At 34.6% G+C, this 72,089-nt stretch overlaps 2 protein-coding genes across 2 annotated transcripts; one reads left to right on the top strand and one right to left on the bottom strand.

The window, feature by feature from the left end:
- The first annotated feature begins 34,017 nt into the window (after window positions 1–34,017).
- Window positions 34,018–46,888, top strand: LOC110682719 (putative 12-oxophytodienoate reductase 11). The gene is made up of 5 exons (XM_021859045.1): window positions 34,018–34,204; window positions 37,196–37,335; window positions 37,421–37,552; window positions 38,509–38,667; window positions 46,296–46,888. The coding sequence occupies exons 1-5, from the start codon at window positions 34,134–34,136 to the stop codon at window positions 46,886–46,888; spliced, it is 1,095 nt and encodes a 364-aa protein (XP_021714737.1). The 5' UTR covers window positions 34,018–34,133.
- An 18,274-nt stretch (window positions 46,889–65,162) lies between these two features.
- On the bottom strand, window positions 65,163–68,350 carry LOC110682718 (GDSL esterase/lipase At1g33811-like). Its single transcript, XM_021859044.1, has 5 exons — window positions 68,025–68,350; window positions 67,668–67,792; window positions 66,649–66,897; window positions 66,251–66,512; window positions 65,163–66,001 (listed from the first exon to the last, which is right to left on the bottom strand). The coding sequence occupies exons 1-5, from the start codon at window positions 68,305–68,307 to the stop codon at window positions 65,778–65,780; spliced, it is 1,143 nt and encodes a 380-aa protein (XP_021714736.1). The 5' UTR covers window positions 68,308–68,350; the 3' UTR covers window positions 65,163–65,777.
- Window positions 68,351–72,089: the final 3,739 nt, after the last annotated feature.

Here is a 72,089-nt window from a genome sequence, read left to right as displayed (position 1 = left end):
TCCCTATAAATACTCCCCTCCTTTCTGAAGTTCGGGGCATCAAATCCTTCTCTCTTTCTCTCTTTTACACCAAAAAATCATTATATTCTCTCTCTTCCATATTCTAAGCTTTAAACCTATATTCCTAATCACACCATTCTTCCCTTAAGCACTCTGAGGAGTCCATACCTAACCTGAGGTTTCGTCCTTAAACCAAGGCGTGAAAGGTACACATAACTGAGGGTTTGGACCAAACAACTCTACTTTTTATTTTATTTAATTTAATTTTCATTTGATTTATATTTTTTATTGAAGGTACTAACAATTTATTTATGATGTAGCAATTTAAAGGAACGCGCGGAATGTGAGTAAATTAATTAATTTAATTACTCTTAATTATTTTATTTTCTTATTGCTAGTATCATGATTAGGTTATTTTATATTTGATTTGACTAACGCTATTATTGTTAAATTGATTCCAATATTGATGTTTATTTTGTTATATTTGTGATCACCATATTGCATGTTTAAAGGGAATATGTAATTGAAAATCACGCCTAATAAGATAATTTGGACAACCGGTTTAGGTTCTTTTTTAATCTTGTTGTTTAATCAAGTGATCACAAATTTTAAAGAATTATATGTTGCATTAATATTAAACCAATTTAGCTTAATAATAGTTTGGAGCGAATTGAATCTTTGTTTGTATGCCTTTGAGATCGCAAGAATCACTTTTCACTATAAGAATCGAGTAGAGGCCAATACGGGCAAATGTGACTCCATGACTCACTTCGTACCATCATCCCCGATCCTCCTTTCGTGGTTCCGAACCATATGGAGTTAGTAATCTCATGGATTATGAATGGGGTATCACTTTCACGGGTCAATCATTGTTGCCTATCGTTGTCCCTTATCGTGGTTGCCTTTTTATGATCCGTGAACGGTTTACAAGTTCCTTAAAAACTTGTTGGCGGCTCCCTACTTTCCTTGTCCCTAATCGTATTATGTCAATTCCCACTTCCTATGAGTGTCAAGCATATTCACAACATGCTTTAACGTAGGCGCATTTCGAACGACGCCCACACACGTTGCATATATTGTTTTTTAATGAAATTGTGAAAAAGGAAGAGCTAGTAGAGGCCGTACTAGGGCTAGAATAGAGATTCCTCCCTAAAAGGAACGTTATTTTAGTACCCTCGCTCCCGAACTCATTTCTGGTTTATGTAGACCAATTTGGGCATGGGTAAACTTATGATTCGTGCTAATTATTCCATGAACTCCACATGGAAGAAAGGCATGAACGAGCTTTATGATTTTTCCTAAAACTCATTGGCGACTCCTACTTGTTTCTTACAAAAAAGCATGATGAGAGTATCATTTCTAATTTAAGGTCTCCCAAACTGTCAGGAATTCAAATCCTAATACATCCTAACAAGTGTAAATTCCTAGGCTTTTAAATGGCCATGGGAATTTAAGAAAGGACCGCCTACGATGGGATCACCCTCCTTACACTGACCAAATGACCACCAACCCTTTTACGTTCAACATAAGCATTGGCGGTGGCCAAAGCAGTGCAGATTTTGACATTAATCATTCATCAACTAAATAGAAACGGAGGAAGTATATACTTCCTCTTTTCTTCTTAGTGTAGGGAATATTTCAAGCATTATCTCAAACTTGAATCCCACTGTGTTCATACACTAAAGTACGGTGGCGTCCAAAGGGAAAGAAGATAGAGCAAAAGAGTCGCCAACAAGCTTTTCAGGAACTTGTAAACCGTTCACGAGGTGAAGGTTACACCCCTTAACGATCCAAGAGATTGTCAACTCCATAAGGTCTTGAACCAAATAGGGTTCGGGGATGAAGGTACAAATCCAACCTAAAAGAGATTAAACCTGCCCTAATAATAGGCCTCTACTTTATTCTGATCGTATTCATGTGCGCTTTCTGACTAACATGAAATCAATAGGATTAACCTAAACCCGTTTAATCTATGTTGGTTGAATATTAATGCACAAATAAATTATTATTGGCAATCACTTGAATTATAATCAAATTAACCCTAAAAAAGATTATTAATTATCTTATTAAGCGTGATTACAAGTACCAATTCCCTTTAAACATGCATAAAAAGGTGTGATCAAGCAATAACAATAAAATATCATCAAGCAACATAATAATCATCATCATCATAATAATAATTAAAATAATAAAATTAATCATAATTAACATAATCATGTTAAAGCAAAATAATAGCAAGATCCTAGACGTGATACTAACAAGATTAATAACAAACCCTAGCATGTCATTAAAAAATAAAAATCAAAGCTTTAACCCTAACATGATACTAACAATCATAAATATTAGGAAGAACATAGGAAGCATCATACTTTTAATCATACTTGATATTAAAATTACCCTAGACATGATACTAGGAATTTATTGTTGTCACCCTAAACATCAAATTAAGGAAAACATCCTAACATGATACTAGGAATCATAATAACAACCTAAGCATGATTTCTATATAATAACATCAATAAAAACCATTAAAATACTTACTTGGATGCCTCGTACCTCTTTCTAATAACAAAATACACACTTTAGTAACTTCAAGGAAAATAATAAATCAAAACAATTAAATTAAATAATTGAAAGAGAGATTTGGGACCAAACCCTCAGAAATTAAAACCTTTCACGTCTAGGGCAAAGGCAACTTCGAATATGGCTAGGTGTGTCTAAGTCTTGCGAATGCGGAATTTTGTATTTTGAGAAAAGCTAGTTTAGAAAAGAGAGAGAGAGAGAGTAATCAAGAAAATCTTGATGAGAGTTGGTAAGTGAAAGAATTGGTAAGAATTTGATGAGAATTGATGATTGAAAACGGAGTTTTTAACACGTTATTTATAGAGAAAATCAGCCAAAAATAAAAATCGATTAGCGCCAACGCCGGCCATTGGCGCCAGACGCCAACATTAGCGCCAGGTGCTAACGCTAGCACCTGGCGCTAGCGCCAGGCGCCAGGATTAGCGCCAGGCGCTAGCTAATGTCTGGTGTTAGGTGCTAATCCCTTTTTTGACGCGTTTTCTAAAATCAGATAGAAATTGCCGTATAGGAGGATAAAATCGTATTTTCCTCAAAAATGTTCTTTGATTCTAATTAAAACTCTAAAAAGTCAACAAAAGTCAATTTATCATTGCTAATTGAATTAGGAATGAAAAGAACCTTCTAGAAGAATCTAGAAAACTAAAACCATTCCTAATTGCATTAGGAATGATAAATCTATATTAGGCCCTCCTCTAGATCATTGGGCCGCATATAAGGCTCAAACCGAGCCCAGTTCAGTAATTTGGCCATAACTTCCTCAATATTCATCGGAATTGGGCTTATAATATATCGTTGGAAAGGTCTTTTCAAACCCTATCCATCTACAATACTATTGGACCCATATCGTGGACCAACCAAACTGGATTGACTGTTTTCTTAAAATAGGTTTTAAAAAACAGAGAGAAGAAAAAAGAAATTAAAACTTTCCGCAACACTAAACTTTCCACACTTTCACTTCATTCGATTATGATTCGACGTGAAAGGTACTCATCACTGGGTTTGGTTTTGGGGAGACAACAATGGGTGTCTACACTTAGTTAAAGCGTATTAAATTTAACACTAAATTAGAAAAAACTTAATATTCATTAATCCACTACTAGAAAACAGGCCTTTTACGACGGAAAAAATCCGTCGAAAACACCTTGAAATCCGTCGAAAATTACATTTCCGTAGGAAATGGTTGTCGGAAACGTGTTGGTAGGAAAAACGACATTTTCCGACGGAAATTCCGCCAAAAACACTATTCCGACAGAATTTTCCGTCGTAACAGATTTTTCGGCACCGGAAAAATCAGTCGGATTTTTCCGACCGAATATACAATTCGATCGAAAATTTTCGACAGGAATTCCGTTGGAAAATTATTTCATGAAAATAAAAAAAAAATACGCCTATAGCCATCACCAGCATGGTGTATCACCACCCAAAACGCCGATGTCAACCCCACCCCCACCCAACTAACAGAACCACACCACCCACCACGGCCCCCTTGAAACCGACCCACTTCCTAGCCCTAACCTAACCACAGCCACCACCTTAACCCACCCCACCTAACCCTAATCCTCACAAATAACTAAACCTAGATCTAAAACCACCCACTACGCCCTACCTAAACCCGACCCACTTCCTAGCCCTAACCTAACCACAACCACCACCTTAACCCACCCCACCTTACCCTAACCCTCCCAAATAACTAAACCTAGATCTAACCACGCCCCACCTAAACCCGACCTACTTCCTAGCCCTAACCTAACCACAACCACTACCTTAACCCACCCCATCTAATTTAAACCTAACCCTCCCAAACTAAACCTAGATCTAAAACCACCCACCACGACCCCCTAAACCCGACACTCCCACCACGGCTCCCCTAAACCCAACACTCCCAACACGGCCCCCCTAAACCCGACCTACCCACCACGACCCCCCTATACAACAAAAATAATTTTTTTTTATAAAAAAGCCACCACAGCACAAAACCACCAGCCACGACACCAAGCCATCACATCCACAACAACCAGCCAACACTAAGAAAATGTTAAAAAAAACAAAAAAAAAATATCAACAAATAAGTACTGAAAAACATACCTTGGTAACCGAAATTGGGTTTGAATTCTTGAATTTGGTATAAATTGGCCAAATTCGACCATGAAAAGTTTAGATCTACACTTTTCATGGTCGAATTTGACCAAAAACAACCATTAATTTCGACCATCAAAAACACCAAAGAGAAGAGAAATGAGGAAAGAGAAGAAAGAAGGAGAAGATGGGGCACAGGAGAGAGAAGAGAAGAGGGGCACAGGAGAGGGAGACAGAAGAGGAGCGGAGGAGAAAAAGAGAAGAGTAGAGGGGCGCAGGAGAGATAGACAGAAGAGGGGCGGAGAAGAGAGAGAAAGAGAGGGGGGGTAGGGTTTTAATAAGGAAGGGTTTGTTTTTTTATATTTATATAATTATATTCTGACAGAATATTCCGTTGGAAAAATCCGTTAGAAAATTACATTTTCGGCAGAATAAAAATCCGTTGGAATTTTTAATGTTTCCGATGGAATTTCGTATGCGTCGGATGCAGCTCGTCAGTAATTAGCCTATTTCTAGTAGTGATCACATTTCAAACACAAAATTAAACAAAATCATAGAAGACTATCTTCAAAACTTTAAGCGTGGGGTCATTAAATTAGAAAATGACTATGTAACATTTCTCAATCTTTTGTTTTTCTTTGGTACAATATTCATAAAAGAACACATATCTACAGATTTAATCATCAAGATTTCTCACCCTTGAGATAAGTATTAGCAGCTCATGAATTAAAAAACAATAAAAAAATATAAGAAATAAAAAAGGGAAAGGGAATATGGGAGTTGGGAGTCTTGCGACATAAAGGGAATTATATGAAAATTGAACAATGCTAGTGGGGCGGGTCAAGTAGGAGCGCCGTTTCATCCCCGGGGATGGATTTCGGTTTAGCGAGTGGTGGAGCGGGAATGGGGATAAAAAACCATACCCACCATGGGTGATAGGACGGGGGTGGATTTTAGGTTGTATTCGTCCCATTTCGTCCCGCCCCGCCCCACTTCGTACCTGCCCCATTACCACCCGCTTGACTTTGTAGTCATCTCATCGCCACCTTATATCCACATATATATATTTTAAAAAACACAATTATATACAAGTTTATAAAAAAAAATTATGTAAAATAAAACAGTAGATTTGTAATACGCTAATATTATAAACAAAGAAGTGTGTAATATTAACAATAATTTTTTTTTCTTTAATTCATATTAATTACTTCCTCTGTTCTTTTTTACTTGACATGTTTCTTTTATCACGCTTGTCGATGCAAAACTTTAACGATCAATAACTTTAATTCTCCATAAATAAATTATAAAAGTTATATATTATGATAGTACTTATTGAGACGAATTCAAAAACATCCCAAATAAATATGTTTTTCCTTACATATCATTCATAAAAGACGGTCAAAAGAGGGGTGGTGAATAGTGCAAAAATCAAAGCGGGTCAACTAAAAAAGAACGGAGGAAATGTAGTATTGTGTATTGAAAAGCGGGGATTAGGTGGGTCTTGGGTGGGGATTATGTGGGAGTCGATATCCAAGTGGGGGGTGGGGCGGGGATGGTTTTGGAATTATAACCGTTGGGACGGGGATGGGGATGGATTTTGGACCCGCCGCGGGGATGGGGATGGGGATGGGGGTGGGATGAAAATTTTAGGTGGAGATGGGGGATGGGAAGACCAACATTCGCCCGCCCCATTAACATCCGTACCAATACCCTTTATAGTATAGATATATATTATATATGTAGCGATATATTAAATAATATATTGACGTTTACATTGAACTCAATATACCAATCCCAAAAATGAATGAGATTTTGTATGATAAAAAAGAATAACAAGCTTGTTTGCATGATAATTCTTTGGTCAATTTGTTTTTTTCTACCAACCCTTGACCCTTGTTCAAGTGCAAGAAAGCAAATTATTTTTGCCAATGAGACGCAAGGTAGGTTGATTGCACGATGATTTTCTTGATTATAATTCATTAAAAGTTTATAAGAATTGCAAACTAATTTTGACTTATGAGTTTAAAAAATTTAACATGACATTGCGAGCTACTTAAATTACTTAATCAATATTTTTATTATGTCCATTGTTTTAAGAATTTTCAATTAATATAACCGTCCACGAGGAACACGTAAGAGTTTTATAAGAATAAGTTTATTATTCTTGATACATGATAGTGCCAAAAGGATTTATTGCTTAAATTGTGCAAATGGATTTTAAAGGATGTCAGATTAATTTCATACCCCATATGCAAGGATTAGGGGGAGGTAGCATTTATTTCATTATTATATATAATCCTTGCACAGTTGCACATGAATAATAAGATACATTGATGTTTATTTTAGTACACACAATAGCTTAAATATCAATGATTATTAATAAGAGATGGTCACATAATTACTAAATATTTAGAATGAGATCATCTTGAAAATAGATATGAATAAATGGTATTGACTATATACCTATTGTACATTTTTCAGTTAAATTTGATGTCCTAGAGAAGCACCATCCGCTGCTAATGAACCTAGAGCATGCCAAGTTCTAAAGATTATGTTAAGTAAAATTGATATGTACCATGATTATATTAAATACTCCAAAAGAGTATAAAATGTCCAATGAGCTTATCATGTATCAAGATTATAATCAAAAGCACTCCTACAAAGTATGAGTCACTATTAGATTAAATGTTAGTTGATTGTCTTGCCAATTGTATAAAGAAACACATGTTGGTATTCTAATATCACATCGTACTCATGGCCATGCATAAAGTATGTTTAATTAAGTAATCACTAGTGTTGGAAAACTGACTAGAGTTCAATTTCAGAGATGTAATTGGATGTGATGATTAAATTAGGCCATCCAGGTTCAATAAATACCCATTATGGAAACCTAAATTTTCATTTGATAATGTGCAGACACTCTTCCAATGTTAGATATGTGAAATTAATTGAATGACAAGACATAACATTGAGATTGAGTTATAGTAATTTGTGTTGATGAAAATTTCAAGGGTTAATAGGTTTTGATTTTCATATATACTAAAGAGTAATAGGCGACCAAAAGTTTACCAAAATAACTTATATATTATTGTCAAGTATTAGGTGACCAAAAGCTCACCAAATACACTATTTAAGTTTTCAAAGATCTACAAGATCACCACCTAGTAGAATTACAAGCAAGCGATTTGCGCTTGCATACCAATTCTTTTGATTGGGGCTATTATATGTCAGTACATAAGAAACGGGAGAAGGAAAAACATACAACTGCACAACACATGTCTCCCCATTAACATTTATCTTAGAAGGGAAAATATTATGGAAAATGTAATAATAAATACTCATGAAATGTCAAGTTCATGAATAAATGACTCTTCATTGAAATTTTTCTCCAGAAGAGATAAATCTTGTTTAATACAAATTTTCTAAGAGATAAATTTTGATTGTGATCCTCCCAATGAATTAAATTTTAATGCAAATTTATATACTAAATTGGTATAGAATTATACGCCCCTATAAATGGAATATTTTACAAAGTTAGGGGGAGAAGAATCAGTAAAAGATGGAAAAAAATAGTACAAATAAAAATTTAATGATCCCTGAAATGGTAGATTAAAGTTATATGCCAACTTTTCTCTATATACAATAAAGATATGTTGCACATATATAATTTGATTTGTATTCAGTTTTGACTCATTTTGCATAGCGTTGAAGATACATTTTGGTCATATTAAATTATGTGTATACATCTTGATAAAATCATGCCAATTATACATGAACCACTACACCTGAAGCGTGGGTTGTATGATTGGATCCAAAATATAGATATGATATGTGGCAAGATAATGCAGTTAACACTTTTAATAGTGTAATAGTATATAAATATCCCAAAAGTGGTATAAATATCTTAACTATTACAATAGATGGTCTATGATGTAAGAAAAATTATGATGGTATCAATGAAAAATGTATTCAGATATCATTGTCAAAATAGCATGCAAATTAAATATATACCTTGAAGAATTATATGATGATACCGGTATATGATGGAACCGATACATAATGCATATAATAGAATGGACTAGTGAATAAGGGATCTGGAATATATATATAAAAGCAAGTTTGGTGGAGTTGGTGGAGAACTCACTTTATGACTTTGAGGTCACAAGTTCGAGCTCTACTAAATGCTTGGGAGTGGCAATATTTAGAAATTTTTTTGAATTATCTCCTTAGATGGCAACATTTTTTCATTTATTGTCTTTGTAAAAGTGTTGCCTTATGTATCATTTTTCCTTGGCTTTCAAAATTGTTGCTTTAGAATAAAAATGTGTTGCCTTATGAATAGACATCGGGGGCATATATTACGCCTTATATGTGTTGCCTTAGCTATAAGGCAACACTTTTTTTATATTAGGCAATGGTTTTGCACTGTTACCTTTGCTTTATTTTGTTATAGTGCGTAATTTGCTATTTTTTTTATTTTAGTTATTAGAAATTCCAGATGGTAAAATTTTTTATCTAATAACCAATCAAACTCTGATGACTGTGGTGTTGGATTAGATGGGTATGATTAGAAATAGAAATATCAACAATTCCAATTTTATCTCTTATTGTAGTCGACCATAGTCGTCCGTAGTCGAGGACTATGCTAGAATTTTTAAGTAATTAATTATTGATATATATCATCCATATAATTAATCATGTCATCCAACCAATTAATCATATCATTTAGTATAGACACTTAAAGATATCATTCAAACAATTCAATTAACCATGTCAGCTAACAAATTAATCATATATAACCTATAGACACTTAAATATATCATTCAAGTAGTTACTGATACCATCCAGACAATAATCATGTCATCCAGCCAATTATTCATATCATCTATCATAGACATTTTAAGATATCATCAAAACAATTAACCATTTCATCCAACCAATTAATCATATTATTCAGCTTAGACACAAGACCCTTAAGATATCATCCAAACAATTAATCATATCATCCAATCAATTAATCATATCATCCAACCTAAACACTAAGATATCATACAAACAATCAAGCATATTATTCAACTAAAACAAAAAAGGGTAGTGTAACTCAAATGTTTTGCATTTTTAATTGTGTTAGTTTTTTCAATAATAAAAAAAAAAACAATCAAGATATTATTAAACTAAAACAAACAGGGGTAGTTTTTTTGGCAAAATTTTCAAAAAAAAAATAAAAAAAAAATTCACATTATTTAAAAATCTAGGGTTTTGAAAGTACCTGAAGCATGAGTAACCTTAACTTGAGTTGATCAGATCTTACCATTATGGAAAATCAACTTGATCTGATGTTTGACATTTTTTGTCATAAATTAAGTGGAAATCAAGCAAAGAAATAATCAAAGTGATAGTTGAACAAAGAAAAGTAATTCCAAAAGAAAGAGAATGCATGGAGAGGTTATAGCTAAAGTGAAATTAACTTCAAAAATAAATAGTAGTTTAGGAATTGGAGGAATTGACCTACCTTATCATATGTGAATATGTTTGGTAAATTATAGGAAGTGGTGAATTTGACAAATAAACAATAGAACAAGGAACAAAGTAGGGAGCTATCAACAAGCTAAATAATTTACGGGAGTAGAAAAACATTCATGGATCATTAAAGGCAATAACAAAAGGGACAAAATCGAAGGCAACAACAATTTGATCCATGAACGTTATACTCTATTCATAATTTATGATGAGATAGTTAACTCAATGTGGTCACAAAACACAAAAAGAGGAGTCGGGGCGGAATGATGATACAAAATCGCATCAAGAAGACAATCTCGTCTGTATTGATCTTTACTCGATTCCTATTTCAATATGTATTTTTTAATTTCAATCCAAGCAACATATAAACAAAAATTTCAATTTTCTCCAAACTAGATTATTGCCTCTTTAATACATGGCACATATAAATGGCTAGAAAATTATGATCACTTAGTTAAACAATCAAATAATGGGATCTTATCGGTTGTCTAAGTTATCTTATCAGACGTGGTTTTCAATTATAGGTCTTGATTAATATGAAATATCATGATAAAAAAAAATAAGTCAAAATTGGCTAGACAGCACAAACTACTATTTGGGTTTGCTCAATTGACAACACGGACCTTCGAGGGGAGCGATGAAAACAACGAAATTTGGGAGTTAGGTGCATTAAATGACACAAAAATTTTCCAGTGATGAAGATTCCATCATCTTTTATTTTTCTTTATTTTAAATAAATTAACCTCTCTTCATGTGGCTACTATACTTTTTAAAATTGGGATTTGTCCAAGGTTCAGGTAATTCTTCAAAACATCAAAATAAACAAAGATCCAACTTGGTTTAACTCCTTTCTTCTTAGTGAAAGTCACAATTTCAATGAAATGATCAATTTTAATTTAAGCATTGAAACATGTTCAAACCACTAATTCGTTATTACATTTTTTTCTCCTATGAATAGTCATTTGAAGGGGAATGGGTTGATTTAGATTACACACGTACACACACACAAAAACCTCTTAAAGCAAGGTGGTGGAATTTTCAACACTGCAAAACATTTATGTCATTTACAGCACATGTAGGGAATATTTCAACCATTACCCCAAACTTGAATCCCACTGTGATCATACACTTAAGTATGGTGGCGTCCAAAGGGAAAGAAGCTAGAGGAAAAGAGTCGCCAACAAGTTTTAGGAACTTGTAAACCGTTCACAGGGTGAAGGTTATACCCCTTAACGATCCATGAGATCGTTAACTCCAATAGGTCTGGAACCAAGACTGGAAGTTCGGGGATGAAGGTACAAATCCAATCTAAAAAAGAAAGAACCTTGATATGTCTAGTTTATAAAGTGTTTTATCCCCGTCCCGTGGTCGTTATTAGTAGTGTTTTTGGCTCTTTCGGGCCACTTTTATTACTAATTTGTGTGTTCTAGTGTTTTCGTAGTTTTAGTTGTATTTTACAGGAAATTGCACTCTTGGAGCATTTTCCCGGGCTTTAATGGATCGACTACGGAAGCTAGAAGGACACAACCACTTTTGGAGCCCAAGATCGGTGAGAGCCGGTGATTAAGGGCTCGGTAATTTGGATCACGAGGCATTTGGACCAAGTATTCGAGACCCGACAGGAAATATGGATTGGGCCGAGAAATCTATCCCAATCGAAGTTCAAGCCTCGAAGAAGAAGACCGGGCCCGATCGGGCAAGCATTCGCCCGATCGGGCGGCTGCGCACAAAAGGGACCTTAAGGGAGAAGCGCGCCCGATCGGGTGAGCGTAGGCTCGATCGGGCGCGACACATCAGTATAGGGCGTTGTAAAAAAGGCGGGCCCAATCGGGCGGCCCTTCGCCCGATCGGGCGCGTGTTTTCCTAGTGTCTGATTAGATTAGTTTTAATTCGTGTTTTAAGAAAGGTTTAAATACGTTTTGTACGGAATTATTAGTTAGCTTCTCTCTTAGACTTTCTCTCTCTACTTAGTATTTTTCTCTCTCTTAAATTCTCTCTAAACTTTTGTTCTTAATTCCTTCATTAATTCTAGATTTACTTTGGTACAATTTCTTCCCTTTTTAATTTCAGCTATTTTAATTGTTTTCTTGATTATGCTTTTAATTATTTATTTGATTGGCTTAGTTATGATGATTAGTGAGTAGTTTAATTCTAGGGTTTATGGGGATCCATAATTAATATGAAGGGATAGTTTGTTATTATTGATTTTTGATATTGCATGATAATTTCCTATTGAATTGTTTTAATTCTTTGCAATTAGATTATGAATCGAGCAGATGTAATTTGATTGTGAATGTTTAGCAATATTGAATTGATGAATCGAGCAGATGTTGATTTAATATTAAAAGGCTATTTTTAATAGGAATTTAGGTCTAGTAAATTGCGAGAGCCTGTTAGATCTATGTTGATTAATAAATTGCGAGAGCCTGTTAATCATGTTATCTATGCATTGTTAATTATTAATTACTTCGTTCTATCCCGGAATATTAATTATTGGTGAACCTGTGACCCTAGGTTTCCTTATTATTGATTCTTTTCTCCCTAAACTTATTCTTCGTAGTATAGAATTCTTACCTAAAAATATTGGTTACTTAGATAATTTAGAGTATAATAATTAATTAGAATTAAAAAGACCTGTTTCCCTGTGGAGTTCGACCCTACTTCCCTATCTACTGTAGTTAGTGATTTAGGTAAATATTTTTGATTAGGGGATACGACTTTACCCTGTCAAAATTTGGCGCCGTTGCCGGGGAAACGGTTTTATTTTTATTTTCTTATTATATTTTTGTAGTCTAGATTATCCCCCCTTTTGCCTCAGAGAACATTAGTTCTTTGAGGCAAATCTCATATTTGTCTTTAGTTCTTTGTTTATGCCCAGGTGTTCTAGATTAGGTGTCATCCCTTTTGATCCTGAGATCGAGCGTTCTTTTCATAGGCAAAGGAGACTCTATAGACAAATTCTGGCGGGTTCTGAGGAGGACAACGATCGAAGAGATCCTCCCCCTGATTCTAGTGATACAGATATTCCTTCAGATTCAGAATCACAGATGACGGCCCAGAAGAAACTCAGTGATTATTCGCAACCGAAGCTCACAGATTTCCCGCACCTTACTCCCACTCCAGCTCTAGATGGAGTTCAATTTGAGATCAAGCCCCAATTTATCACTATGATAGAGAGGAAGCAGTTCAGCGGAGCAAAGGGTGATGATCCCAATCTTCACATCGTAGATTTCTGCCAATATTGTAACACCATTAGACAAGCCAGGGTCACGCAAGACCAAATCAGGGAGATTCTTTTTCCCTTTTCATTATGTGGCAAAGCAAAATTATGGTTTTATGGTTTGAATAGAACTGCACTTGGTATTACTGACTGGGAAACTCTTGCTTTGAACTTCTACAATAAATATTATCCTGCAGAAAGAACAGCGGTGCTAAGGAGTGCTATTCAGAACTTCGCTCAAGAGGCCGACGAAACATTATATGAGGCTTGGGAGAGGTTCAAGGATCTACAGAGAGAGTGCCCCCACCACAATCTAGCACAATGGCAATTGATCCAAGCATTTTATAATGGACTTGGAAATTCTTCTAGATCAGTACTAGATTCGGCAGCTAGTGGGAGGTTTATGAATTTAAATGTGGATGATGCAGGACAGGTTATCGAAGACATGGCAATACACAATTCCCAATATGGGAATCCGAGGGGGTTTGCAAATAAGGGAAAACATAATGTTGATTCCGTATCCTTTTTGCAAGCTCAATTAACATCTATTTGTCAAAAATTAGATAATCTTACTGCTGCTCCTAACTCTGTAGCTAATGTTTCTGCTGTTGCTAACCATGAAGCTTTTTGTGAAAATTGTGGAATTGTAGGTCATTGGGAGCAAGATTGTAGGAGCTCTATGGGACAAGTTAATGCCTTTCAAACCTATAGGCAAAATAACCCCTATTCCAATTCCTACAATGCCGGTTATAAAAATCATCCTTATCTTTCATACCGGAGTACCAATGTACAAAACCCTCCACCTCCACAACAACCACAACAGCAAACACCACCACAACAAAAATATTATCATCCTAATGCCGGCCAGAAAAGCCAAGCATCACCCTCATCATCTTCCGACCCTGCCATGACAGAAATTAGAGCAATGCTTGCCAATATGCAAAAGCATATGGAGATTAGGGATGCGCAAATTGATTCTATTCTAGCCCATAATAAAATCATGGACAATCAAATTGCACAAATTTCATCTACCCTACAATCCCGTCAGCAGGGAGCTCTACCATCACAACCTATCCATCCTACAGATCATGCTAATGCAATCACTCTAAGGAGTGGTTCCCATTATGATGGACCTCCTATGCCAAAGGAAGATGGACCAGTTCCTAATCTAGATTCCTCTATACCAAACGGTAATCCTGCTAGCCCTGCAGGGCTACAAATAGATACTCACCCTACTAATGTTTCCGTGCAGGGTAAATTGCAGGATAAGGGAGGAGATGTGCAGAGCCCAGTTATCAAGCTTCCATTCCCTAATCGACAACTGAAGAGTAAGCTTGATAAACAATTCGGTAAGTTTTTAGAGGTTGTGAAAAACCTGCAGGTAACAGTTCCTTTCATTGATTTAATCACTCGAGTACCTACTTATGCTAAATTCATGAAAGACATTCTGACTAGGAAAAGGGCCTTTAATGAAGTAGAAACTGTAGCTTTCACAGAGGAATGTAGCGCTTATTTGCAAAATAAATCCCCTCCTAAATTAAAGGATCTCGGTAGTTTTTCTATCCCTTTTCACATTGGGAATGTTTTTATTGATAAAGCTTTGTGTGATTTGGGTGCTAGTGTCAGTGTCATGCCATCATCTATCTGCGCTAAATTAAATATGGGAGAATTAAAAATTACTAATATAACTTTGCAAATGGCAGATCGTTCGGTAAAATATCCCTTAGGTATTTTAGAGGACGTACCTGTTAGAGTTGGTAAATTTTTTATTCCGGTTGATTTTGTTGTTTTAGATATGGCAGAGGACACACAAATACCCATTATATTAGGTAGGCCTTTCCTCCACACTGCATGAGCGATTATTGATGTGAAAAATGGTAAACTAACCCTTTTTGTAGGTGACGATAATGTTACCTTTAATTTAGGGAAGGTTTTGAAAGGGCCTATGTTAGAGGAAAATTGTTGCTTCATTGATACAATTGATATAATGGATGATATTTGTGTTGATAGCTTGCCACAGGTTCTTGCGAAGGATCCCTTAGAGGAAGTTCTCTGCGAGAATTTATCTAGCGACAATGCAAGCATTTGGGGTAATGAGGTACAAGATATTGAAAAGGCTCTTTCCTTAGAAGAGTTAACCCCCAAGGAGACAATGAAGGTAGTAAATTTAGTTTAGGAATCAAAACCTGCAGAGGTCAAGAAACCTGAGCTAAAACCTCTCCCTTCTCATTGGAAATATGTTTTTCTTGATGAACAGGAACTACACCCCGTGATCATCAATACTGCACTCACTGACCTACAATCTTCCCAACTTCTAGGGGTCCTCAAAACCCATAAGAAGGCTATAGGGTACAGTATTGATGATCTCAAGGGTATTAGCCCTGATTTTTGCATGCACAGGATTCATCTAGAGGAAAATTACAAGCCCTGCATTCAACCCCAACGAAGATTAAATCCCAACATGCAGGAAGTAGTCAAGAAAGAGGTGATGAAATTACTTGATGCAGGTATTATCTATCCTATTTCTGACTCCAAGTGGGTAAGTCCTGTGCAGGTACTACCGAAGAAGGGTGGGATGACTGTGATAACAAATGAAAAAAATGAATTAATTCCCACTAGAACTGTAACAGGGTGGCGTATGTGCATAGACTATCGTAGATTAAATATCGCCACTAAAAAGGATCACTTCCCTCTTCCCTTTATTGATCAAATGCTTGAGAGGTTAGCCAATCACAAATTCTTTTGCTATTTGGATGGGTATTCGGGATTTTTCCAAATTCCGATTCACCCTGAAGATCAGGAAAAGACCACCTTTACATGCCCTTATGGCACTTTTGCATATCGTAGAATGCCCTTTGGTTTATGTAATGCACCCGCTACCTTTCAACGTTGCATGATGAGCATTTTTTCTGATTTCATAGAGTCTATTATGGAGGTCTTTATGGATGATTTTAGCGTATATGGTTCTTCATTTGATTCATGTTTAATTAATCTCGCTAAAATTTTGAAAAGATGTGAAGAGTGCAACTTGGTCCTTAATTGGGAAAAAATGTCACTTTATGGTGACAGAGGGAGTAGTCCTTGGCCATATTATATCTGATAAGGGCATACAAGTAGACAAGGCTAAAATATCAGTGATTGAGCAATTACCTCCCCCAGTCAATGATAAGGGAGTTAGAAGCTTCTTGGGTCATGCGGGGTTTTATCGCCGCTTTATCAAAGATTTTTCTAAAATTGCTAAACCACTGACACAGCTTTTGCTCAAGGATGCCCCATTTATTTTTACTGACGAGTGTCTTGAGGCTTTTAACAGGATTAAGCAGGCTTTGATATCGGCACCCATCATATGTGCTCCCGATTGGAACCTTCCTTTCGAAATCATGTGTGATGCAAGTGACTTTGCACTAGGAGTCATGCTCGGACAGAGGAAGGACAAGGTTTTGCATGCTATTTATTATGCTAGCAAAACCTTGGATGAAGCCCAAGTCAACTATGCCACCACGGAAAAGGAGTTTCTTGCTGTTATTTATGCTTTAGAAAAATTTAGATCATATCTAGTTGATTCTAAAGTTATTGTTTTTACTGATCATGCAGCATTGAAATACTTGATAGCCAAGGCGGAATCAAAGCCAAGGCTACTGCGGTGGGTTCTCCTGCTCCAAGATTTCAACATAGAAATAAAAGATACAAAGGGAGCAGAGAACGTAGTGGCAAACCACTTGTCACGTATCAGGTATGATGAGGGTAAGGATTCTTTACCTATAGATGATTCTTTCCCTGATGACAACCTGTATGCAGTTGTAGAACATCACCCTTGGTGTGCTGATTTTGCTAATTATATAGTGGGTGGTACTCTACCTCCTGACGTGTCCTACCAACAGAAAAAGAAATTCCTTTATGATGTTAAACATTATTTTTGGGATGATCCTTTTTTGTTTCGCGAGTGTGCAGATGGATTATTTCCCAGGTGTGTTCCCGAATGGGAGGTTCACGGCGTCCTTACCAGTTGTCATACCTCAACCTACGGTGGACATCATGGCCCCACTAAAACGGTGGCCAAGATCAATGAGTCAGGCTTCTTTTGGCCTACTATGTTCAAAGATGCTAACACTTTTGTGCAGGCTTGTGACTCTTGCCAGAGGACTGGCAACATTTCGCGGAGGCATGAGATGCCCCAAACTGGGATTCTCGAAGTTGAAATATTTGATGTTTGGGGTATCGATTATATGGGGCCGTTCCCATCTTCCAATGGGAATTGTTACATACTTGTAGCCGTCGATTATGTGTCAAAGTGGGTAGAAGCCATAGCTTCACCAACAAACGATTCTAAGGTAGTCATCAAGCTCTTCAAGAAGATCATATTTCCCAGGTTTGGTGTTCCACGAGCTATTATTAGTGATGGGGGTACCCACTTCCATGAAAAACAATTGGATAACCTCCTCAAGAAGTATGGCGTATATCATAGAACAGGGCTTAGTTACCACCCTCAAACTAGTGGTCAAGTTGAGGTCTCTAATAGGGAAATCAAGGCGATCCTAGAAAAGGTAGTAGCCAAGTCAAGGAAAGATTGGAGCATGAAGCTTGATGACACACTTTGGGCATACCGAACAGCATTTAAGACACCGATTGGTACTTCACCTTATAGATTGGTTTATGGTAAGGCATGTCATCATCCCGTAGAATTAGAGTACAAAGCCTTTTGGGCGATCAAAAAGCTTAATATGGATTCTAAGGCCGCGGGTAAGAAGAGACTTCTTCAACTCAATGAGTTGGATGAGTTTAGATTGTCGGCATATGATAGTGCGCGGATCTACAAGGAGAAGACCAAGAAGTGGCATGACAAGAGGATCTTACCAAGAGAGTTTGCACCGGGTGATAAGGTCCTTCTCTTTAATTCTAGATTGAAGATTTTCCCAGGAAAGTTGAAGTCTAGGTGGTCTGGTCCCTTCACTGTCACAAAGGTGAACAAATTTGGTTCGGTGGAGTTGGTGAATGACAAAGGTGAAGAGTTCAAGGTAAATGGCCAAAGGTTGAAAGTGTATCATGAAGGTGCTACCATTAGAGATGTGGAGGAGACTCTCCTAACTCCACTTCCAACATGAGCTTCAAGGTGGTAAGAAGGTCGTGCGGGACCTAGATAAACCAGCGCTTTGCGGGAGGCAACCCGTATTTCATGCTTTCTAGACTAGTTTTCCTTTTTCCTTATTTTTGTTTTTTTAGAGAGGCGAGGAGAGTGATATTTCACCAGTTTTAAGTGTTGTTGTACAGGTATGAATTTGACAGGTATAAAGACTTAGAAAAAAATTTGAAAAAGAAAAGAAATCGGAGAAAAAGGGCTGCTCGGGCCCGATCGGGCGAGGCTCGCCCGATCGGGCACGCAAGCAACCAAGAAATCAGCATCAAATTCGCCCGATCGGGCTGCGTCGCCCGATCGGGCGCGCAAGCATGCTAAAAATCGGAACCATTTTTGCCCGATCGGGCGCGCAAGCAAGGTTGAATTCAGAGACTATTTTCGCCCGATCGGGCGCTTTTTTTGGAAAATCGAGTGAAAAGGAAAAGATATGTCGGGCGAGCAAAGGGAGAAAATTTTGTTCGCGTTCGCGCCCGATCGGGCGCGCAACTTGAGTTCTGGAATTTCCCGCTTTCGCCCGATCGGGCGAGGCTCGCCCGATCGGGCGCGCCATCAGTCCGTCCCCCTTTTATTTTCTTTTCTCTTCTTTCTTTCCTCACTTTCTCCTTATTTCATCTTCTTCATTTCACTTTCTCTCTCTAAAACCTCCATTTTCAAACCTTCAACTTACACTTCAATCCAAGATCTCCTCCAATTCTTCCATCCAAACTCAAAAATTCTTACATATTGCATCTCCCCTCATCCTCCTCTACAATCTACACTAATTTTCCCCCATTTTCTCTCAAATGTTCTCAAACCCTAAGAGAGAGAAACCTCCAATTTGCCACTACTTTGCAAGAAAATGGCCTCAAAGCGTTCAAGGAACCAAAGGGGTGAGAGCTCAAGTGCACCATAACCAACAATCAACCCGGATCTTCAAATTCCGGGATGGGAGGAGGTTATCATCACCTCGGAGGAGCAACGGGTTAGGATGGTCAATCTCATCGATCGTCAGGTAATCTCTACTCGTTTTATTCATCATCCCACATTAGCTAGGTTAGGCCTTGATAAATATGTGGAAAAATTATTCAAAGGTATAGGCATGAGTGGTTTTTTTCAAATGTGCCATGATACATATGATTATTTAACATTGGAATTTTATCTCAAGTTTTAATGTTATTAAAATGAATGCACTAATCACTCATGTACAATTCCGATTATTAAACAATGATGTAAGACTAACTCTTAAAGAATTTGGAAAGTTGTTTGATTTAAAATCGGATAAACCTATTGAGCCCTCTCAAGACCACACCGCCGTGGTCTATAAGAGGTTAACTGGGGAGGATTTAGTGAACCTCCAACATGCCAAAGGGACGTGGATTCAACATCCCGTCCCAAAACTTTGGCAAAGATTTGTCGGCCTCACTATTTTTGGGAGGCATGAACCGGCAAATGTTAGGAGAGATGAATTGGAACTATTGGCATCCTATATAATTCCTAATGCTGAAAAATTGAACATACCCCATAGGATAGCCAATCACTTCCAAAGGGCGGCCAATGCGGCCGAGGCTAGTAGGTCTAGAGCACCTATTTACTTTGGGGGGTTAGTGACCCATATTGCTAGGAAACACCTAGGTTGGAACCCCGATGGACATAGGAAAGTTGTGGGATCGAACCTCATGGACCTACCCTATTTAGGGAGCTTGAACTGGGTGCAACCAGTGGGGAGTGATACTTGGTAGATTGTCCACCGACAATCAGGTAGGAGAGACCAAGCCTTTACCTTACCCAACGCCGCCTTGACCAAATTTGAGAGGGGGAAGCCCTCTTATACTTTCGAGATAAATGGTCAAAGTGAGGTTCAACCACCTCACCCCTCACCACAACCCCACCATTCCCCCATTCACCATTCACCATTCACCACTCACCACAACCCCACCATTCCCCCATTCACCACTCACCACACTACCAACCACCTCCACCCTTCACCTATGTCATGCCCAGTTCCTCGGTCGATTACAACGTCTACCCCAATGCCCCATATGACTTTTCGGCTTTTAGGAGCCAATTAGACCGCATCGAGACGGGGCAAGGGAGGGTTGAGGGTATGATGCAAAACCTAGACTCTAGGTTAAGCACCTTAGATGGGCGGGTTGGTCTTATAAAGAGGAACCTAGGGAGGGGCCTTTACCCCATGTATGATGATTATGCCCGTCGGGGGGCTATTCCTCCCGATTGGTTCCAATACCCCCAAGGAGGGTATTTTCACCCCGGTGCGTATGGTACTTACGTGGACTACTCTTCGGTCCACGGATATGGGGGTGATGCTCCTTTTGGGGGTATGGGTGGGAATGTAGACCCTAACTACTATGCAGGTGGTTCGGGGTATGGAGGTGGTGGCTCTAGCCATGGAGGAGCCGGTTCTAGCCACGGCGGGGGCTATTCGAGGATGGATGAGGATGAGGAGTAGGCTACTCTCCCAAGTCAATGAGGGCATTGCTTGATTTGGCTTGGTAATTCTCTTCCTTTTCTCTCTTTATTTGCTTTCTAGTATAGTTTTTATTTGCTTTCCTAGTGTAGTTTTTATTGCTTTCCTATATATGAAAAATACAAAAAAATTGAAAAATAAAAAATTCAAAAATACGTTCCAATGAATTGTAAATCATGCTTCCCTGTGCCCCATACTTGAGAAAAATTGTTTTGATTCTTGGTATTCGATGATGAATATTGTGGATTTGTTGGTCATGATTTGAAGTCTAATTGTTTGGATTCCTCAACATGCGTCAATTTTGCCCAACTACTTGTGAATATAGTGCTTGACTAGTTGATTTGGTTAGGAAATGTGTGATAGTTCCATAATTCCTGGTATGTCAATGAATTTGAGTATTGCTTTGCAACTATGAGTAGTGTTTCATGACTTATTATTATGCACATGAGGAGGACAAAGGCGTTCATTCTTTTAGGTAGCCTTCAGAGTATTTAGATACATTTGTTCCCTTCTTGTTACCCATGTTGTTGCTTGTGCCCTTTTATTGTTTATTTAGCCACATTACAAGCCTATATGAGCCCCATTGGTTACTAGTCCCAAGCTTGGCTTGGGGGAGCTATTAGTTGGTGAGGTGAGGGAGTTGTGGTGTGCATATTATTTGCACAATGTGGGAATAAAAGAAGAGTTATTGTTCTTTGATTTTTGATTGGAAAATATTGATGTTGTGTTTCAAAGTTGAAAATTCCAATATGAAAAAAAAAGAGCAAAAGAAAAAAAATTAATGCTCAAATGTTCTATTTGAAGGTTGTTCTAAAGAGAAAAGAGGAAAAAAATTCAAGTTTGAAAGAAAAAGAAAAAAAGAATGAGTTCAAAATTTGTTTTTCACCCAAAGTTCTATATTATCATATTCTTATGAGTGAAATTGTAAGTGTTGGGATGGTTTATTTTGTTTGGAGTATATTTGGTGGATTGTTGTTTGGATTTGGTTATGTTGGAGATGTGTATGATCATTATTTTTTATCATGGGTTTATTAGGTTTTGGCTCCCTTAATGCATAGCTTTTCTCTCACATACTCCCAAATTTATCCTACCTTTACCCTAGCCTTACATTACAAGCTTAAAAGACCTTCCGACCTTGTGCATAGAAGTTATGTAAATGCGAAAGTGTTGTTTTTCAATGTAAGTTATGACTTGGCATATTTCGAGTCGACTAGTAGGATGAGCATTCGATGTTTTTATACACACGAGAGTGTGAGTTGGGAGGGCATTGTTCACATTAAAGGGGTTGGTTGTAGAGCGATCGACTACATTCTTTACTCGCCACATAAATGAGAGTTGAGTGTGTGAGCACTAGTCTTGAATTCTATATGCTCTTGTGGTTTGCTCTACTTGGCAATTGTTGGGGAGGAAGGGTAATTAGATGAATAAGATTGATTGATGTTGAAGCATGTTCATTAATTTTTCCTTGAATCGTTGATTTTTGATTTGATTATTGGGGTGAAGTATGTTTTATATGTTCGTTGATGAGCTCTTTGCTTAGGGACAAGCAAAGGTTTGGTTTGGGGGAGTTTGATATGTCTAGTTTATATAGTGTTTATCCCCGTCCCGTGGTCGTTATTAGTAGTGTTTTTGGCTCTTTCGGGCCACTTTTATTACTAATTTGTGTGTTCTAGTGTTTTCGTAGTTTTAGTTGTATTTTACAGGAAATTGCACTCTTGGAGCATTTTCCCGGGCTATATTGGATCGACTACGGAAGCTAGAAGGACACGACCACTTTTGGAGCCCAAGATCGGTGAGAGCCGGTGATTAAGGGCTCGATAATTTGGATCACGAGGCATTTGGACCAAGTATTCGAGACCCGAGAGGAAATATGGATTGGGCCGAGAAATCTAGCCCAATCGAAGTTCAAGCCTCGAAGAAGAAGACCGGGCCCGATCGGGCAAGCATTCGCCCGATCGGGCGGCTGCGCACAAAAGGGACCTTAAGGGAGAAGCGCGCCCGATCGGGTGAGCGTAGGCTCGATCGGGCGCGGCACATCAGTATAGGGCGTTGTAAAAAAGGCGGGCCCGATCGGGCGGCCCTTCGCCCGATCGGGCGCGTGTTTTCCTAGTGTCTGATTAGTTTAGTTTTAATTCGTGTTTTAGGAAAGGTTTAAATACGTTTTGTACGGAATTATTAGTTAGCTTCTCTCTTAGACTTTCTCTCTCTACTTAGTATTTTTCTCTCTCTTAAATTCTCTCTAAACTTTTGTTCTTAATTCCTTCATTAATTCTAGATTTACTTTGGTACAATTTCTTCCCTTTTTAATTTCAGCTATTTTAATTGTTTTCTTGATTATGCTTTTAATTATTTATTTGATTGGCTTAGTTATGATGATTAGTGAGTAGTTTAATTCTAGGGTTTATGGGGATCCATAATTAATATGAAGGGATAGTTTGTTATTATTGATTTTTGATATTGCATGATAATTTCCTATTGAATTGTTTTAATTCTTTGCAATTAGATTATGAATCGAGCAGATGTAATTTGATTGTGAATGTTTAGCAATATTGAATTGATGAATCGAGCAGATGTTGATTTAATATTAAAGGCTATTTTTAATAGGAACTTAGGTCTAGTAAATTGCGAGAGCCTGTTAGATCTATGTTGATTAATAAATTGCGAGAGCCTGTTAATCATGTTATCTATGCATTGTTAATTATTAATTACTTCATTCTATCCCGGAATAATAATTATTGGTGAACCTGTGACCCTAGGTTTCCTTATTATTGATTCTTTTCTCCCTAAACTTATTCTTCGTAGTATATAATTCTTACCTAAAAATATTGGTTATTTAGATAATTTAGAGTATAATAATTATTTAGAATTAAAAAGACCTGTTTCCCTGTGGAGTTCGACCCTACTTCCCTATCTACTGTAGTTAGTGATTTAGGTAATTATTTTTGATTAGGGGATACGACTTTACCCTGTCAAACCTGCCCTAATAATAGGTCTCTACTTTATTCTTCTCGTATTTATGTGTGCTTTCTGACTAACATGCAACCAATAGATTTACCCTAAACCTGTTTATATATGTTGATTGAATATTAAATGCACAAACAAAACTATTATTGGCGATCACTTGAATTATAATCATATTAACCCTAAAAAAGATTATTAATTATCTTATTAAGCGTGATTACAAGTACCAATTCCCTTTAAACATGCATAAAATGTGTGATCAAGCAATAACAATAAATATAATCAAGCAACATAATAATAATCATAATTATCATAATCATGTTAAAACATAATATAAGCAAGATCCTAGGGATGATACTAACAAGATTAATAACAAACCCTAGCATGTCACTAAGCAATAAAAATCAAAGCAAGACCCTAGGGATGATACTAACAAGATTAATATAACATACTTTACATGCTATTAAGAAAGAAAATAGGAAGCATCATAGAAATCATAATTGACATTATTAAGATTCTTATTCTTACCCTAAACATCATACTAAGAAAAGCATCCTAACATGATACTAGGGAAAACATCCTAAACATGATACTAGGAATCAAAATAACAATCTAAACATGATATCTATATCATAATATCAATTAAACAATTAAAGCACTTACTTGGATGCCTCATATCTCTTTTTAATAACAAAATACACAAGTTAGTAATTTCAAGGAAAATATAAAATTAAACAATTAAATTAAATAATGGATATAGAGATTTGGGACCAAACCTTCAGAAATATCAAACCTTTCACGTCTAGGGCGAAGGCAACTTCGAACTTGGCTAGGTGTGTCTAGATCTTGTGAATGCGGAATTTTGTGTGTAAAGAGGGTTGGCTTAGAAAGAGAGAGAGAATCAAGAAATTATTGATGAGAGTTGATGATTTGAAAAAGGGGAGATATGACCTCTATTTATAGAGAAAAAAGAGGGTCAAAGAATAAGAAAAGAATCTGAATTCGAATCGAAATAAAACTCGATGGACAACAGTTTTTACGGATTTTGTTTTTATCATATCTTTTGATTTAGAAGTCCAAATAAGGCATAAAATATGTCTTTGGAAAGCTCTTAAAGTCTAATTTCCAACCCAATTAAAATCAGATTAAATATTTTGTAGATGAAAAGATATGGCCGAAATAGTGGAAGGATGTCAGTTTTGGATAGAGTTTCATATTCCATTCATATCTTTTCGGTTATAGCTCGGAATTAATATTATAATATATCATTGGAAAGGTAATTTCAAATCTATCCAACCGTATAAGATTTGGATAAAGATTATGAGGCACAAAAATAATATCTGACTGTCTTTGAACATCTTTAAATTCTAATAGAATTAGGATTTAAAAAAGAAAGGAAAGTTTTTATAAAAGGAAAGTTTTTATTTAACTCGGATTCTTTAATCTTATCTTTTCAAAAAGGATAATTAAGATCTTTTAGAAACTTATAGAAGCTTCTAATTAATCCTAATTAGTTTAGGAATAGGATAAGACCTTTGACCCTCCACATGATCATTGGGCCGTAGGTAAGATCCGGTTCGAGCCCACTTTAGTATTTTGGTCATAACTTCCTCATTATTCATTGGAATTGGGCTTATAATATATCGTTGGAAAGGTCTTTTCAAGCCCCATCCAATTAAACCATTATTGACCCATATTATGTACCAAATTAAAGTGGAATGCACGTTTTTCAAAAATAGGGTAAGAAAAGAAATATTTTAAAAAACAAAAAGAAGAGATATTTTAATAAAACATCCTCATCACTAGACTTTTCACACTTTCGATTTGTTCGATAATCAATGACATGAAAGGTATTCATCACTGGGTTTGGTTTCGGGGAGACACCATTGGGTGTCTATAGCACCCAACCCCAAAATTTTGTTATGTCTATAGCTCCACTAAAGTTCATGCTGCTCAGCAAACCAAAGTAATAATTTGTATTGTTACAACCAATTTTACCTACAAAGATATGACTATAATACATATTGGAAGCAACATATCTTGGTTATTTGAAATAATCATAACATGATATTACAGCAGTGGCGGAGCCAGGATTTATAATTTGGGGGGACAAATTTCAAAAGTTAATGTTTCGACAAAAATCTCAAGAAAAAAATTTATAACACTTAAATTTTTTTTATATTAATTTGAAATCACATGTGCCAATTATTCCTACATTGCAAAAGAGGAGTAAAAAAAGTTTCATTGTACGTTAAAAAATTTATCTAATAAATTAATAAAATTATGTTTGTAAATCCAATTTCAAGTTATGTAATTCAATAATTGATAAATACAAATTAATTACATTATCATAAAGTCAAATAATTAGCGTTTAAACAAATTGATGATAGAGATGAAGGGGTTTGGGTGAGATTCGAAAAAAAAAACGCAACTTTCTCAAATCAATAATCATATTATTACAAATTTACTTCGTATATATAAAAATTAATTGCAAACAATTAATTAATTGTAATAATCTATTAATTAGAAATGTAAAAAAAATAAGAATTTAAGCGCACTTAGTTAAAGCGATTAGTAAAAAAACATGAATATATATGTAGTTATTAATAAATTGTACTCGCGTATGAAATAACCCATTTATAATCACTATCAATAAAATATTTATTTATATAAACTATAACAGAAAAATCAACAACAAAAATGGGAAAAAAATCCTTAAATTAGAAATAGGAAAAATAAAATACTGAGTAATAATTAAAAAATAATAACTGTTGAACCTTAGAATTAAAAAAAAATAAAAATAATAATAATAAATAATAATAATAAAAAACCTTGTAAAGAAAAAAATGAAATAACATTTTTGAAAAAAAAACACAAGAATTAGGAAGAAAAAAAAACTATAAAACAATAAAATTAGGATCAAACCTAAGACTAAGGGCCTGTTCATATTTACTTATTTTCAGTTCAGTTCAGTTCAGTTCATTTCAGTTCAGTTTAGCTCTAATCAGTTCAGTTCAGGTCAGTTCAGTTCAGTTCAGTTCAGCTCAGTTGTTAATTTTTTTGTTTTAGATGTTTTAGCATATTACAACAACGACAATAATAATAATAATAATAATAATAATAATAATAATAATAATAATAATAACAATAATAATAATAATAACAATAATAATAATAATAACAATAATAATAATAACAATAATAATAATAATAATAATAATAATAAAATAATAATGATAATAATAAAATAATAATAATAATAATAATAATTATTATTATTATTATTATTATTATTATTATTGTTTTAAATTATATTATTCGTCGTTCAAAATGGTCACATGTTTTTTTATAGTTGAACTCATTGACAAAATGACAGTACTACACAACAGTTACTAGCTTTCATAATCGGTTAGTCCTTCGTCTTCTTCTTCTTCATTAAGTTGCTCCATTACCTCGGCATTCCTCTGAATTGACTCCCATATCTGATCAATTATTTGGTTTCGTACAATATCCATAGATGCTTTTCCGTTATCATCGTACATATTATGATCTTCTGTTGGTCCCATTACTTCAACTTGGTGCGTGAATGGAATCCCTATTTCATGTAAACGAACAAAATTGTGTAGAGTACAACAAGCAACGATTGACTACAGTAAAATATTAAATAGTACTTTTTATATATATATATATATATATATATATATATATATATATATACACATATATATATTTAACATATAATACACAAAATTTTAATAATTTAAAATATAATAATTTAAAATACAGAGTTATTTTTAAAACACTTTTATATTTTTCACACTCCACTATATATATTATCATTAATTTTCATAAACATTTTCATATATTTATGCATTTTAATTTTTCAGTTCAGTTCAGCTCCAATCAGTTCAGTTCAGTTCAGTTCAGTTCAGCTCAGTTCAGTAAATATGAACAGGCCCTAAGAATCTCCTTTATAAACATCTCAATAACTAAACCATAATAATCTTTGCGATATTCAATGTAAGTGTATTGTATTTATAACTTTTTTTTTTCTTAGTTTTTTTTTTCTTTTTTTCTTTTTTTTTTAAAATAACCTTTTTTTACTAGAAGGGGGGGGGGTGACAATATTCTAGCGTGGTTCCGTCACTGTACTAGAGTAAGTTACACCAAAAGAATTAAAAAGAAAAAAAGGCAACTTTGAATGCTACATCATGGATAAATTGTTAGTTAATTTCCAAAAAAAAAAAAAAAAAAAAAAAACAAACTTGAAAGCAATAAGAAATAAATTGTATTAAAAAAAGAGTTAGGAAAATTGATATCTCTTTCGGGATTTATCTTCATAATAGGTTTTCGTACACTTGTTAATATAAAATCCTAAAAAAATCAACTAACAGTGTAATAAGGTAAGTATTATTAGGGTTAAATTTGCAAGGAGACGGCTATTCAATCTAAATTATAAGGATATGAAGAAACCAAACAATGTCACAAAATAGGGATATAGAGGTAGTTTAAATTAAATATAAGAGTCTAATTAATAATAAAAAAAAGACCTAGGGTTATGGTTCACCAATTTTATATTTAAGAATCAATTAGAATACTATTCACAATTAAATTAATCAAGTATCTAGAGCAATTGCCAAGCCTAGGGGTGCTTATCGAGCTGAGGGTTGCTCGACTCAACTCGAATTTTTTTTACATGTGCTCGACTCGTGCTCGCTAAAGTTTCGAGCAAATAAAACCTGCTCGACTCGTGCTCATTATAGTTTCAAGTCGAGTCAAGTAGTTCACGATCTGCTCTTAAAATTTTGGTCCTTCTATTATTATATGCCTTTATTTATTTTTTGTTCAATTTATATTGTTTTCCTTATTATATATTGATCTTATTAAACATTTACTCTTTCTTTTTTATGATATAAATTAAGACTTAATAAGTGTTAAATTTGTTTAAAGATAGTAACTTTGTTTGCAAATTCTATATTAATATTATATTATCGAGTTGCTCATCACGAGCTTATCGAGTCGAGTTAGAGCTTGCTCAGCTCAACTCGTACTCATTAACATCTCGAGTCGAGTTTTGATCGAGCATTGACCGAGTCGAGTATGAGTTGCTCGAGAGCTACTCAACTCAATTAGCACCCCTAGCCAAGCCTACGATTTGGTCTTACCGCTCTCAATTTAATACATGCAATACGGTCGCTAACATAATCAAAATTGCTAATTGTAGGCATGCCTTTAAAAGTATGATCTTTTGATTCAAACTCTTGTTAACAATAATTAATCAAATAGTTGATTAGGCTGCAAGATTAACATAACAATATAACACTATCAATTAGAGATATCAATAATTAAAATACCAATAACATAAATAAAGACTTATAGTATTAGCATGAATTCCCAAACCTTAGAAATAAAAATATTCAATCACAAAATAATTAAGCAAACTTATATCTAAGAACAGAACCATAATTGAAAGCAAAATATAGAAATAAATATATCACAATAAATTGACATTATAAATCTAAAAATCAATATTGGAAGAATCCATGAAGAGTTAGGGTTCAATTGAAAACTATAATAAACTTAAACCAACAAAAGGCATAAGGTAATACAAAATCCCTTGAGTATTTAGATTATCTTAAAATCCAACATAAAAATAAATAATATTAAATAAAATATGAAAATGTATTATACATAAGTTGGAATATGATTGATTGTCGATTTAAAGGAGTCGTATTAGAGGAAGGTTATTAACGGCCGCTTAACGCTGGGAAGTCTGGCCTGCTGGGCGCAGAAACCAGCAACCGTTAGGTATCTGGCATGCCAATTAGAAGCTGCTCATGGCTGGGTGTGTCAAGCTGCGGGCGTAGCTTGTCTTTGGTTTACAGGGAAGATTTATAGAGGTTATATCTCTTGTTCAGAGGATTGTATAGGGGCATATGACCTATATTTGGAAATATCTTCAATTCTAGTTTCCAACCCAACTTGAATCATCTTTATCCGATATGTAGAACAAAAGTTATTATCAATGAGTGAATAAAGGTAATTTCTACACTTTATAAACCATCGTTTTTATTTGTTTTCAACTCAAATTCTTTTCCGAGAGGTACATAGTCACTCTTGTGGATGCAACTTCAATTCTGTATTCTTTTAAATCTTCAACTAAACAATGTCCTTTATTCAACGACTTCGATTCATCAACTTTTTTACAAACACATAGGTCATTCATTCAACGACTTAAATCTTGTGGATGCTACTTTCATTCTGTATTCTTTTAAATCTTGACCTAAGCTTCCACAAACACATATCCTTCATTCAATTACTTCGATTCATTGGCTTTTCATCCTGTCATTGTCCAATTTTTCCAAAACCAATCAAAAATGGTTCAAATAATTATGAAAACTACATGAAACAATAAGAAAACACAATTAAATAGTAACATAACACAAAATGGACAACTTACGCATTTAAACATAAAAAGAAACTAAAAGACATGAAAAGCAACTATAAAAAAACATAAACGTAGCTATAAATCCTATATTAATATGAAAAAATATAAAAAAAATAATTCCACCTTTGTTCGGTCTTACGAAAGAATACCACCTTCAATTTATTCCAAAATAATCCCACCTTTGACCCCCTTTTTTTTTGTACAATCCCTGACCAGTTTTGTTAGTTTGGTATCTTGTTGGAGGAGGTGACTAAACACGTGTTGTTTTCTAATTGGCATATAATTATTTAAAAAAAAATCATTTTTCCCCTTCCCATCACTCTCCTTCCAGTCAACCTTCATCTCCATCACCACCACTGCCACCACTACCTAACCTCTCTTCTTTTTCCTGTATTTTCTTTGTTTTTTTTTAATTAATTTTATTGTCGAATGACAAGAAATTCATAGCTATTAGCAGCTTAATCTTGTCTCTTATATTTTAATATATGCGGAAATAGTGCAAGAGTGTCAGTTTTGAATTGAGTTTAGTATTTTCCTCATCTCTCCTTTGGTTTAAATCTAAATTGAGCTTATAATATATCATTGAAAAGTTTATTTCAAGGGATATCCAATAATATATATATTTCATTTAGTTCCGTTAGTGATTAAGAGAATAGAAAATTGGGTAAAGGTTTATGGATTTTGGCTAATAAAATGGTAAAATGGCTTACAAAAAACTAGTGTATAAAGAAGAAAACGATAGTAGGAGTTATTCAAGTAATTATTTGATCCATTACACAAACTAGACAAAAGTAGACAGTGAAAATTGTTTCATCATCGAACTTTATCTTAAGGAGACGCATTTAATTAGGTGTCTAGCACTAATAATAGAAATGACGATTGTAAATATAAGGAAAAGAAAGATGTTTTGAGGTTTTTTAAAATCCATTAGGATAAAGGTCGTGAATATAGCTGGTCAGCCGCAGACACCTGCAAAACAACAAATATTTCGGTTGACGGAATATTCACCTTCGACGAATCAGTTAGTGAATAACTAGAGAGTGAAAGTAGAGAGAAGTTAGAGCAATTTAATAAGCCTTGAATGATACTTCTCAATCTACCTTTCCCATCATAAATGACTGGGATATTTATAGGGGTGAGAATGTTTTCATTCTAGAGTTGGTTCCCTAAAAAAGAGTGCACTTATTAGCGGTGCAACCAGGTAGAGAAACATGTCTCTTGGGGGCGTCGTTATGATGCTTTTCTTGGGAATTGAGGAATTGGGCCTCTTGATGATGTAATGGAGGCCTTTCCTCTTGTCAGGTGCTCTCATGTTGCCACATATCATTTTTATATTGGGGCATGTGTCACCCTTTTACTGGACCACGTATCACTTTTGGATTGGACCATGTGTAGGGGTAATTTTTACCCTAAACAAAAGATGCATCATTTTCGCTTTTTATTTTTCTTTTTTAAATAAAGTAAGGAAGACAATTTTGTTTAGGTCGTCCTAAAGACCCAAACTATACCTTTTACGTAAGCTTTGTGTGGCCAACCTATGCATAAGAATTAGCGCTAATATACACTTGTTTTTTTAATTAAATTTGAAATACTTTCTTGTTTCTCTTTCATTTGCAGTGCTTGGGAATTTATATGATTTGTGTTATTCCATTTGACCACCTTTAATGTTTTTATATGTTTGATAAAATATATTTATGCGATATTTTGTTAGATTTGACTATATATTTATGTTTTCACATCATTAAATTTTTATAATTTTAATTACTTAATCCCTACATTTCAAATAGATTTCCTAGCTTGACTTTTTTAATATTCACGTAGTTCACTTTGACTAATATTAGTGATTTATATATAATAATAAAAAAAATAGTCATGTGGGTACATGTAAGATCGAATTGTCATGATGTATTAAATCTAACGGCATCACCAAATGCCACTGTGCACTTTAATAATTCACCAAATGACATCTAGGTTTTCAAAATTCATCAAATGTCACCGAGTTTTTAAAAAAATCACCAAATGTCACCGGGCATTTAAAATTTTTACCGAGTGCCATTATTGACTAACGATCTTTAACTCCGTTAGTCATTAGAGTTTAATCAGGACACATGTCATGATATGATTGGTTCTTTTTTAAAAAAATAACATTGTTTCTCGATTTTCGTGATGAAAATTGTTCGGGTTAAGTTTTGGGGGCTATTTTGATCCTTTATGCATTCAAACTAAGCTCATAATTAGCAAAAAAAATAACAAAAATGCTCCGTTTTATATGTCGAAAAATGTCTCGATTAGCTTATCATTACTTTTTAACCATGAAAAATGATCGGATAAGATTTAGGAGGTCATTTTGACCCTTTAAGGGTCGAAATTAAGATCAGAATAAAAACAAAAACACAAAAAAAAAAAAAAAAACGTAAAGGACCAAAATAAAGCTTTTTTTTTTTTTTTTTTTTGCCAATTCCGAGCTTAATTTGGAACCATAAAGGATCAAAATGACCTCCTAAATCTTACCCGATCGTTTTTCATGGTTAAAAACTAATGATACGCTAATCAAGATATTTTTTGACATTCAAAATGAGGCATTTTTGTTCTTTTTTTTTTGCCAATTCCGAGTTTAATTTGAATCCATAAAGGGTCAAAATAACCCCCAAAACTTTACCCGAACAATTTTTGTAACGAAATTCAAGAAACAATGTTCTTCTTTAAAAAAAGAACCAGTCATATTATGACATGTGTCATGATTAAACCCTAATGACTAACGGAGTTAATGGCCGTTAGTCATTAATGGTAGTCGGTGAATTTTTAAAAACTCGGTAGCATTTGGTGAATTTTAAAAACCTTGATGACATTTGATGAATTATTAAAGTGCCCAGTGGCATATGGTGAAATAGCCGTAAATCTAAATATCAAACTATTTGGAAGTTATACATAGTGATAATTAAAGACAATATTGATCAAAATTTTGCATTAACATACGTGGCCAGTCAAAATGGATTTTTTTTTCTTGGAATCAGAGATAGTATCTTTGGCTAAAGATATAAAGATTTGAAACCATGCATGTAATGGCAACCATGAAATTGAAAATGTTATGACTAAAAGATAACAGAGGAGGTAAGTGATGATTTAGACTGGTCTTATCTGAATTTTTTAGTTTGGTCTAACCTAACTAATGTATTTATTTGACTAAACTTTGATCACATTATACCACTAATCTATAAGATAAACCATTACTCCGTATCAAATAAGAAACGAGAATTATTAAAAGTTCTAATCTGGCCCAATTTTATTAAAAAATCAATAATTAATACCTAAAATAAGTTGAAGAAAACAAGCCATAAACAAGTGAGTTTTATTTATGGGTTACCACCTGTTTAGCCAATTTTATAGAGAGCTATCATAGATGTCACTGCTGTATAGGTATACTAGATCTAGAAAAAGGAAAGATCACACAATCCTTCACTTGATTTCATTACCTTATTTACTTTGATTTGTTGACCTATTGACTGAGCTAAGATAAGATAATGAATGATATACTTCATACCTCTCAAATTTTCTAAAATGATACATAAATATCTTTTCTATCATGTGTAGGTAGCATATGGCACCACCAATCCACCCACCTCAAAAATTGCAAGAAGGTTTTTTTGGCACAATAATACTTATTAATTTTAGCGTTTGTTGAGTGAATAAGAAAAAAAAAATTACTACGTATAAATTTTGTGTGGAAATGGCTCTAGTTTCTGCAACTACCCCTCTCTTAACCCCTTATCAAATGGGCAACTTCCATCTTTCTCATAGGTGAGTTGAATTTTTCATTTATTCCTTGTTCTATTTGTCTTTTTTTTTTCACAGTTTCCAATACAATATGTTATTACAAAATTCTCAAAACTATTTGATTATATATATATAAAAAAAAAAGTACATTATAAAAATAAATTGAGAAGACAAATCAATATGTTGAAGTGTAGATAAATCTCCTGGAATTTTTTTATAAATGATATAAAAAAATGGAGGGCAGCATGTTTTTAAAATTTATCAGGTTTATGTACCGTAAATGTTTGTCAATATATATGCATGCTGCAATGTGGAAATTATTATTTTTTTCGCTTAGTAGAGATCATCATGGATTGTTACAAGTATTAGAATTCTAGAATGATTATGAGACTTTATAACATAACCATTTATTTTGAAGAATTCTAAGTTTCATATTTGTAAGAGTGGAATTAGTCGTATAAATCTGATAAGTATTTATTTATTTTTTTCACTATGAAAGAGATGTAGAGAATACTAAGGATAGAATGCATAATAGGATAGTTTAGAACAATTAGAATACTTTCAAGGTGACAATTGTTGTCGGTAGTTTTACTTGTTACAAAATTCTATGCATATACTGATGGTATTTCCATCGTTTCTCGATGATTTTCGGCCGATGAAAAAGGGGTATTTTCTTGTTGTTACTAGTAAAATTATGTAAACTGCTTTATCTCTCTGAATCAATAACTTAATACTAAAACAGATACCAAAAGTGACACATGTCACTTTTTGGTGCTGTTTTTTCCTTCCAAAATCACACTTTTGATTTTTCTTTTTTCCTTTTTATGTTCATTTTACATGACATTTACTATTTAAATACTGATTACACAAGATTCACTATATATTTACCAAATCAAAATTGATTTTTGTAAATTTAAGTTAGTAAAAAATAAAATGAACATCGTACAATTTTCAATATACATGAAGTCAACGCCTCTTGCATTTTTAAAAAAGGGGAAGAATGTAAAAATTTATATCATCTTAGCCATAATATACATATCTCCTAATAAATTTTTAATCAAATAGTGCATAAATAACAACTGCTTTATGTTAATGAAGACCTTAAATTAAATTAATTAATCCGCTTCCTCACTTACATACCTATTGCATGAAAACACAAACTGTATACACCACATGTCCTCCATCCTCTCCTTCACCATTTGAATTTATTTTATTATAGATTTTTCATGAGAGAATGAATAACTTAATACTAAAACAGACACCATAAGTGACACATGTCACTTTTTGGTGCTGTTTTTTCCCTATAAATCACTATTTTGATTTTTTTTTTTCTTTTTATTTTCATTTTACATGACATTTACTATTTAAACATTGATTGCACAAGATTCACAATATATTTACCAAATCAAAATTGATTTTGGTAAATTTAAGTTAGTAAAAAAAATGAACTTTGTACAATTTTTAATATACATTAAGTCAACGCCTCTTGCTTTTTTTTTTAAATGGAAAGAATATAAAATTTTATATCATCTTAGCCATAATATACATATATATCCCATATAAGTTAAGATATTTTTAAGATAATTAATAATAATAATTAAAAAAAAATCTATGCACTAAAACAAATATAGAAATGATGACACGTGATTTATAAAAAGTAAAACTTAAATATTCAATTAAATAGAGTACTCAATTAAATAGTGCATAAATAACAACCGCTTAATGTTAAATAGTTGAGACCTTGAATTAAAATAATTACTATGCTTCCTCTGTACTTATATACCTATTAACATGAAAACACATACTATATACATCACATGTCATCCTCTCCTTCACCATTTGAATTTATTTTATTATAATTTATTTATGAGAGAATTTTTATAATTCCTTTTTGCCTTAATACTCTATCGTTCCCATTCATCTCTAGCATTTAAATTCTTTAATATTCTTCGTCAATTGTATTATTTATTTCTCTATTAAATTCACATACAAGTTCTTTTCTTCCCTTGGCCTACTTCTTAACTTTCATTGAATTGATTGGTATTTAATCAATCAGTCATGCAAAAATTACAATATTATTTAAACACATTCTTTGATTTTCCAAGGGACAAAAAATTGCTAATGATTTTTCTTTTTTACTTTTCCTATGCATGGCACAGTCCAAAAGGTACATAATAGGTACAATGAAACCTATTTTGTGCCAAGTAGTAGTGTATCATCTATTGTATAAGTGTAATAGTCGCGTGTATGATTTTCAAAATCAAATAAATATAAATTCTCTTCATTATTCTCATCAATAACTTCGTCTAAAAAATCACTTATGTTAAAATGGAATTTTACTCATTCGCTTATGTGTGTTTGTAGTTGGTGATCTTGTTGTATCATTGGTAAAATTAAATGATCTTATTTCAACACTATGATTACCTAATACTTCTGGCGTTTCTAAAATGATGCTTCTTAGTTTGCATGTAGGCACTTAACCAATGAAAAGAAAGGAAAGTGGAGAAATTTACGTGATTTTTCACATACTAACCTTTACCATATTATGTAAAGTAAAAGTGAAGTACATCCCCACTTAATTTGAGGGCAACAAATAGTAATTTCGTATATAAAATTTTACTAAAAAGAGAATGGACTCGCCAATTACAAAATATCCTAAAAATAATGAGGTGCATCAGTTGAGAAACGAATAAAGTAAAAATTTAGACAATTTAAGATACCGTTTGGTTTATTCTGCTGTTCTTACGTACTTAATGGTTATTATGACTATTAAAATTATTTATCTTTGCAACAAATAATTTTTGCTATTGCTTAATTATTTTGACATTTATTTTAATTTGTGTTTTATGTGTGTGTGTTCACGCACATGTGTGTATGTGATTTCGTGATACATTCAGCTTAGTAGAAACATAGTAATTTGGTCAAGCCAATACTGAAGTCTGTGATGGATGATGAATGATTTGTTCAATTAAAAACGTGACAATTATTTTAATCGTTAAAATTTTAACTTAACAGGGTTGTATTGGCTCCATTAACGCGAGTAAGATCATATGGAAATGTTCCTCAACCACATGGAATTTTATATTACTCCCAGCGGACTTCAAATGGAGAGTTGCTCATTTCTGAAGCAACTGGAGTTTCTCAAACTGCTCAAGGGTACACTTGTGGTAGTTAGCTTTAGTTATACACTTTTAAGTAAACAAAAAATTCTTCTAAAGGTTAAAACTCCTCTACTGTGCTGGTACCCAAAAACACCTGGTATATGGACAAAAGAGCAAGTTGAAGCATGGAAACCAATTGTTGATGCTGTACATGCAAAAGGCGGCATATTTTTCTGTCAAATATGGCATGCTGGACGAGTTTCTAATGAAGGTCACTGATTTGAGTCATACTCTTTTCTTTTTTCTCAAGTTATTAAATACTTCATATAAACTTTTGGGGATAATTAATTTTTTCTATGGTTTTGGTTAGGTTGATCAATTCTTTTATGCTCATCATTGAAAAGCTAAGAGACTTACACTTTGTTTGGATAGGAAGAAATGGAAGGAAAAGAAGAGAAGAGAAATGGAGGGGGACAAAATCTCTTGTTTGGGTAAAAGATTGGGGGAAGGAAGGGGAAGGAGAGGGAGGGATCCATTTTCCCTTCATCTATAATAACCATAATCTCTCCAAAATTGGAGAGATTTGGAGGGAAAATGGAGCTCACCTCCCCCTCCCTTTCTTTTCCCTTCCCTTCCTCCATTTTCCCTCCCCTTTTTTTCCCTCCTTCTTTGCTATCCAAACAAAGCGTTACTAATTTAATCACATTAAACTTTCATATACATTATACTTATTCTCTTACACTATATGTTTGAATATAGAAAAATGGAGGAAGAGAAGAGAAAAGGAAGTATGCATCATCCTTTATTTGGATAACTAATGCAATGAGGGAGGGGGGAGGGGAAGTGGAAGAATCCATCCTTTTTTTTCCTTTTTAATAGACCAAATCTCTCCATTGTTGGAGAGATTTAGAAGGAAAATGAAAGCTCACCTTCTCCCTTCCTTCACCTCCCTTTCCCTTCACTATTGTTATCCAAACATAGTGTTAATGAGTTATACAGCTTGGTTTCATTTATATTGAGCTTCAAATTTAAGCTGTATTGATTGGACATATTATATGGTAATTCAATTTTCTATAAGTCGATTGGTTGTGGTTGGATTCTGATTACTTTTACTTATATTTCATAAATTTTCCAGTTGTTTCACTTAGTTATTAGATTCTTTTTTAATTCCATTTTTCGATCTCCCCCCAACTCTAACTAACTCAATTCAAATTTGCTTGTTCATAGGTTTACAGCCAAATAAACAATCTCCAATCTCTTGCACTAATAAACCTTTAACACCAAAAGTTCAGGGACAATTCTCAACGCCAAGGAAACTAACAACAAAAGAGGTACCTTCAGTAGTGAATGATTTCAAACTTGCTGCTCAGAATGCCATAGAAGCTGGTAAGTTTTCGATCAACCTAAGAGTATTTAATGGGAGATTGTAACTTCAATTGTGTTTTCTAATTATCTTTATTTATTTATTACAAAACTAGTCAAATATTGTTTACGATTTATTTCACCATATACTCTCGAGATTTTTATTTATTCACCATATAACCCTAGACTTTTATAATAAACCATATCCCCTCCTCAAAAATGCATCAAATACCCTTAATAACTAACTATTACTCCCTCTGTTCCATAATATAATTCTTGTTTTCCTATTTTGAATATCCAAAATGTTGTTTATGTTTCTATTTTTGGATAGTATATAAAGTCTACTATACTCTTGCTTTTTTTTAACTTTATTCATTATACTTCCTAGTTTACCCTTGAATTTTGCACATGTTTTGTATTTTTTCCACCTTCTCTCTCTCTCACTTTTGTCTATGATTGTACTTTTCACTTTTATCAATGTATTTCATCCACTTTCATTCTCTTCCAATTTCTTAAATGCCGTGAAAAAACACAAACAAGAACTATATTATGGGACGGAGGGAGTATTAGTTTTGTAAATCTTTAGAGTTAAATTATGCCCTTAAATCACCCACAACCCCTTTCCCTACCCTTGAAACAACCCACCCTTAAGATTTTAGGGGTGGGGGAAGGAAGGGAGGGTGGTTCAGGGGTAGGGAATGTAGGGGATAGTTTTGAGGCATAGTTAGCCAAACTCCACTAATCTTAAATCATTAAAGGTATGTATATGGTGTATTTTGGTGAAGACTTAATTATATGTATATGGTGTATTTAAAAACATCTAGGAGTGTATATTAAAGGATAATTTGTCAATTACTACCGCAAGTTAATACCACTTTGTAAATTATTACCGCAAATTAAAAAAGTTGTGAATTACTACCGCAAAATTTTTTAAGATGTTGCGATTACTACCAAACCCCTATTAAACCCAACTATGACGTCATTATATCCCTTTAACCCGTGTTTGACCATGGTTAAGGGCTTTAACCAGCCCCCCCCCCCAAAAAAAAGGAAATGGATTAGGGATATAATGACGTCATGGTTAAGGGCTTTAACCATGGGTTAAAGTGATATAATGACGTCATAGTTGGGTTTAATAGGGGTTTGGTAGTAATCGCAACATCTTAAAATTTTTTGTGGTAGTAATTCACAACTTTTTTAATTTGCGGTAGTAATTTACAAAGTAGTATTAACTTGCGGTAGTAATTGACAAATTTTCCTATATTAAATAAACTGAAAACTGAGGGGGTATTTTGATGCAGATCAAATGCATCATGATTAAGATTTTAATTATTTTCTATTATTTCTATTGAGTCGTCTATTATCAGTGAGATAAAGTAGTATCAATCCAAATGTTATGCATGGTTTTAAGAATTTGTTGTTTATTTTTATATTTATATAACTGTAAGTATAATTTAGTTATTAGAAGATAGATTAGCATTTTTGATCATATTTGCAAAACTTTATCTTTACAAGTTGTTGTTTATTTTTTATTATTTATTTATTATTTATTTATTTTTTTTGCGCATGACATGATCGAATGCAAAGGAAAGAAATGCTCGTTGATGGAACATGGCATATAGACATAAGGATAAGAAGAACCTATGTTAGACTTATTAGGGGAAAAGGGATGAAACGAAAGAAGAAAAAAAATGAAATCTTGTATAGAGACTTGTCTTGTGCTTCGCCTTCATGATTGCTTATGAATTATTTGTTACCGCCAAGAGGAACAAGAATTTTGTTATTGCTGATGCTTTGATTGGACGGAAGAAAAGAAGGAAGGAATGACGTTCCCCTTATTCTTCCAACTCTTAACTAGTGATTCTTGAACTCGAGTACTGTGTAAGGATGAACTCACTTAATGCATTCACTCAATACTCGAATTTGGAAAGGAAGAGTGTATGAAACAATTTTGAAAACTGATGGGAAAAACTCCACTCATTCCAATTACGACGGAAAACGACGCATGTATGGTCCTAATATACGGTCATAAACAATATAGTGCATTACTCGAAGACAAAGTGTGTGCAACGACTCAACATGTGTGATTAGGTGAGTTTATTAAGACTCGTGGTATGATCGCATGGCTAGTCATGAGGCCGTTGTGAAAAACAAAAGACCCAATGACCAAATAGCATGGAAGACTATAAGACAAACTAACTTGATTAATTTTGTCCAATTTTAATGTTTATGCTATTTACTAGGTGAAAACAGTCCATTGGCAATCGTTAGTCATAAATAAGATCAACCACAATCAAAGACAAAGAACACATATTAAGGTTAGCACAAAATCCGATTACAAGAAACTAGGAAGAGGACTAGAATTCTAGAAGAGTTAAGACTCATGGGTATAAAAAATAAATAAATAAAAAATAAAAATCTATAATCGTATGTTATATGAGTTGACACGGATTAAAGGATTAAGCTAAAACTCACTTGACACGAAAAGATATAAAAAAATTTTTTTAAAAAAATAAAACAAAAGAAAGTTGACGCTAAAAAGACACCTAAACTGGACAGGCTGTAGTATATCGGTTATAAATTTTTATCTGTGACTCTGATTGAGACGAAACCAACTCCAAATGAAAGATAAAACCCGGGGCTATAAATCCATAGGTTGCACGACACTAACTCTTTCTAGAACTCCTGCAATGACCAAAACAAGTTGACTCTTGTGCAGTATACGGGAATAAAAATCTGGGTGACTAAAAAATAAAAAAATCTATGGCTTGACTCTAATAATAAAAGAAAAGTTTGATAAGTGAAAAAAAGAATAAATAAATAAAAATTAAAAAAATGCACATATAAGCATATCGTCACGCATGATGCAATGAAGTTCGCAACCTAAAGTCAAGTTTTATGTTCGACTATGGTTAAGCTTTTGGTCGTCAAAGGGTACCATGGTTAAGAGTTTGGACGCGTTAGCAAGGCAGCCTCCCTTGAGGGTGTATGCCCACGGTCGACTCCGCGAGTTCGTGATGAAATCGAACTCGACTCCATGGTTTGGGTGGATTTAAAAACTCGGATGAACCCTTATTGCCATGAGCGTTTTCGGGTTAATAGAGCATAAATCCCCCGGGCTAGCCACATACGTAGAACAGGTACTATTGTGGCAAAATAGGTAAGCTAAAATGCATATGCATATGTGACAATGCCAATTAAATCGCAGGAATACAATTCAAGAATCTTTCAAGTCTCATCCACTCATCTCAATTAAATACCGATCACTCAAATCGATAAATAACCAAGAATCCTCCCCGATGGAGTCGCCAAATTGTAGGCGTCGCTCGAAGTGCGCCTACGTTAAAGCATGTGTGAATATGCTTGACACTCATAGGAAGTGGGAATTGACATAATACGATTAGGGACAAATAAAGTAGGGAGCCGCCAACAAGTTTTTAAGGAACTTGTAAACCGTTCACGGATCATAAAAGGCAACCACGATTAAAGGGACAACGATAGGCAACAACGATTGACCCGTGAAGGTTACACCCCATTCATAATCCATGAGATTACTAACTCTATATGGTTCGGAACCATGAAAGGAGATCGGGGATGATGGTACGAAGTGAGTCATGGAGTCACATTCGCCCGTATTGGCCTCTACTCGATTCTTATAGTGAAAAATGATTCCTGCGATCTCAAAGGCATACAAACAAAGATTCAATTTGCACCAAACTATTATTAAGCTAAATTGGTTTAATATTAATGCAACATATTATTCTAAAATATTGTGATCACTTGATTAAACAACAAGATTAAAAAGGAACCTAAACCGGTTATCCAAATTATCTTATTAGACGTGATTTTCAATTACATATTCCCTTTAAAAATGCAATGTGGTGATCATAAATAATAATAAAATACACATTAATATTGGAAGCAATTTAACAATAATAGCGTTAATCAAATCAAATATAAAATAACCCTAATCATGATACTAGCAATATTAAAATAAAATAAGAGTAATTAAATTAATTAATTACTCACATTCCGCGCGTTCCTTTAAATTGCTATATCATGAATAAACTGTTAGTAACTTCAATAAAAATATAAAGCAAATGAAAATTAAATTAAATTAAATGTAGATTTGATTTGGTCCAAGCCCTCAGTTAGTTGTACCTTTCACGCCTTGGTTTAAGGACGGAACCTCGGGTTAAGTATAGACTCCTTGGATTGCTTAGGGGAATTATTATGGAAGAATAAGGAGGCTAGAAATTAGGTTAAAGAGGGAGAAGAGAATGATTTTTGGTGTAAGGTGAGAGAGAATGATTATTGGTGCCCCGAACTGCAGAAAGGGGGATCCTATTTGTAGGGAAAATGAGCTGAGGGAACACGCGGAACCCTAAAAAGATAAAACCCCTAAAAAAGGCTACCGCGACACGACAGATTCTATTGTGACACGGGGAAAATTAGTATGACGCGGGGAAAATTAGAGTGACGCGGGAAATATTTGACCTACGGGAGTAAAAACGCGTAAAGGGTTTACGCGGATAGGACATGAAGTTGTCCCGTGTCACATGAAAGGCACCGTGACACGAGAATTCCTACCGTGACACGGCAGTACTCCCCGTGTCGCGGCACAGTCTCCCGTGACGCGGGGAAGTTTTGTGAGCACCGTGACGTCAGCAACCCACCGTGACACGGCAGAAAATACCGTGACGCGGCAAAGTCCACCGTGTCGCGGCATAAGGCGCCGTGTCACGGTACCAATGCCAAGTCACGGGGCACTAAAAAAAATGAAAAACACATCCAAATTACCGTGACATGGGAATTTGCCCCGTGCCACGTCAGATCTTGCCGCGTCGCGGTATTTTAGCTGCTGCGCGGTAATTCCAGTTTTTTTACGCGTTTTTAAAATCATCATAACTTTTGATCCGTAACTCAGAATAAGGCATATAATATATCATTGGAAATATTATCAAGTCTACTTTCCAACCCAATTAGGATCAGGTCAAAATCATTTGTAGAGTTTAATATATGATCGTTTTAGTGGAAGGGTGTCAGTTTTGGGTCGAGTTTAGTGTTTTGCTCATATCTTTTTCGTTATAGCTTGGAATTGGGCTTATGATATATGGTTTGAAAGCTTATTAAAAGGCCTATCCAACCAAATAATAATTGGATCAAAATTATATAGCCAAAAAATAAGTTTCTCTTGGTTTTGCGATGTGGACAGGAAAAGTGAAAAATAGGTTATGGTTAAGGGAAATGAGCTAGAAATTGGATTGGTTCATGAAATATATTGGATAGAACATGGATTTAAGCACTCCAAATATTAAATACTCAACCCAACCAATAATGGCGGTGAAAGGCGTTCATCAACGAGTTTGGTTTTGGGGAGACATTTTTAGGTGTCTACAGTTAGGATTAGATTTCCAAGTTGTATTTTTTTTTGTTATACATAATTTTTAGGATAATTTATTTATCTTATAAATAAATGATGATGTTTAATGAAAAGTACGATTGATTGATTTGAAATTTTATAAAGTTTTACGTAAGCTTATGCTTGTTTATTCTTGGCCTAGTTTAGGTTTTAAGCTCGTGTTGTTTAGCGTTTCTAGAATGAGACTAAAGATTCCAAACCTTTCATCTACGATTGAAGTCTATATCCAATTCAAAAACATATGAAATTGGTATGGTTGTTGGGATTAAGATTTTAATAATTTTCTATAATTTTGATTGAGTCGTCTGTTAACCGTGAGATTGAGTGGCATCAATCCAAAAGTTATGCATCCTTACAAGAATAATTTTTTTATTTTCATAATTAATTAGGATATAATTGTTAGTATATTTAATTCGGTTATTAGAAGATAGATTAGCATTAAAGATCATATTTTTGAAACTTTATCTTTACAAGTTAGGATTAGATTTCCTAGTTGTATTATGTTTTGTTATATAGGATTTTTAGGCTAATTATTTAGCTTATAAATAAGTAATGGCGTTAAATGAAAAGTATGATTGATTGATTGAAAATTTATAAAGTTTTACGTAAGCTTGGGCTTATATATGTATTCTTGGACTAGTTTAGGCTTTAAACTAGTGTTACTTAGCATTTTTTAACCGAGACTCAAGATTCCAACCTTTAAACTATGATTGAAGGTTATATCCATTCAAATTCATATTATATTTGGTGGAAAAACTGTATAATTTAAGCCTTTTGTTATAGCTTTATGAATGTCTATGCTTAATTCTATGGGGTTTACAACGTTAAGTGTTAAAGAGGGAGAAACGTCCGCGAAAGAAATTACTTCGAAATGTCGTTATGTTTTAATATATTTAGATTATAATAAGTACATACAACGACAGTTGGACACAAAGCACTAGTTCCATTCTGTTAATAAAATTGATAAATTCTTTCCAATATCATGGCTTACACTAAGACTAATTGATTAAATGGTATGAGGTGTAAGTAGGAGAAGGAATGTAAAACAAGAAAGAAATTCTACATGGAAGAATTTTAGCTATTTTCACTCCCCTATTTGGTATGTAAGTGTTCAAAAGTAAAATAAACAAACATATACATTCAATTTATATATTCTTATGTTTAGTGGAAAATATATCTACTATATCTAAACTCAGTTTTTAAAACCCAATGCCTTCTACAGGATTTGAAATTGCAGGACCTTAAGATTAATAGTGTTTTTTGGAATTTTCGCTTCATCTTAAGTATTTAGGTTCATTCATTATACAATACTCCTACATGGAAGAAAGTGGGTACTTACGTTAAACTATAATCATGCTATTTTATAATTTTTTCAAGTTAGACAATTAGACATGGGCTTCTATTAGCACTAGTAATTTTTAGTCCGGGTAACTTAGAAGACTATTGACTACCATTCCCCTAAATTCTTCCCCCTTTTCCATCTCTTTTAATTTCACTAAAAATAATGGATTTTGCATGAATGGATGTACTAATCCACTCTCATGTTCTTAGTATTTACACATACCAAAAGGTCAGTAATGGATATAAATATCAATTGTTTATATTCTTTATATGATCTTTCTTAAATGTGTAATTAGAAAAGTCAATATGTTGAATGACCATTTGATGTAATATTTTTAAATATCATATTTTACAAGCATCTAACACTATATAGTGAAGATAAATATAAAACTGCAACATGTGTAAAAGGATTATTTAGGTTGAACACCACATTTCATGACTCTTCCATCATGAATTATTAAATAATATCAAACTGTAATTATTTATTGAGCTACAATACTTTTGAATTTCCTTTGTGCACTTGATGAACTGTTGCATATGTTTAATCCTTTTAGTAGTTAAAGTAGTTAATTTAGTAAAACAAAAGATTAGTCGTCGCTGTTTCACACCATATAAATAAGGAAGGAGAAGTAAAAAAAGAAAGGAATTAAGTGAACAATTTCCCACTAATTATCTACTCTTTTTCCTTTTTTTTTTACCTCTATTAACAAGTGAGAATTTTAAAATGACACATTTATGGTAGAAAACACTATATGTGGTAGATGATGGAATAAAAACGATTTTGTTTATATTTATTGTATTTAAAGTTAAGTGTCACTCTTCTTAAAGTTGTGATCCTTAGATATACCTCATGATTACCTATCATCATTCAAATTTTTTTCTTATTTAGGCTTTGATGGTGTTGAAATTGATGGAGCTAATGGATACCTTATTGACCAATTTATGAAAGACCAAGTTAATGACCGAAAAGACCATTATGGTGGATCTCTAGAGAATCGTTGTAGATTTGCTCTAGAGATAGTTGAAGCAGTTGTGAAGGAGATTGGTGCAAATAGAGTTGGGTTTCGTATTTCTCCTTTTGCTAATTACATGGAATCAGGTGACTCGAATCCAGAAGCTCTAGGAATTTACATGGCAGAATCTCTCAGCAAGAGTGGAATCCTCTATTGCCATGCAGTCGAACCTAGGATGATAACTATTGGTGAGAAGAAGGAATCTCCTCATAGTTTACTACCCATAAGGAAGGCATTCAATGGTACTTTCATTGTTGTAGGAGGTTATGACAAGGAAGATGGTAATAAGGTCGTGATGAAGGATTATGCTGATCTTGTAGCTTATGGTCGCTTGTTTCTGGCAAATCCAGATTTGCCGAGAAGATTTGAGCTTAATGCACCTTTGAATAAGTATAATAGAGAAACCTTTTACATCTCTGATCCTGTTGTTGGCTACACTGATTATCCATTCCTAGAAGATTCCATGTAGCCTTGATAGATATTTTCAAGTATGTTTATTCTTCATTAAATTTCTGGAGATACACTTTCTTATTTGTAAAATTATTTTGGTTCATTGAGAACTAAAGAAGTTAATATTGTGATAAGTACTTCTACAAGTATACATGCCTACAACAACATATTAACCATATTCCAATTCTATGTCCAATTAAATTATAGAAAATTTTCATATAATCACCTTTTAAATCTTGTTTTTTGTTAAAAAAAACAACTTTTAAAAAAACTACTGTTAAATACCACAAATTTTAAAAAGATTGTTGCAACTTACCACCAACTGCTGGAAAGTGGATGTTGACCACTTTCTCCGGCGTTGACCTAGTCACGTGCGTGGTACATGACTATTAATTAACTCTAATTCCCTCTTCTCCTCTATTTCTCTTTCTTTCTCTTTATTTTTTTTATTTCCTTCATTGTTGATTGTTGCTATTGCCACTTCTTTAATTCTTATTGTTAAGAACCCTAATTATTGTTAATTGCTAATACTTTAATTCTTCCACCAACCACGAGCCACCCACCACCAAAAATCCCCTTTCACAGGTTGCCAACAAGTTTTAAGAACTTGTAAACCGTTCACAGGGTGAAGGTTACACCCCTTAACGATCCAGGAGATCGTCAACTCCAATAGATCTGGAACCATGACTGGTAGTTCGGGGATGAAGGTACAAATCCAACCTAAAAGAGATTGAACCTACCCTAATAATAAGCCTCTACTTTATTCTGATCGTATTCATGTGCGCTTTCTGACTAACATGCAATCAATAGGATTACCCTAAACCTGCTTAATCTATGTTGGTTGAATATTAATGCACAAATAAATCTATTATTGGAGATCACTTGAATTATAATCACATTAACCCTAAACAAGATTATTAATTATCTTATTAAGCATGATTACAAGTACAAATTCCCTTTATGCATAAAAGGTGTGATCAAGAAATAACAATACAATATATCAAGCAACATAATAATCATAAATAATTATAATAATTATAATAATAATAATTATTATTATTATAATTATAATTATAATTATAATAATTAAAAATCATAATCATGTTAAAGCATAATAATAGCAAGATCCTAGGCATGATACTAACAAGATTAATAACAAACCCTAGCATGTCACTAAACAATAAAGATCAAATATATAGCCCAAACATGATACTTTCATGAATATTAGGAAAGAAAATATGAAGCATCGCAAGAATCATAATAAGCATATTTGTTATTATAACTTTTTCCCTAAACATAATACTAGGAATCATTGTTGTCATTCAAAACATCAAGCATCCTAACATGATACTATGAATCATAATAGGAACCTAAACATGATTTCTATATCATAATAACAATGCAAACAATTAAAGCATTTACTTGGATGCCTCGTATTCCTTTCTAATAACGAAATGCACACGTTAGTAATTTCAAGGAAAATAATAAAACAATTAAATCAAAGAATTGAAATAGAGATTAAAGAAATTTTAGACTAGATTTAGGACCAAACCCTCAAAAATAAAACCTTTCACGTCTAGGGCGAAGGCAACTTCGAATTTGGCTAGGTGTGTCTAGACCTTGTGAATGCGGTATGGTGTTTGTAAAAGGCTAGTTTAGAAAGAAGGAGAGAGAATAAAGAAATTCTTGATGAGAGTTGGTGATAGAAAACGGAGGTTTTAGGAAGCTATTTATAGAGAAAATCAGCCGGACGGAAAGAAAAACAAATCAGAGTTTCGAAGAGAATAAAACAGATTTAGCGCCAAACGCTGGACATTAGCGCCAGGCGCTAATCCTGTCGTCAGGCGCTAGAAATTAATTTCACGCGTTTTCTTAATTTTGATAAAATTTAGTCGTACAGAAGGGCAAAATCGTATTTTCCTTAAAAACACTTCTTTTACTCTGATTAAAACTCTAAAAAGTCAACCAAAGTTAATTTATCAATGCTAATTAAATTAGGAATGAAAAGAACCTTCTAGAAGAATATAGAAAACTAAAATCATTTCTAATTGCATTAAGAATGATAAATCAATGTTAGACCCTCCTCTAGATCATTGGGCCGCAAATAAAGATCAAACTGGGCCCATTTTAGTAATTTGGCCATAACTTCCTCATTATTTATCGGAATTGGGTTTATAATATATCGTTGGAAAGCTCTTTTCGAATCCCATCCAACTATTCTATTATTGGACCCTTGCTATGGACCAAAACAAACTGGATTGCATGTTTTCTAAAAATAGGTTTTCAAAAATAGAGAGAAAGAAAAGAATTAAAAACTAACCGCAACACTAGAGTTTCCACACTTTCACTTCATTCGATTATGATTCGACATGAAAGGTACTCATCACCGGGTTTGGTTTTGGGGAGACACAAATGGGTGTCTACACTCTAGCTTCCTTCCCTTTGGACGCCACCATGCTTAAGTGTATGATCACAGTGGGGCTCAAGTGTGGATGGCTTAAAATATTCCCTATAGTTTTTTGGCGACTCCACTAGGGAAGATTTCTATTTTAATTCCTAAAATTATTTTGGCAATAATTTAGAATGAGTGGGTGAGACTCGAAAAGTTCTAAGTATTTCATGTGCGTAATTTTGATTGACATTATTGGCATAAGCATAAAAAGGTTCGCATTGAGAAGACCATCCGTAATGCGTAAAAAACATAGGATTTTTACACGTAAGAATCTAGGAAAATATCTATCACAACTAAAATCAAAATAATGCTACAAAAAAAAAAAAAAAAAAAAAAAAAAAAAAAAAAAAAACTGGAAAATTCAAGAACAGAAAGCTGTCGAGGCATGTAGGAATTAGCGCTGAGAAAACAGCGTCAGTGCTAAACGATGGCGCTGTCGCCTAGCAACAGTCTTGTCGTCTGGGGGCAGTGACAGCATTTGGTGACGACGCTATTTTCTCGCGCCTAATTCATCCAATACCGAGCCAGAAATCTACCTTCTTATTTTGACTAGTTTTCTAGTACTGTTTGCTCGGTTTTACTTTCTTATTGAGTTTTTCCCTTTTTTCTAAAACCCATATGTGTTCTACATATGGCCATAACCCTCTGGGAATTCACGCTCCATCTACCCAATTGAACGCTCCTGGCAACGAAGAGTACATCCGAGTTTGTTGAATTCACCAAACCATGGAAGCGAGTTTAACTCGCGGGGTCCCATCCACTCGCACCAACCCTTCCAAAGGTAAGGCTTCCGCGCGATTAATTCAGACGCATAACCATGGACCCTCTTTGACTGACCCATATCCTTGAATTTTAGAGAATTAGAGCCATGGTTTGTGACTACATGTGCATCTCTTACTTGTGCATACTTATTATGTGACTAAGTTAACCGTTTGTTTAACTTGTGTATGAGTCTAAATAAACAAAATAAATGACTAAAAGAATTTTCTTTATTAATTAATTAATTAATTAAAACCAATAAATATGCCTAAAATCAAGTCATAGTTCCTTTGAGTTAACCTGGATTTTTATTCCCGTATACTGCACAAGCAACTTGTTTTGGTCATATCCGGAGTTCTAGGAAGATTTATGAGTTGTACAACCTATGGATATGTAGCCTCGAGTTTTAACTTTAATTTGGCGTTGGTTTCGTCCCAATCAAAGTCATAGATAAAAAGTTATGACTAAAATACTACAACCTTTCCAGTTTAGTGCACATACTTGAGGTCTTAACTTAGTCTTTGTTCGAGTCTAATCACATAGTCTAGTCACATGGTCATGAAACAAGCCTTAACATGTCACCTACACTCACTAGTCTTAGCAAACACTTTGTACATACTCTTTTCACACCATGACCATGTTTTAGGTTCATGCATGAGTTGTTTTCCCGTCATTTGAGTTGAGGGTCCATCCCATTTCTGTTTCCTTCCATGTAATCTTCCCATCCATTGCATGCTGGATAGAGCTTGAGTCAAAATAATTAATAAAAAAAACTTACCCCTAACTTCCATTTCCACGGCAATTGGTCAAGGAGAGAAGGGAGATTAATTAAGGACAATACCTTTGTTCAAGTCTCACTTTTTGATAAACCGATTTGTCAAAACAGAAAAGCTAAGAAGATAATGACAAGTCAAGAAGAAGTCAATGACCTTAGGAAAGACGTGGCTAGCATGACTTAGATGATGAAGGCTTTGACCCTTCAAATTAATGACCATATGAAGCAACAACAAATGGAGCTCATGCAAGAAAGCTTAAAGAAACTCTCTAATGATTATAGGTACCAAGGCATAAGCTCACAAGGGGTCTCAGTGGACAAGGAGCTTCTTTCGCAGAAGTTCAATGCCAATGACATCCCTAAGTTCTAGCCAACGGACAATCCTTACTTTCACTTAGAGGCCTTTGAAACTATAATGAACATTATCCTTAGAAACTATTTGGGTTATTTTCTCTTGATAAAAAGAAAACCTCTACTTGGGATGGAATAAAAAACGCTTTCATTGATAGATATAAGTGTAATATTCAAGTCGATACCGACTATAGAGAACTTGAGATGCTAAGACAAAAAGAGAATGAAGGCTTTACTTCTTTCTTTGATAAGTGGAGGGAAACTTCCGCTAAGATGATTGAGGTTCCCACCAAAAAATAATCTATAAGGATGTTTATCAAGAATCTCCAAGAGAAGCATTCGAAGCATTTGAAATACCAACATAATTTGAATACTTTCAAGGCCGTCTATGACAATTGGTATTGAAATCGAAGATGACCTCGCAAAGCAAAAAGCTACTAACAATAGTAACCACAGTGGCTAGAAAGGAAAGAAGAACGACAACCCTTCTTCTTCCGAAAACACCTACTCTAGTAACAATGTTAGTACCTTTGACCATAACGGTGTCTTAGCAATGGATAATCAAGGATCTAAAAAGAAACCCCAAAGAGAGTTCACACCCATTGGAATGACATATGATGTTGCTTTTGATCGGCTCTATGATCGAGGATTAATCAAACCTATTGGCCCTTTTGAAGATCCAACGCCAGAAAAGCGATCTTCAAGATGGAATCCCAATTCTTATTGCAAGTACCATCAAGGAAATGGTCATACCATCGATGAATGCTACAGATTTCAAAATCTCATTCAAGATCTCATAGAAGCAAACAAGATCCCATTGCCTCTAATTAGCAAGAAGACCGGATGATGATAAGCACAAGACACAAGGCGGGCTTCAACGACAAGATTTCATGACCTCTTTTTCTTTTTCTTTTTCATTCTTCCTTTCCCCAATAAGTCTAGAATAGGCACCCTGCATTTTCCTTAGATTTACTTTGTAGGTTTTTTCTTTAAATAAAATGAGCATTTATTTCCTTGCATATAATCATTGCATTGCACCCAAAAAAACAAAAAAAAAAATCCATATTGAACTAAGCACAAGGTATATCAATGATTTGAGGCACCTCTTGTAGCCATATCATACCTCTCACCTAAATATATAATCCCTCTCTTGATAATCCTCTTTGAGCCTCGTCTAATGATAGACCTTCATTTTTTCAAACCACATCTACCTAACCTTGGGATGGGATGGTGTGCAACTTATGCAAATTCCAATTTCACAACACTACTAGAACTAGGCAGAATTCTGACGGAAGTGTTCCGACAGACACGAAAATCCGTCGTAAATCGCAAATTTTCCGATGGAATAAAATTCTATCAGAAATTTTCGACGGAATTTTATTCCGTTGGAACTTTTCGACACAGTTCCGACGGAAATTTCGTAGGAAAGTATATTCCAATGGAAAAATCCGTCAGAAATAAAATAATTTCCGACGGAATTTTCCGTCGAAAAGGCATCTGACCATATTTATTTTAAAAGGTAGAAAATTTCGTATAAATAGCTAACCCTAAAGCCAACCCCTCATTTCAGTTCCCCTTTCTCTCTCTCCTCTTTCCCTCATCGCCGCACTCCCTCTCTCTCTTCATTCTTTATCTCTACTCTCTCGATCTCCTTTGCTACTCCCTTTCTACTCTTTATCTCTCCTCTCTCGATCTCCTTTGATGTTGATTACCGAAGCTAGCCCACGAAGCTTTTTTGATTTACTTCCCGACCACATTCCAGGCGTGTTATGGTTTTAAGGTTAAGTTCGACCATGGAACGCTAGATCTAGCGTTTTCATGGTCGAATTTAGCCTTATATAACCAATTTTAAGACCAATTTCAAGACTAACAATAATGGTTGAATCGTTGTGGTAAGTTTTTTATTCTGAATTTCAACTTTTTTGTTCTGTTTTCATTTTTTTCAGGTTTCAAGTTTACTAGATCGAATATATATGTGGTTGTGGTGGCTGTTGGAGTTCAGGTTTTGGGTGTTGGGATTTTTTTTTTTTTTTTTGTTAATTTTTGGGTTGTGATGGTTGTTTCGGCGGTGGTGGTGGTGGTTTAAGGTGGGTCGTGGGGTGGTTTGCCTGGGTGGGGTGGTAGATCTGGGCTCGTTTGTGTGGGTTATGGTTAGGTGGGTAGAGGTTCTGGTGGTTTTGGGAGGTGGGGTGGTACGGGACTGTTGATACGGGTTAAGGGGCTAGTGGTGGGGGGTTAGTTAGGGGCTGGTGGGTTAACGAAGTGGTGGGGGATGATAGCAGTGTGGTGGTGGTGGCGTATGGTGGCGAAATTGGTGGCTGGGCGGCTTTTTTTTTTATTTTTCTGGCAGCGGTTTCCGACGGAATTTCCATTGTAAAATGCCGACGGATTTTGTGTCCGTCTGAATTTTCCGACAGATTTTGCCGGTGCCGGAAAATCTTTTTCGAGGGAAAATTCCGTTGGAAATTCCGTTAGAAATGTGTTTCCGACGGAATTTTTGTCGGAAAATGTCGTCTTTCCTACATACGCTTTCCCGACAACATCTTCCGACGGAATTCCGTCGGAAACACGTTTTCCGACGGAAAACAATGTGGTTCTGACGAAAAATTTCCGTCGGAAAACGATCTTTTTCTAGTAGTGCAAACGCTTGAGTTATTTCAAAGGAATAAAATAAAAATATAAAAAATAAATAAAAGTGTACAAAAGGGCAAGTGTTTCAATGTCTTTGACATAAACATGTCTTTGATATGAACACATCTCAGATTGCGTTTCTTATCGAGTGCTCGGTACCGTGCCTGGGAAACATGAATGGCAAGTGAGTGATAGACCACATGATCGGGATTGCCCACACTTATTCAAAAAAGATTCTAATATAAAAAAAACAATGCAAAAGCAAAAAAAAAAAAAAAAAAAGAGCGCAAAAATATAAAAGAGAATTCAAAAATAAGAAAACCTCAAGCATACAATACAAAGATTCAAAAGCAAGGTTGCACACCTTACCTTGGGGGCTAATCTAAGGTCTTGAGCCCTCATCCCTTTCTTCTTCCACCTTTAGCCTAACCACGTTACAACCCTTAAAAGACCTCTTTGAGGTATACACATACTTGTGTGAGGTTCAGCTAGAGCTACGTTTGGCCTGATTCCTAACTGATACATAGGCAACCTCGCATTAAGGCGCGGCCGTAATAAAAAATGCATAATTGATTATATCAAGGGATATCTAATGCTCATCCCTATCCGTTTAGAGCTAGACTTGGGGGCTTGATCCCTACATCATTAGCTTACCTAGCCTAAAGAGTCGCCATTATTTGGCTCTTTTCATAATACTTTCCCATACACTTAGCCTTTGCAGCTTAGCTTTAGTGTCACTTTCACACACTACACAGATACATGACCAAATAGTACTTCCTTTAGGAACCCTTTGTCATGAAATCTTAATATAATGTTGAAGCATGCCTTGTCATATTAAGATCATATTTGTCATTATATCGCAAAGTATGAAGTGCTTAGCCTCCGTGCCTAAGATACCAAAATATTTTCAAGATAGCCTAGGATACTGCACCCTAAGATACAACATCGACGCGTATAGTTGTTTAAGCTCATTCGACAAGCATTGTAACACTTTACTCATGTCTTTTCGCGTCTTTCTTTTCCGGGAGAAAGTCGGTACCCTCGATAAAAACGACGGAATTTTTTTTTGTTTTTCTGCGTTTTCGAGTCAAGTGCACATATAAATCAAGTTTACACATTTAGTCATGAGTCAGCACTGTGCACACACGAGTCACACATAGTGAGTCATCATTAAACCAAGTTTACACTTTGAGTCATGTCAATTCAATGAGTCAAGCAACACTAAGTCTTAGGTCAACCCTAATTACATGAGCAAAGTCCTATAGTCCAAAATGTAAATGTAGGTACACTAAATCCCAGACGGACGGGTAACCTTTACAAAAGGTTTGAAGCAAAAGGACGCAAACAAATCAACTAGATTCAGCTTGATTGCAATCATATTTGATTGTCGATCGGCCTGACGACGGTCATATTAATTGATTGGGTTCCTTGGTATGCCAGTTAGCCCCTATAAAAAAATTGACATGATTAGTAGTCGGCTCGATTACAATTGCAGTAAGTGATTAACCTGACGTCGATCGTCTCACTTAGCTTAAGTGCCTAAGCATTGGCTCATTACAAGCACCAAGACATTGGCTCAAAAGCCAGCACTTATACGACAATTTTTCCAAGATTGGATTGTCATCCCCCAACTGACAAGATTTCCAAATGTGGATTGTCGCGCATCTTCTTCCATGACAATTTTTCCAAGATTGGATTGTCATCTCTGGCAAAGTTTCTAAGAGTGGATCGTCGTACTCCTTCTCTGTTGGGCAATTTTTCCAAGTTGGGATTGTCATCTCTGGTAAGTTTTCCGAGATTGGATTGTCATACACATAGTTCCCTATGGCAAAATTTTCCGTAGGATTGTCGCAGGTCTCTATTCATTTTAATATTCTGGCAAAGTTCCTCAACGTGGATTGTCATTCATTTTAGTAAGTGGAAAATTTTCCCGAAGTGGATTGTCGATTGACTCTTTTTTGCAAATGTTCCAAGACGCGGATTGTCAATCGTGGCAATATTTTCCTAAAAGGATTGTCGCATAGCATTGGCAAATTTCTAAGGTGGATTGCTTTCAAGAGTTATGTTCCAAGATGTGGGTTGTCGATTGTAGCGAGGTTCTATGATAGATTGTTACGAAGCATTGGCAACTTTTCCCAAAAATGGATTTTGGAAAAATTTCCGAGGTACGGATTGTCGCTTCCTTATGGCAACATTTCCAAGGACGGATTGTTACGTAGCATTGACATCTTTCCCTAAATCGGATTGTCGTACATTGTTCAAGAGTTGTGTTGATAATTGTTCCAAAAGAAAAGAGGATTGTCATCACCAAAAGCATCAACAGTAAAATTCAAGCGAGCATGGAGGATCAACAAGCGGGGGTCTTTGGTAATTTTCTTCGGAATATTATCACAACAAAACTGAAGATGGATGCACGCTGAGTTATCTTCGACGACATTCCCTAGCTTGTGGAGAGTTGTCACAAACAACTGAGGATGGCTTCAAGTGGAGTTATCTTCGATCGTGTTCCCTAGCTTGCGGAAGATGGTGACAAAACGGTAGAAGGTCGTTTCAAGTGGAGCAATCTTCAACATTGTTCCCTAGCTTGCGGAAGATTATCACAGCGGAAATTGAAGGCAATTGCAAGCGTGGTAGTCTTCAGGCGATATCCACTAGCTTGAGGAAGATCGCCAAACAAAATCGGTTACTTTAGAGATGTGTGCTCGACGGTGCAAGATACGCGTTTCTTAACTCCCTTATCTGTTTTAACTAACGCTAGATTGAAGGTATGGCGTTACAAGAATGATTTAGGATCGCAGAACGTTTTGAATCATTCTCCGTCCCTATCGTTACTTTGACTTTTGTTTTCGAAACATAAGTTTCCAAAACTCAGTCAAAGTGGGGGCTTCTGTAGACACCCAATTGTGTCTCCCCAAAACTAAACCCAGTGATGAATACCTTTCATGTCGTTTGATTATCGAATGAAGTGAAAGTGTGAAAAGTCTAATGTTGCGGTAGTTTTTATTACAAATCTCTCTTTCTGTTTTCGAAAACCTACTCTATTTTATGAAAATGGCCAGTCCAATTTAGTTTTATCCATGATAAGGGTCCAATAATAGTGTAGTTGGATGGGGCTTGAAAAGAGCTTTCCAACGATACATTATAAGCCCAATTTCGATGAATAATGAGGAAGTTATGGCCAAAATACTAAATTGAGCCCGATTTTGTTCTTACATGCGGCTCAATGATCTAGAGGAGGACCTATTATTAATTATTATTCCTAAAGCTAGTAGGATTCATTGTAGGCTTCTAGAAATTATCTATAAGGTTCACTTTTATCCTAGTAGGATTAGGATTGATAATTATTATTTTAAAGATTTTTATTTGGAATAAAATAAGTGTTTTATGATAAAACGGATTTTAAAAATGATAAACGCAGATACTAATTCTTAATTATATTAGGAAAAGGATTCCGTACAAGTATGTTTTTATCTTTTAAACAGCGCCAGATGACAAGCTCCGTCGCCAGGCGACAACTTTGGACATAACCAATTTTTTTCTAATTTAAACTCAAACTCTTTTCTATCGATTTCTGGAATTTTTTCCTAGAAATAGGGTCCTTGGACCTCCGTTTTCAATGAACCAATTCTCATTAAGAATTCTCTAATTTTCTCTCATCTCTCTCTCTAAAAGCTAGAAGTTTTCTCTCTCTCTCTCTTCTTTTTCTAAACCTTCCTTCTCTCAAAATTCCCAACTCATTAGATCTTGAAAGACCTAGCCAAGTTCAAAGTTGTCTTCGCCCTAGACGTGAAAGGTTTGATATTTCTGAGGGTTTGGTTCCAAATCTCTATTTCAATTATTTAATTTAAGGATTTTTTAGATTTTAACACCTGATAAAAACGGAAAAATTGATATTAACACCTCCAAAAAAAATATTTATTTTAACACCTCTTAAAAAAATTTAAATTAGAAGTTGCCACCAAAATCATAGTTCAGTTGACGGAACTGTTACTGGGTCCCACTATAACGGATAGTTTTTTGAATTCCCTCTATATATGCTCGATTCTCCCTAATTCTCCCCTATTTTAACCTAATCTTTGTTTGAAACAGATCGATTTGCTTCAAAATAACCCAAATTACTGGATTAATTGGTTTTATTATAGTTCGTGGAAGACATTGAAGCTACTGAAACAAGTATTTGGGTTTATACGAATGCAACGAATTATGTTGAATCAAATTGGGTAAATTTAGGTTGGTTGTTTGTTAATTATGTAATAAATTCATTAGGTTTATTAATTAGGATTGTTTAGTACTTGAATTGATACTTAGATTGTGTTATGTATGCATGAAATTGCCCAATTACAAAACTAGGGTTTATCAGAAATTGAAATTTGGGGCTTTTTGTATTAGTTAATTAAAATTGAAAATTGTTGTTAACAATGTTAATTCGTTGATGATTAAATGTGTATATGTAATTGTTGTTCTAAAATTGATGCAGATTATGGCGTTTGTTAGCTCTTCCCCTTCTAATGAAAAGAAATGCAACTGTGGTGTGCCAATGGGCAAGCTAACTAGCTGGACAAGGGAGAATCCAGGGAGGAAGTTCAGAGCTTGTAAGTTTTATGATCCAATCATAGAAACAAGGGGCTGCAAATCTTTCGAGTGGGTTGATCAACCTGACGGGACAGATTGGCAAACAGGGGTTATTAGCAACCTCTTATTGGATAAGAAGCTGCTAAAGGGTGAAGTCAATGAATTGAAAAGGGAAGTTGACGAAATCAGTGGTTAAAGGAGGTGCCTACTAAATGAAGTTGATAATTTGAAGATTAGATGCAAGGCCTTAAAAGGTGACAGGAATAGAATGAACATGGAGTGCAGTGTAGGGAAGACAACTTCAATGAACTATTTTGGTTGGTTGGGCATTACAATTTGTATTAGTTTGTCAATGCTTGTTGTTTTCATAATGGGTAGAAGTGGTTAACTTGTATTATTATCAATTAATTTATGGAACCTAAATTTAAATATTTTGTATTGGCTTGAGTTGTTATGAGAATGGTTTCAATGATATTTGCATTGACTGAGTTGTTGTTTTTTAAAATGCTTTAACATTGCTAAAGGAATTGAAGATTGTAAAAGCTGTGAAACTAGCTCCCTTTTTTCATTGGCAAAATAAGTAAGCACTTCAAAAGTAGTTTGACAAAAGAAGCTTACTTTACACTGCCTTAAAGCAATGCAAATCATAAATACAAGTTTTAAAATGTCATATGGTAATAAAACCCATAGGAAATCTACCAAATCATACATAAAACTAAGGAAAACTAACAAATTGTTCACTGATAAACACTGTTCACTAATTAGACACATGAATTCACTGGGTGAGGTTTATCTTGAAGGTCTGCATCTTGCCCCTTGTCACAACACCTGTTTGCTGAGCTGGTTGTGCTGCAGGCTGACTTGAGGGGGTTCTTGCCTTGGTTGGAGGCTCTTTCTTTGGGTTTGGCTGACTTGAGCTAGGTTGACTGGAGCTAGCCCTCTTCTTTGTTTTTGATTGACTGGAGGTTGGTTGGGTTGAGGTAGGTTGTCTTCCAACTCCTGCCTCTGTTGCAGCCTATCACACATGTTGTGTCAAAATGGAATAGTTAATGACATGTATTATAGGATTGAAAATGTACCAAAAAAAAGAGTAAGAAAGTTGAGGTTGATTTGGGTTACCTTTTTTGCAGCCCTGAGCTCTTTCTTTTTTCTCTCCTCTACCATCCAAGGTGTATTCAAGGGGGGTCTACCTGCTGCCTTTACCAGCTCTGTTGCTGGTGCTGGAGGTAGTTTGCAGGCCTTGGCATAATGCCCAAAACCCCCACAGTGTTTGCATTGCTTCTTCCTCTTTGTTGAGCTACTTGCAGTTGAACATTCCCCTGGCTCAAGCTTCCTTTTCTTTCTTTTTGGTCTGCCTGGCTGCACTTTAAATGCAGGGGGTTGTGGTTCTCTCATTTTGACTTTCTCCCAGTGTTTGGGACCTGGCATTGGGTGGACAACTGGTTCATAAGCAGCTCTGTATGTTTCCATTGTGTAGTATGGGTCAACATAAGCCTGTATGTCACCCCTCATATCTAGCATGCATGCATAAGCATGAACACAGGGTATCCCAGTGAGTTCCCAATGGTAACATGTGCATGTTTCTTTCTCCAAGTCAACCAACACTTGGTCATCCTTAAGCTGCACTTCATATGTGTTGTCCCTTGATGGCTGTACCACACACCCCCTAGCCACAAAATCTATCCTATGCAGAACATGCCTGACATATGGCACTAAGTTACTATTTATATTTTTGGCATCCTCCCACTTTTCATTATTCATGTTCATTATATACCTCTTCATCCATTCCATTTGGGTGAGGATTGGTTTATCTCTTGCAGGTCTGATTACTGCATTGAAAGTCTCACACATGTTGTTCAACAACATGTTGGACTTGGCAGTAGGTGGAAAAGCATGTCTACACCAATGTTTGGGAGGAATACTCACTAAGTACTCATATGCAGCTTCATAAAAAAATTTGATAGATTCCATGAAAAATTTGATAGATTCCATGGCTATCTCATACTCAAACTGACAATTACATACATATACAATCAGAAAAACACTCAAACTGACAAATGCATACATATACAATCAGACAAATACTCAAACTGCCAACTACATACATATTAAACCACACAAAACAACTAATCAAGTCAGTAAACATATATGTAACACATGCATTATCAAACACAGCACTAAACATGTAAAACTAAACATGTACTGTCAATACACAATCTAACAAGTACTGCAAATGTAAAACTTAGCACATCAAAGGGAACAAATTCACTTACAAAAGTGTTAGCCCTAGCAGCACTCCAAAAAAGCTCCTTAAATGTTGCTCCAGTGAATTTGAGCTTAAAGTTGGCCCAAATATGCCTAACACAAAACCTTTGGTCTGCTTTGGGAATAACATCAGCCATTGCTTCAATCAATCCCTAAAAAAGGCAAACATCAATACACCATATTAGAAGAAACTCAAACACTTACACATGAATAAAAGTTTTGGAAGAAAAAAGTAAGGTAGTATTACCTTTTGCCTATCAGACATGATGGTTAGCCCAACTCCTTGGTCATGTGTGAGCATAGCCATTAGAGACTCTAAGAACCAACCCCAAGTTTCCTTGTTTTCCACCTTCACTGTGGCCCAGGCTAGGGGGAACAATTAGTTGTTCCCATCTTTAGCCACTGCCACCAAAATCTGCCCAGGGTAGGCACCTTTGAGGTGACAACCATCCACCCCAATAAGTGGCCTACAACCTCTTGTAAAACCATCTCTCAGAGGTCTTAAACACATGAACATTCTGAGAAACAAGGGTTGTTCTGGCCTATCAATACCATCAACAACAATATTACACCCAGAACCAGGGTTGTACTTCATCACAGCTTTCCCATAATCCCACACCTTTGCATACTGCTCCCTAGCAGAACCAAATATAATCAACTTTGCCCTACACCTTGCTACCCATGCCTTAAAATAAGTCACTTCAATAACCAAATCATTCAGCATCCTAGCCCTAATTCCTTAATTCTCCAGTTAGGGTTACTCCTAAACTCCTCCAAATACCTCTCTGTTATATACTCAGCAGTAAGCATCCTGTTCTTCCTCACTCTTAAACAAGTGTGTTTCAATCTGAGGTTTTTGATTTGCCAAGTTTGCTGCTTAACAAGTTTTGAAGCAAAGACCTTGAATTGACACTTCACTCCCCCCACACATGTACAAGCAGGCATTCTACAAGTGTAAGTGTTAAACTCACAATCACACCTATACCTACATTGTATTGTAATCCTAGTACTGTCATTATGCAAAAAGTAGAACTCATACCTGTTTTGAACTGCATGAAGTCTAAGTGCCCTCCTTAGCACTTGTGCATTGCTGAACTTTAGATTTACTTTCAACTTAATAGGGTTCTCAAAGTCAACATCAGCATTGAACCATGGAGCAATGTCCTCTTCTTCATCAGAACCACACAAACTCCTTGATTCATCTGAATCTCCTTCATTCTCTAGATTAAGATGCAGATCTCCAACATCCAAGTCTTCTCTAAGCTCTGACCTCTTATCTTTCAGGGGAACAACTTCTTCTATTTCACTTCCCAGCCCTTTCTTCAAGCTTTTGTTCACCTTGTCCAAAATATCCTGTGACCCTTCAATATACCATTCCTCATCCCCTTCATCATATTCTTCCTCACCAGGTTCCCAGTCCAAGTCCTCATCACTTAAATCTTCACTTGAGTACTCAGAGTCAACATCCTCAAGCTCATCAAACTTCAGAGCTTTTGCCTTTGCTGACCCTTTCCCTTTCAACCTACCCTTCTCAGTTACCACTTCAGCTACTTTCTCTTTTCCTTTCTCTGCCTTACTAAACCTAGGGCTCCTTCTCACACTGACAGTAGTATTAGTGGTGCCCTTCTTACCCTTTTTATTTTCCTTTGGTGGATTGGGTTGGGCCTCACATGTGGGCTTAGTAGTAGTTGGTACTGTTACAAATACTTCTACATACCCTTCACCATTTGTTGTCTCCAAAAGACCCTTAATATCTTCACTTTTAACTAGCTCCCTTTTCCCAGTGTTAAAAATTTTCCCCTTCTCCCTATACAAACAATTGTAATGCATAGGAATAGGGATATCCCCTTCAACAAACCCATGAATAGCAGCGGTCCTAATCAAATGCACATCCATCTTAGACACTTCAACTTTCCTTTTCCAATAACACCACCCATCACACCAAACAAGAAGCTGCCTATCTTTGCTTACTCTTTTTGGAACAAATGCACCTCCAACTCTAAGACATATGTCAACCATGCCATCATTGTCCCCCATTGTCTACCCACCAGTCAAAAAGGATAAAAAATATTAAAACCCATTCAATAATTGAACATTATATGATAACATGCGCAATGACACTAAGAGAATAAACAAATCTACCCTAATTATCTAACTTGCAGTGCAAAGGCAGCGATTCCAACATTTTTGCATAAACAATTCAAAATCAATTCAAGTACTCCATGAATTAATTAAGAATAAACCACTGTAAATAACCTCTAATCTCAATTAAATAATTCAATTACCCTAATTCGCAAAGTCAATTAAATAATTAACCTAATTTGCATAGTCAATTGAATTGTCAAGGATTTCATGCTCTTCTACCAAAAGTAACCCTAATTCAGCATATAATTGCAATTTTGACATCAACCAAGCACCACAATCAAAGATGATAAAAAAAAATACCTTCTTTGGAATCTTTCGACTATCTTTTTCAGATCTCCAGCAACGTTTGCCCCTTTTTTCTTGATGAAGATGACGAACACCTGCTGATTGTTCTTCTGCAATGTTGACACCTAGCTTTGGTCCTCAACCATACAAAATTAGGTTTAAATTTTTCCCTTTGAATATTTGTTTGATTAGATGAAGATTTAGAGAGAATTGAATGAAGAAGTTGGGTCAGTATTCAATGAAGGAAGAAGATTCGTATTTTGTTAGGTGAAAATTGCAGGTAAAACTAAATGATGGGGCCCACAGACTTTTGCCGTCACGGAATCCGTTATCTGATGGTAACTTCTAATTTAAATTTTTTAAGAGGTGTTAAAATAAATTTTTTTTTGGAGGTGGTAATATCAATTTTTCCGTTTTTATCAGGTGTTAATATCTAAAAAATCCTTAATTTAATTGTTTGTTTATTATTTTCCTTGAACTTACTAATGTGTGTATTTTGTTATTAGAAAAAGGTACGAGGCATCAAAGTAAGTAATTTAATTGCTTATCTATTATTTCGATGTAGAAAGCATGCTTAGATTGTTTTATTAATTCTTAGTATCATGTTAGGATGTTATTATTGCTTTCTAGTATCATGTTTAGGATGCCTTTTATGCTTTATAATATCATGTTAGTATCATGTTAGGGCTAAAGCTTTATTCTTTATTGTTTAGTGACATGCTAGGGTTTGTTATTAATCTTGTTAGTATCATGCCTAGGATCTTGCTAATAATATTATGCTTTAACATGATTATGATTGTTACTTTGACTGTGATTATTATTATGATGATGATTATTTGTCATGTTGCTTGATATATTATTGTTATTGCTTGATCACACCTTTTATGCATGATTAAAGGGAATTTGTACTTGTAATCACGCTTAATAAGATAATTAATAATTTTGTTTAGGCTAATTTGATTATAATTCAAGTGATCGCCAATAATATATTTGTTTGTGCATTAATATTCAACCAACATATATTAAACAGGTTTAGGGTTAATCTATTGATTACATGTTAGTCAAAAAGCGCACATGAATACGAAAAGAATAAAGTAGAGGCCTATTTTTAGGGCGGATTCAATCTCTTTTAGGTTGGATTTGTACCTTCATCCTCGAACTTCCAGTCATGGTTTCAAACCTATTAGAGTTAACGATCTCCTGGATCGTTAAGGGGTGTAACCTTCACCATGTGAACAGTTTACAAGTTCCTAAAACTTGTTGGCGACTCTTTTAATCTAGCTTCCTTCCCTTTGGACGACACCATGCTTAAGTGTATGATCACATTGGGGCTCAAGTGTGTGATGACTTGAAATATTCCCTACACTGGGTGACCAATAATCTTGGTATTTAATTAATTGGTCACTAAATAGTCATTTTTCAGTGTGTTATAAAACGCTTAAATTGACCTTTTAGTAATGTTATGAGCTTATTTTGAATTATTATTTTGGTATATTATGTAATTATTAGCATTGCAATAATTGTGTCATATTGAATTGAAAGTATGTATCGACTGATCCAAAGAAGATTTTGTGATTTGTTTGGCTCTTTCTATTCTCTAATCCCCAAATCCAATCTGCTGCATTTGGCCATAATTAGAGTTATCATTTAATTACACTATGTTTGGATAACAATATTGAAAGGAAAGGGAGAAGAAGAAGAAAGAGGGAAGGGAAATAGAGATTAGGGGAGGGAGAAGGTGAACTCCCATTTAACTTGCAAATTTCTCCAATAATGGAGGGATTTGGTTTATTTAAAAGGGAAGAAAAATGAATCCTACCAATTTCATCATAAAAGTTTGGTCCCTATCAAATATATATGTAGCAGTATTATGTGATTAACAAACAATAATATATATATTCAATCTAAATTATGAACTTAGAATGTCATAAAATCCAACTAAATTGTAAAATTCTAATAAAATTTGTGTAATTAATGAATTTAACTAATAGAAACTTTAGATATTAAGAAGGCTGATAAAAATTTATGGAGATATTGGTTGATGAATAACTATAAATTAGTAATTAAAATATCATAGTTTATGCAATGATAGATATATTAGTTGCTCAGGTAAGGGGAAAAAGGAATTATTAGGGGCCCTTTAAATTACATAGTGAGGCCTTGTTTAGAGGGTCTCTTTGCACATCCTCTTAGACGGCCATGACATTAGGTATCCAAGCAAAGGATGATACATCCTTAGTTTTCCTTTCTATTTTCTTCCCTTTCCTCCATTTTTCTCTATTCAAACACAGTTTTAGTCTTTGTTGGATACCGCCGTAGCTGTCCCATCCCTTTGCCCAATTTGCAAATCCAACTAATTTTATAAATCATTGACAATTGTGATAAAAAAAAAACAAGTCAAGTAAAAAAAAAAAACCAACGAAAAAGTTAATTAGATGAAGTATATAAGTTTAAACATCCATCCAAACTCAATCCAAAAACAAAAAATAGTGATATATGGTCATTCCACACACTACACTTGAACAATTTGGTCCTAACCAAACACACATTGCTTCAACTCAAATCCATTATATATGGTTTTAATAGAGTTAACGATATTAAAAATAATACAACTCACAGAATTTAATACAATTGGATGCTTGAAAATAAAAATAAAAACAATACAATTATTAATTAGAGTGTTGCCAATTGGCGAACGTTGATAGGGTGTGCATATGTATTGGCCTTGGAGTTGTATGCCATCTTGGCATATATCACATTGGCTACCTCCGTTGGGTGAAATGCATCCCAAAATAGATACTTGGAGCGATTTTCACAAGGAGTTTGCAAAGGAAGGCAAGTAATTTGCCCATTGTTTTTCCCTACTCCACAACACCCCTCTTCTGTTACCTCGAGTCCTACACACGTAACGAATAAAACATTTAAAATTGATAACCAAGCAATAACACAAACATGAATTAAACAGAACTAGAGAGTCTTATGTATGTACCACTAGCTAGTGTCATTTTACATACGCATAGTGGTGAAATAGAGTCAATAAGAAACTCTAAAATATGTGAACAAATTGACCTTGAGATCAACTCGACTAATATAAGGTGAAAGATTTGCTGATATTCTCACATTACGATCAAGGAAAGAATACGTACCATAAGATTTTTTGTTAGCGGTCAATTCTTTGCTGCCTTTAAAAGAGTCTAAGTACACGAATTTAGCCCCTGGAAATTGACCATTGTTTACAATATCAACCAATTGTTTTAGTCCTGAATTAAATAGATTGATAATATTGTTCTTGTCCTCGTTACAACGGCTTTGTGCTGTCCCATTGAACCTTGCTAGCTCATAAGGAATGCATCCAATTGGCCCGATTCCTGGTAAGATCACCTTCCTTGCTCCAAGTCGATACAAATCCTACACGAATTTGTTCATTTGTTAAAAAATCGTTATAGAAAACATTTGTAATGCTAAACTAGGCTAAGCATAGTCACTTCGTGTGTGCATTTTTTGTCAATCAAACGACCTCTGTTTAAGAGTTAATAATACAAACCGTGAGTTGGCGCGAGTATTCTTGAAGAAGGGCAGTAGCATAAGCTTCAGGGGTAAATTGATTAGAAGTAGAGTAGTAATTAGGCATGAAGTAATTGTTGAGGTAGTCATTGCTTCCTAATCCGGAATAAATGATGCACTTGTTTAGATAATTTTGAAGGGAATTTGCATCTCCCCTAAAAAATCTCCTTAATTGTTGTACAACTCTCCCAAAGTTGTTCACTTGTTGATTCATTGGAATATGAGCACCCTGCATTTTATGAATGAGTTAGAACTCTTAAACGCAATCATCTTTTTTCCTAATTGGTAACTTATACACAATGGTTCATATGGTAATAGTTTGACTTTTAAACTATTTAAATATTTATATATCTACTTTGACTATTTTTTTTTATCAATATATAAATAACATATATTTTTTTTATATAAAGGAAAGATACAAGAAGTTACGATATATATAAATAACATATGTTACTATGTAAAATATCTTTTGATTAGCCTTTATATATGTATATTTTCATTATAAGCTTTATACTTCTTAATGTTCTTACTAATGTTTGATTAATTGATTATATATATTAAAACTGTGCATTAATTGAGGGATTATATTTTCCTCTTTCTTTGTATTTTCCTCTTTCTTTGTATTATTACTCAAAAATTATAGATATGCAATTTAATAAAATATTTTTAAACTATCTAATAGAATACGATAATAATAAGAGTACTATATAATTAATATGAGGATCATGGACTTGAGGGATGATAGTCCTTCTATCTTTCCCCGGTGTGATCAGGGTTTGATCTTTACCCCATCCCTCCCGTGATAGGTTAGAACTTTAAAAAATGAGTAGAACAAAAAAACGAAGGAAGTTAGAAAGGAGGTGAAAAAATAAATAGAGGCCGGGAATATTTGTCACATTTATTTCAACAGAATAAACATTTCAAAATAAGTGAACCTCGAGAACTCGATTAAATGCAACCTATATATTGTAAAAAAAAAAAAAAGCAAAAAAATCGTACCAAGTTATTGCCAGTCTCATCTCTAATACCAGAAGCTCCCGATGCAAAATTCACTCCCTTGATAAGAGAATCACCTGTTGCACTTGAAAATGGTGGAATGTAGCCTGTAAATCCTAGAAGTTGAGCTGTGTATTGTTACACAACGTTATTAGTACTTAATTATTACTTTAGTCAATTTTAATTTTATATGAAATTTTAGTTATACGGTTACACCTACAAATAAATTTAAAGTTGATAATTGATATAATACTAATATCACAACAATATTTTAAACGGCATAAAGTAGGAATACGATGAAAATGGGAAGAAATAAGTAGTTAGACGATATGAAACAGAGAGAGTAAAAAGTCTAGTTACCCAACACATCGACAACAGTTCGACCATTACAAAAACGACCTGTGGCTCCTTGTGCAAAATCAACACCATAGGGCTGATAATTAGCTCTAGCCAATGTAAGAATACCATTGTTATTACCATTATCAACTAAAGAATCACCAAATATGAAGAAACAAGGCACTTGCACTTGTTTTGGTTGTTTCGTAGCTGACGTCCTATTATTACATGCCGAAGCTATGTAACACAACAACAATGCAATTACAATTGAAAATACTTTCTTCTTACTAAACTTGATATTTTCCATCTTTATTATATAAATTTTTAATTTCCCTCAAAAAAAAAAAAAAAAAAAAATTTTAATTTGTTCTTTTCTTATTTTGGATATTATTATGTATAAACTATATATAGACATGAAAATGACGGTCAAAACAATTGTTTTCATGGGAAACATGCAATTTGTACTTTAATCATTTAATTGCTTAATATAAATTCAAGCATATAAAAAAGATATGCGGTGAGGTTAATTGATGGTAGCTTGCAATTTGACGGACGGTGATGAGGTTCCTATATCCCGTGAGTATAATGCCGTTGATTTAGTTTATGAGGTGAGGTCAGTAAGCTGCACTAATTAGTAGATAAAGGCATACTCTACTTTTGATAATTTACTAGATACTTCTTGAGCAATGTCCGGTGGTTAGTTTTCGCGCCATGCACGGTAATTTTCAATAATTATTATTAAATTATTTTTTAATTTTTTTTTATAAACAAATAAAATAAATTCTAAAAATATAGTTGACAAATTTGGATCAAAATGAATGATTACGAAAAATATGTTAGATAAAAAAATGAAGTAGAAACTAATCAAAATTATGTTAAATTTTTTTTTATAGAGTTATATAAATATTTTTGTTAAAGATATGTCAAATCTTTTTTATTTTAAGCTATACAAAATTTTGACATATCTTTAACACAAATATTTCAATATTGTAATACTTCATTTTCTCTAAGCTATTTATATAGTAGCAATACATAATCGTATATTGAGTAAACTAATTGCTTAACTTATTACCAAAAGTGGGTAAACTATAAAGCTAAGTACTACCTTTGATTTTTTTTAGTTGCAATTTTAGGGTATTATTTGAAAGATATAAAATATTCCAAAGTTGCAACTATAAAAGATTGGAGCTAGTATGATATTTAAATAAAAAAAAATATATGTATCAATTGATACAATCAAGGTGATACTAAGTAAATCCTATCTTGAACTATAAAAAAAAAATAATAAAAAAAAAAGTAAAGTAAATCGTATCTTGAAGATGCATACAATAAATAAAAATAATAAAAAATTTCATTTGTTAACTTATTCAAGAGTATATTTTTCAAAAGAGTTATTGTAGTATAAGTAATTGTAATTTTATAAAACTCTCTAGAGAATGTAGCTCAATATTTAATTAAAAAACAATGATATTCCTAGGCATTTTATAATATTTTTTTTTAAATTGAAATATAAAAGAACGATTTCCCATAATATTGTTGAAATAAAAATCAATTCCCATAATACATTGATTTAAAAATAAATTCCCTACATAGTGTCCACGTAGGATCTTTTTTTTTTTGCTTTTGGTTCAACTTAAAACGCTAATGGTAATAGCGGTTTTAAAAAAGAGACCTCCTCTAACAATAACAGGTCTCTTTGCGTCCTTGGTTAATTCACAAAGCATAGTCTACAGGAAAATTATTTCAAAGAGACCGCCTTACAATACGACAGGTCTCTTTGTGTCTTTGTTAATTCTTAGCCCACAACAAGAAAAGAGAGCGCTGGCAATTACACTTATAACTTCAAAGATACCGCCTTTCAATAAAAACAGGTCTTTTTGACTTTATTTTACAAAAATTGCAAAATCGCTAATACCGTTAGCGGTTTTAAGTTGAACCGAAAACCAATCCTACGTGGACACTACTTTGGGAATTTGTTTTTAAAACGAAGCATAATGGGAATTAATTTCTATTTTAACAATATTAAGGGAAATCGTTCAATATAAAACTCTCTAGAGAATGTAATTCAATATTTAATTTAAAATAAAAAAACAATAATATTCCTAGGCATTTTATAAATGATTCTTTTGAAAAACAAATAAAGTTTAAGAGGAAACATTTATTTCCTACAAAAAATATAATTTATATCATATTATATCACTAATAAATAAAGCCGGTCTCGCAGCCAGACCACGAGACAATGACACTTGGCATTTCATTTGTGACTAGGGGTGTGCAGAAATGAACCTGGACCGAAAAACCGAACGGGACCGGACTGGAATTGGACCGGACAGGTTGATTCCGGTCCGGTCTTCGACCCTCACAAATTGGGGATTCCGGGTTTCCGGTCCGGTCCGGGTAAAAACCGGAATGGACCGGAAAGTGTATTTTGTAATTTTTTTGGTGGAAATTTTAAATTTTATGTTTAAATTTCTAAAAAGTTTAGGTACAAAACTTATAATTTATAAATTTTGAATGCAAAATAGGAAAGCACGCAAACAAAAACAAGACGTTAAAAATGTATGTATATATTAAGATACTAAAATGAAAAAGAAAAATTAAAAAATAATGTAACCGGTCCATTCTGGTCCAAAACCGGACCGAACCGGAATAAACAGGTCTAGACCGGAACCCGGACCGGTTGATTACGGTCTGGTCCCAATCCCCAAAAAAAATCGATTCCGGGTTTTGGTCCGGTTTTGGACCGCTACAGCCTTAATTGTGACACATACGATGCTAAATAATCAAATTTTGGATAAATTTTTATCAGATAAAATTATGTATAAAATTTTATCATCGATATACTTTCTAATAAATAAAGCAGGTCTCGCAGCTAGACCAAGCGACAGTGACACTTGTTATTCCATTTTTTCGCCAAGCGTTGCGCCATGTAGACGACAAATAGGTATTATTATGACACATATGATGCTAAATAAGCAAATTTTGGGAGTTAAGACAACAATTGGGTACTCAATTGTTGGTTTTTTCACCTTTTGGGTACTCAGTTTTTTTTTCATCCTTTAGGTACTCTAACAAATTTTCAGGCCAACTAACTGATAGGCTAAAGTCGTATTACCTTATCAAAAACAATTCCTAAGTCCACTAACTATGCAGATAGGGAAGCAGGGTCGAACTACAAGGAAACAAGTCAATTTATTCCTAATTAATTAAGAGTAATCTAAATTATTAAGTAACCAATTTGTTGTTATATAAAGGAACTATACTACGAAGAATAAAAGTAGGGAGAAATAAAAGTAGGGGGGAATCAATGAATAAAAGACCTAGGGCATAGGTTCACCAATAAAAAATATTCCAAGGTAAAACATAACAATCAATCATCAATGCATCAATTAATCAAATCATAAAGGGCTTTCGCTACGTATTACAATCACAGAGTTAATTTACCGTTATTGTTTCGGGGGTTTTTTGGATTTCCTGGGATACTGGTCACGCTCTTCTGGCAACGAGACGGTCCAACCTGCAAAACAACGAATATTCCGATCAACGGAATATTCGCCTCCGACGATCAAGTTAGTGATCGGAACGGAAAAGGCTAGAGAGAGAAAGTAGAGAGAAATTGGAGCTACTTAATGCTCTGTTGTTTGTAAATGTCTTAATCCACCCCTCCCATCATAAATGATTAGGGTATTTATAGGGGTGGGACTCGTGCCCCTTTCTAGGGTTTGTACCCTAGATTTGCGTGGCGTGATTGGCTGCGCAATTAGTGAATGCCACATGCTACTTTGGGGGCGCCGTTTTGCGGCTTTCATTGATATCTCACGGGATTTGGGCCCTAACGTTGTTAGGGCTTTCTGGCGTGCTGATTAAAGAGGGAACACATGCCCTAAACATGTGGCATCTTCTCATGACGACACGTGTCACCCTCTGACTGGGCCACGTGTCGCTACGAGATTGGCCTGAGACCTTAAAAGCTCTGAATTGCGTGGCATCTTCCCGTGGTGACACGTGTCACCCTATAGCTGGGCCACGTGTCACTATGAGATTGGTCCACGTATACGAGGTATTTTTACCCTCAACATTTGCCCCTCA

The sequence above is a fragment of the Chenopodium quinoa genome, unplaced genomic scaffold (genome assembly GCF_001683475.1).
Source record: "Chenopodium quinoa cultivar QQ74 unplaced genomic scaffold, ASM168347v1, whole genome shotgun sequence".
Taxonomy (NCBI): domain Eukaryota; kingdom Viridiplantae; phylum Streptophyta; class Magnoliopsida; order Caryophyllales; family Amaranthaceae; genus Chenopodium; species Chenopodium quinoa.
Note: the sequence above shows the minus strand (reverse complement) of the source record. Positions and strands in the feature narration are given on the sequence as shown.

Bases quoted from the DNA above. Each gene is read 5' to 3' on its own strand.
- LOC110682719 (XM_021859045.1), top strand. From the start codon at position 34,134: ATGGCTCTAGTTTCTGCAACTACCCCTCTCTTAACCCCTTATCAAATG. The intron at 34,205-37,195 runs GTGAGTTGAATT...TTAACTTAACAG, and splicing joins AACTTCCATCTTTCTCATAG to GGTTGTATTGGCTCCATTAA. The intron at 38,668-46,295 runs GTAAGTTTTCGA...TTTCTTATTTAG, and splicing joins TCAGAATGCCATAGAAGCTG to GCTTTGATGGTGTTGAAATT.
- LOC110682718 (XM_021859044.1), bottom strand. From the start codon at position 68,307: ATGGAAAATATCAAGTTTAGTAAGAAGAAAGTATTTTCAATTGTAATT. The intron at 66,898-67,667 runs GTACGATTTTTT...CATAAAATGCAG, and splicing joins ATGAGACTGGCAATAACTTG to GGTGCTCATATTCCAATGAA. The intron at 66,513-66,648 runs GTTTGTATTATT...AAATTCGTGTAG, and splicing joins AATACTCGCGCCAACTCACG to GATTTGTATCGACTTGGAGC.